The sequence below is a fragment of the Heteronotia binoei genome, chromosome 13 (assembly GCF_032191835.1).
Source record: "Heteronotia binoei isolate CCM8104 ecotype False Entrance Well chromosome 13, APGP_CSIRO_Hbin_v1, whole genome shotgun sequence".
In the NCBI taxonomy this organism is placed as follows: domain Eukaryota; kingdom Metazoa; phylum Chordata; class Lepidosauria; order Squamata; family Gekkonidae; genus Heteronotia; species Heteronotia binoei.
Window position 1 is genome coordinate 39,269,411 of NC_083235.1, and position 72,089 is coordinate 39,341,499.

General features: G+C 46.8%; 1 protein-coding gene across 1 annotated transcript; it reads right to left on the reverse strand.

The window, feature by feature from the left end:
- Nucleotides 1-7,042: 7,042 nt before the first annotated feature.
- LOC132581045 (uncharacterized protein K02A2.6-like) lies at nucleotides 7,043-22,082 on the reverse strand (the record flags this gene model as incomplete). The annotated part of the gene is given in 4 exon segments (XM_060252083.1): nucleotides 7,043-7,201; nucleotides 21,167-21,482; nucleotides 21,609-22,042; nucleotides 22,044-22,082. Coding segments are annotated over 4 exon segments (948 nt in total), but the record flags the coding sequence as incomplete, so codon positions are not given.
- Nucleotides 22,083-72,089: the final 50,007 nt, after the last annotated feature.

Below are 72,089 nucleotides of genomic sequence, written 5' to 3' on the forward strand. Positions count from 1 at the left end.
ACAAAAAACCCCCAACAATAATAACAACCCTGCTTTCTGACATTTTTTGAAGATTTAGCAATTATTGTTAATTTTAGCAATTGGGTTCAGCACAAGATATATAGTAAAGAAATCAGAAAATTGAGTTCAGACTGTCATTAGTTAATCTTCATACACACACTCCTGTTGCTCATGCCCTTTTCAAAATAACAAATAACTTCTAGATGCAGAGAAAGGAGAGAGTTTGCTGACTAAATGGCACATAAGCAATAGGGAATGTCACCCTCTGGAAGTTATAGAATATTTTTAATGTAAGAATTGTACCTTAACATGTAGTCACAGATGGATTGTGTTGGCAGGAAATCTGCAGCAGCAGTGATAAATGGCCTAATAAATAACATATTTTGCAACCCAACTCCAAGATGAATGCTTTGGAGCTGAGTAAATCCTGAGAGGACCAACGTACTGATGCAATCCAAAGGAACAGCAATCAAGAAGACTCTCAAACTGCAGGCAGAAGGAGCATTTGCTGTGAAGTTTCAAAAGCAGATCCTAGAAATCAGACTGCAGAGAGACACATGTTGTAATAGATTTAACAGTTAATAACATAAGAGAAGCCGTGTTGGATCAGGCCAATGACCCATCCAGTCTAACACTCTGTGTCACACAGTGGCCAAAAAACCCCCTCAAGTGCCATCAGGAGGTTCACAATTGGGGCTAGAAGCTCTTCTACTTTGCCCCCCCCCCCAAACACCAAGAATACAGAGCATCACTGCCCCAGACAGTTCCAATAATATGCCGTGGCTAATAACCACTGATGGACCTCTGCTCCATATTTTTATCCAATCCCCTCTTGAAGCTGGCTATGTTTAGCCGCCACCACCTCCTGTGGCAGTGAATTACACATATTAATCACCCTTTGGGTGAAGAAGTACCTTCTTTTATCCATTCTAACTCGACTGCTCAGCAATTTCATTGAATGCCCATGAGTTCTTGTATTGTGAGAAAGGCACTTTCTCCATCCCATATGCTATCAGTGCCAGAGGAGAATGGAAAAATGGACCAAGTATTTCGGTTCTCTGTCCTGTGTTTTCTGAAACCAACAGTTTAGTCATGGCGTCAAAAAGAATGCACAGGATGGAATCCAGTTTTTAGAGTTTTCCACCATTGCCAACTATATATATTTATGTACCAGAAGCAAATGTGAGAGGGGGAAATGACAGTGTTCACTCCCATTACTGCTTTGATTGGAGCTCCTTTTTTATTTTAAAACAATACAAAGAGATGGAAGTTGGAGGCAAGAAAGCAGCACTCACCCTGGAGTCTGCTTTCTGATGCCTTCCATTACATTCACAATATAAAAGGCAACCAGTGTTGCTGAAGACTCATTTTTGATGCATGCACACCGGTAGGTAGTTGGGTCCTTGCTGGCAGGCAGTTGAAAGCAAGTAGCCTGGGAGCTCTCATGGGACAGCCTCAGAGTGTGTATGAGGGAGCTGCAAATCCCACCAGTGCCAGGCAAGGGGCATGGAGCAAAGCGGGCCAGAAGCTGCCAAGCTGCCCTTCCAGTGTTGGACACATTACATGGAAGTGGCCTCCACTGAATGGTTCCCAGGTGATGTAGGACACCTGGTGGGTGAGGAGGGAAAGTGCAGGCTGCTCCCCACAGCTGTCAGTGCCTGTCTGGTGGGCTGGAGAACTTGGCTCTTTCCTGCAACACTTATTATTTCCCAGAAGGACACCTTCCATTATCTCAGGCTGAGCATTCCATGTCATTCAAAGTGCAGAAGGAGCCCACAAGGTACAGCACTCCTCAGTGCCTGCCTGCTGGACTTTCCCAGGAAACCCTTGACTCCGTTTCTCTTCCCCCTCCAGCTATTTGTTACTTTTATAGTATTCTTTTTATTTAGAAGCCTCCTCCTTTGTCCTAGATTTACAACTTTAAAAAGCCCAGAGAAGACAACACTCACACTTCTGATTAACACAAAATCACTTATCTGCCTGCAACCCTGTTACTGTCTCCACTGCACACATGATTGTAATGAGAAGCCAAAAGCTATCTCTTAAATGCTTTTTTAACCACTCTGACCTCAGATTCACCAAATGCATGTTACTTTGTCCATAACAGGATTTCATCCAACAGAAGGTGGATTAGAGTGGATTTCTTCCACCCTTTCCAGTCATGCTGGTGAGCAAAATGGGGAGTCAAAGAGCTTCTGCTAACCACACAAGGCTTGCATGCTCTTTCCTTGACACTTGGATCTGCTTTTACCTGTCCCTTCCAAAGAGTTCAGTGTGGCATATTCAGTACGCTTTCCATTTTGTCAGAACAGCCCTATGGAGTAGGCATCATACCCATAAGAATATGATGCCACAAATAAAATACATGACCAACAGCTGCCTTCTAAACATGCCTTGCCTCCCATTATCTTTCCCTTCCCTCCCCAGCCACCCTGGCCAAGGCTGGGGCACTCATCCACCGCCTCTTTCTTAGGGCTGCCAAGCCCTTAGTCCGAGCAGGGGTTCATCTGCCTGGGAGGTTCCCAACCTGCCAGCCCACATTGGGCCGGTGGGAGGAACCTCCCATGACGTCGTCGGTGTGATGACATCACCCGGAAGTGATGTCATTGCGCCGGCAATGTTGCTTGCAGCTGCTCTAGGTGTTTCCGGGAAAACTTTATGGTTTTCCCGGACACTCTAGCCATTTGGGAGGGAAAACTCTATGGTACTTATTGTACTTCTGTGTGACATCATTGTGACGTTGGGGGAGGTTCCCCCTGCCAGCCCAAAGTCCCCTGCCAGGCAACGCTGGGGACTTGGCAACCCCAATCTTTCTAGAAGCCATTGTACTTATTCTTGCAATGGACCTTATTCCTAGTTGAATCATAAAGTTGGAAGGGATCTCCAGGGTCATCTAGTCCAATCCCCTGCACAATGCAGGAAATTCACAAGTACCTCCCCACCATGCCCCCGTGACACACCCAGAAGATGGGAAGGGGAGGAATTCTCCAGGATCCCTGGCTAAAGTGGTGATCAGCATTTCTCTTGGTGTGTAAGAAAGGGCCACAAGAACTAAGCACTATTGGAACACTTCCTGTCCTCCTTCTCATGATCTGCCTAAGTTCACAGAAACAGCATTGCTGTCAGATGGCCATTATAATGTACTGAGAACCGAGACGGTTGGAAGGCAACATTCTTTATTGAGAGTACATTACCAGACAAAGGAACACGCGGGCCGGGCCCCGCTTATATACATTGCCCGGACAGCCCCCCTGGTTTGACCAGGCCAATCCTGGTCAACTTCCTGCCACAGGTCTTGGTGGGCAGGGAGACAGGCGAGCTACATCCGGGGACCCAGGGGTCACCGTCCATAGGGCTCGCCATGCGGTACCATCTTAAGTCAATACATAACACTCCTCCCCCTTTAGCTCAGGACACATAATCCCTCAAGTAAGCGGGAGCTGTGTGCACCCTGGTCGACCTCCGGGGAGACCCTTGGGGGGTTGTGCGGCCACTGGCTCAGTCGGGGGCCCGGCTGCTGTGGCGGACGGGGCGCTGGGTTCCCCGCATGAAGGAACCACTGGCCTATGGCTGTTCGTGCCTTCCAGTTTGGCCGGGGCTCTGGCTGTGTGGTCATCATCTTCGTTTCTGTGCGGCTGCACTACCCGCTCAGTCGGAACTGTCGGTGGGGCCGTTCGCCGGGGCGGCGTGGCGGTGGGCTCCTCGCCGCCCTGCACAGCCTCCGGTTCCTCTGGCAGGGTGTGGCGGCGCATTTGGTCAATGTGCCTCCGCAAGATTCGGCCCTCCTCTGTGGTTACGTCATAGTGGCGGGACCCTATGACATGCAGCACCCGTCCCGCTACCCACTCGGGGCCGTTAGCGTAGTTCCTCGCGTACACTGGGTCTCCTGCGAAGAACCCCCTGGCCGCTTCCCTGATCTCGGGGGACCCGCGGATGTCCGAGGCCCGGTCGGGGTGCAGCCTATCCAGTCTAGTGATAAGCTAGTGCCCCATTAGTAATTCCGCCGGGCTTACCCCTGTGATGAGGTTGGGTGTTATCCTGTTGTCGAACAGGAAGGTGGCTAAACAGTGGTCCTAGTCCCCTTGCACTATGTGGCCCAAGGCTTCCTTTGTGGTGCACACCATTCGCTCCGCTTGGTCGTTTGTGGCGGGGTGGAATGGGGCGGGACCTTATGTGCCGAATTAAGTACCTCTGTAGGAACTCCTGGAATTCCCTGGAGGTAAAGGCGGTTCCGTTGCCCGAGACGATGAAGTCTGGGATTCCATGCATGCTCAGACCCTGCGCAGCGCCCGGATTGCCGCCGCTGTGGAGGTGGACGCCACCGAGATGACTTCTAGCCACTTGGTGTACGCGTCCACCAAGATGAAGAATATTTGATCCTGGAAGGGCCCCGCAAAGTCAATGTGAAGCCTCAACCACGATTTCCTATTCGTTTCCCAGCGTTGCGAGGGGGCGCTAGGTGGTTCGGGTCGGGATTCTTGGCACGCTCTACACTTCCGGACCCAACCCTCTATCTCTTCGTCCATCCCTGGCCACCAGACGTAGCTACGTGCTAAGGCCTTCATCCTAACAATTCCTGGATGAGTTTCATGGAGGGACTCTAGCACTTGCCTCTGAAGCGGGGGGGGGGGGGCACCACCACCCTGCTGCCCCATAGAAGACACCCCTTGTGGGCAGCTAGTTCCTCCTTCCACATTGTGTATGGCCTGAACTCCTCGCCCAGTTTACCCACTGGCCAGCCCCTTACCACCCAGTCGAGCACCCGCGCGAGTATCTTGTCTCGCCCCGTGGCTTTCGCTACCTCAGCTGCGTGTAGGGGGCACTCCGGGAGCGTTTCTATGAGCATCACATGGTGGGCTGGGGCTGGGCCCATGGTGGGCAACGGTAGGCGGCTGAGCGCGTCTGCGTGGCCCATCGCCTTGCCCGGCCGGTGGACCAGGGTGTATGTGTAGGAATTGAGGAACTGGTTCCACCGTAGCACGCTCTGTGATAAGATCCGGGGCGTTTGGCAGTCTGGGGATAAGAGGCCCAGGAGCGCTTTGTGATCTGTTGCTATGGTGAACTGCCGCCCGTACAAGTAGTCATTAAACTTGTGTACCCCAGCCACGATCGCCAGTGCCTCTTTGTCGATTTGGGCATAATTCCACTCCGCCGGGGTCAGGGTCCTCGAATAGTAGGCCACCGGAACCTCCCTCCCATCCGGGAGTTGGTGCCCCAGGACGGCGCCCACCCCGTACGGCAACGCGTCACAAGCAAGGACCACTGGTAGGCTCTCATCGAAATGGTGGAGCACGTCATTAGAGATGAGCAGCCCTTTTACCGCCTTAAATGCAGTGTCCTGTGCCCTCCTCCAGACCCATGGGGCATTTTTGTCAAGGCGTCTGTGGAGGGGTTCTGCTATGGCGGATTTGTGGGGCAGGAACGAATGATAGAAGTTTAATAACCCCAAGAAACTCTGTAGTTCTGCCTTATTTGTGGGGGTGGGGGCTTCCACAATGGCGGTGGATTGGTTGGGTGTCGGGTGGATCCCTGCAGCGTCCACCGCAAATCCCAAGAACTCTACCCTGGGCACCCCCAGGGAGCACTTTTCCCGCTTCACTTTAAGACCGGCCTCTTGGAAACGGCGAAGTACTTCTTGAAGCCGGTTGCTGAATTCTCCTGCGTCTGAGGCGGCGATCAGAACGTTGTCAAAGAATGGCTGTACCCCAGGGATCCCCTAAAGGAGAGAATCCATCAGACTCTGGAATACCCCCGGGGCCACGCTCACCCCAAACTGCAACCTCCGCACCTTGAACGCCCCCCGGTGGGTGACTATGGTCTGTGCCTCGGCCGTGGCGGCGTCCATGGGCAGTTGCTGGTATGCCTGGGCCAAGTCCAGTTTCCCAAAGACCTTGGACCCCGCTAACACAGCCAGAACGTGGCTGATGACTGGAACCGGATAGGGATTGTCCTGAAGTGCCCTGTTTATAGTGCACTTATAATCCGTGCAAATGTGCACCTCCACGTTTGGCTTTACCGGGGTCACTATCGGGGTTTGCCACGCGACATAGGAAACGGGTTCCAGCACTCCCTGGGCCATGAGGCGGTCTAACTCGGCTTCTACTTTGGGCTTCAGGGCAAACGGGACCCTCCTGGCCTTCAACCTTATGGGCCGCAAGAGGGGATTGAGGGGCAAGGATATGGGGGGCCCCTTGTAGCAACCCAGGGCCCCATCAAACACCTCCGGGAACTCTTTACACACCTCTTCAAATCCCCCCACCCCCAGCTGCTGTACCCCCATGATTTTTATTCCAAGTGGCCGGAACCAAGCTAGACCCAACAGAGTGGTGAGCTGTTGTTTGACTACCAGTAAGTCGAGTTTGCCCCTAAACCCATTGTATTCCACCCCCACTGTTGTCCAACCCAGGACTTGAACAGGGTTCTTTGGGAAGTCCCGAAGCACAAATCCAGCCGGCCGCAGGCTGGGCCGGCCACGTGGGCACAGCTTCCTCAGTGATTCCTCAGAGATTATAGAAATGGAGGAACCCAAGTCCAGTTTCATCAGGCAGGGCTTGCCCTCGATCCTGACCGAGACCTTGACCTGGCGGGGAGTCTCGTCGAGCAAGTTCATTACCTGGACGCTGGTTGATGCTGTCGCGTAGTCACCGGTCGACTCCTGGTTTGTTGACTGGCGGTGGCGAGGGGGTCTGGCACAGCAAGCCCTTGCTATGTGGCCCATCTTGCTGCAGTTCCTGCAGACCACATTGCAGTAGGGACAGTCTCTTCGCTTGTGGGGGTCGCCACAGCTGGCGCACTTGGTCGAGGGTGGTCTCTCTGTCACTCGGGGTTGCTGGGTCGCTCATGGGCCCGACCCTGCTTGGCAGCGCAGCTGGAGTGCCTCTTCCTCCTCCAGTCTGCCGGGGTCCATCTCTCCCTGGTGGAAGACGTCGGCTCTCGTTTTGGGAAAGGTTCTCATGGACCGCTCGAACGCTACAGCCTCGTTGAAGGCGCTCTGGAGGGTGAGCTCTTCCCTCGCGAATAGCTTCTGTTGTAGCCTCTCGTCTCACAGGCCCCATGTGAAACGGTCCGCCAGGGTCTCCACCAGCTGTGCAAAGCTGCAGTTGCCTGCGATTTGGCGGAGAGCCACCAGATAGTCGGCGGCTGTCTCTTCCACTGCCTGGTCCCTCTGGTGGAAGACGAACTGGTGGGCCACCTGTGAGGACTGTGGCAAGAAGTGGCCAGTGAGGAGTCTGACTATCTCCTCATAGGACTTCTCCGTGATCTTTGCGGGGGCCGAGAGACCCTTGGCGATCTTGAACGTGGCCGCTCTGCAGACACTCAGGAGAACGTCCCTCTTTAGGCAGTCTTCAGTTATTCTGTTTGCTCGCAGGTAGCACTCGACCCGCTCCGTGTAGGTCTCCCACCCTTCCGGATTCGCGGGGTTGAAGTCTTCGATACGGCCCGTTGTTCCGCTCTGGTTAGCCATGGTGGCTGTGGCAGTGACAATGGTCACCGGTGGGTTGCCTTCACAGTCTCCGACGGATCCGCGTAGCCCTAGGATCCCGCGTAGCCCTAGGATCCCATCCTCGTCGCCACTATAATGTACTGAGAACCGAGACGGTTGGAAGGCAACATTCTTTATTGAGAGTACATTTCCAGACAAAGGAACACGCAGGCCGGGCCCTGCTTATATACATTGCCTGGACAGCCCCCCTGGTTTGACCAAGCCAATCCTGGTCAGTACAAGCTTCCTGCCACAGGTCTTGGTGGGCGGGGCGACAGGCGAGCTACATCCGGGGACCCAGGGGTCGCCGTCCATAGGGGTCGCCATGCGGTACCATCTTAAGTCAATACATAACAGCCATCTAGCCTCTGTTTGAAAACCTCCAAAGGAGGAGAGCGCACCACCTCTGGGGGAAGCCTGTTCCACTGAGGAACTACTCTAACTGTTAGGAAGTTCTTCCTCATGTTTAGTTGAAAACTCTTTTTATTTTAATTTCAACCCATTGGTTCTGGTCCAACCTTCCTTGGCAACAGAAAACAACTCTGCACCATCCTCTATATGACATCCCTTCAAGTACTTGAAGATGGTGACCATATCACTTCTCAGTCATCTCCTCTCCAGGCTAAACATACTCAGCTCCTTCAATTTTTCCTCATGGGACTTAAATCTCCAGACCCTTCACCATCTTTATTGCCCTCCTCTGGACACGTTCCAGCTTGTCTATATCCTTCTTAAATTGTGGCGCTCAAAACTGAATACAATACTCTAGGTGAGGTCTAAGCAAAGCAGAGTAAAGTGATACCATCACTTCACGTGATCTGGACACTATACTTCTGTTGATACAGCCCAAAATTGCATTTGCCTTTTTAGCTACCACATTACACTGCTTACTCATGTTCAGTGTATAGTTCATTAAGACCTCTATATCCCTTTTGCACAAACTACTGCCAAGACAAGTCTCTCCCAATCTATAACTGTGCACTGGATTTCTCCTACCTAAATGCAGAATTTCACATTTATCTTAGTTAAAATTCATTTTATTGGTTTTAGCCCAGTTTTCCAACCTGTCAAGATCATCCTGTATTCTGACTGTCTTCTACTGCATTTGCTACCCCTCCCAATGTAGTATAATTTGCAAATTCAGTAAGCATTTCCTTTGTTCCTTCATCCAAATAATTTATAAAGATGTTGAACAAAACAGATCCCAGGACAGCTCCTTGAGGCACTCCACTTGTTCCTCCTCTCCAAGAGGATAAGAAACTGTTAACAAGCACTCTTTGGGTGCGATCTGACAACTACTTGCAGATCCACCTAACAGTAATATGATCCAAACCACACTTTACCAATAATGGCTAACTGCTTTCATGAGTTTGAGGATAGTGGTCATATTATTCGTTGCTGCTGTCGGCTTGGGGCTCAGCCACTGTGGGCCTGTGACCTCTCCTATACCTTGGACCACCAGGTTTTTTTTTTTTTAATGATCACCCGCATCTCTCAACATGGTGACCATTTACTGTAGCTGCAGTGTGTGATATGTGGACATGCACATGCTCTAGAGCAGGGTTTCCCAAACTCCCCCTCCCCCCCGGCCCAGTTTTTCCCCTGTGGTCCGGGTAGAGGATGCTAAGGGAGCGATACTGAGACTGTGCGCTGGCCAGAATCCCTCCCCTGTCCCTCTCTGATGTTTGGAAACATCAGTGCACAGTCTCTGTATCGCTCCCTTAGCATTCTCTGCCTGGACCATGGGGGAAAAAAGTTTGGGAAACCCTGCTCTAGAGCCTGACTGCCCCCACAATACAGGGAGCAATACAGAGACTGCGCACTGGCCAGGAACTTTCCCCACCTTCTCTGATGTTTCCAAACATCAGAGAGGGACAGGGTAGGCTTCTGGCCAGTGCACAGTCTCAGTATCGCTCCCTGATTGTCTTCACCCTGGTGACCCAGCATTGAGACCCTGCAAATAGGAAATACTGCTCTAGAGGTCTGTCCCCCTCAGAAATAGTCCCAGCCTCTTTCCTTACATTCCCAGTTTTTCTTTGGCATATGCTATAAGAGTCTGTATGAATGCTTTATGCATATGGTGCTATATGGAAATCATTTCACCAGGTGATCAGCAATAGACTTACTGTGATGTAGTGGTTAGTGTCCTGGAAAAGGAGAGCAATACTTTCTTCTAAACTGTCTTGTGAACAAAAATTCTACTTTGTGAGCTACTGCATAGATGAGTTTGCTCTGGGGCCACTTTTTCTGAGCCAAGACAAAAATGTGTGAGCTGGAGGCTAGAAAATGGTGAGCTAGCTCAGACTAACTCAGCTTAGAGGGAACACTGGCTAGGAGACTGGGTTTCAATTCTCACTCAACCAGGAAGCTTACAGGTTGACCCTAGACCAGGGTTGTAATGAGGCAAAATGTATGGTGAGAACTACGTATGCTGCCCTGTGCTCCTTGGAAAGATGGAATAAAATGCATAGACAGCACAGGAGAGCCTTGGCTTGGACTGGGACCCAATTTCATTGCTCGACTTCTGCTTCATAGCTAATTCTCTCCCTTTGTCACACTCTTAGAAGCTGGATCCTAAGATTTCATTGTACGCTAATGTCACATCAGGATTCTATGGGATTAAGTAAATCAGATAGGACCGTTGAGAGGATAGAAAATATGTCTCATAAGCCTTCTACACACAGGCATTCTGCCTATTGACTGCACATGTACAGATGGCACGAATGTGCAGGTCCTGCTTCTGCATGATGCCCAGTTGGCAACTGCACTGCCTCCACACAGAGGGAATGTCCTCATTTATGCTATCTCTGTGTGACTGATAACATTTAGAAAACAGTGTCTCCACTCATGAGAAACCAGCAATCAGGCAGCACATTCAGTCAACATATGGTGGTGGTGGTGGTGGGGGTCATGTGTAGAAGGCTGTAGACTATGGGTTCTGTGGGCTTTTTTGTAGAAGGAACTCCTTTGCATATTAGGCCACACTTGCCTGATGTAGCCAATCCTCCTGCAGCTTACAGTAGGCCCTGTACTAAGAGATTTGTAAACTCTTGGAGGACTGGCTACATCAGGGGTGTGTGGCCTAATATACAAAGGAGTTCCTGCTACAAAAAAAAAGCCCTGGGAAAGGGCATCCCTGAAAATCCTTTTCCTTGTCCCTTTCTCCTGGCTGACCAAGAGTCTAGCAGATTGACTTCTAACCTCTCACTGGAAATACCTTTACTGCTGTCCTTATTAAAGAATGCCTACCATTCACTCTTATGGGAGAAAAGAGTGCTGTATTTGGAGGACAATATTGTGTGTCTGTGTGTGTGCTAAATGCCTGGGGATGTGTGGTCCAATCACCCATGGCAGGGAGGAACATCCCACTTTCAGTTTCCCTTTCCGTATACCTCATCTGTCAATGAAGTCAGGTGCTTTATTAGTAAAGTATAGGCCTTTGAGCATGTACAAAACACTTTTCTCTTGCCAGTGAGCAATGGACTCTGCATATCCAAAATTAGAAGTGAGGCTTCCAGGTCAGGGCCCCTGCACTTCTCTAGCTACCTTTTGTGACTTATGGGTGGCCACCAGATCAGGTTGCCAACTCTTGAGTTCAGAAATATCTGGAGGTTTGAGAGTTGAGCCTGGCAGAGTGGGGAAGAGGAAGGACCTCAGTAGCATGTAATATCATGCAGTCTATCTTCCAAAATAGTCGTTTCCTCCAGGTGAAGTGGATTAAATGTTTTAACTAAACAAACTAATAAATAAGCAAGCAAATGTATATAGTCTGGAGATCAGCTGTAATCCCAGGAGATCTCCAGCACCTACCTGGAGGTTAGCAACCCTACCACCAGACAACAGAGTGGAGAACCCCTTTCCTATTATGTGCAGTCCAGCACTGTACATAAACCTTGCATTCATGCATGAGCTATTCAGAATAAACAGGACAGTCCCTTTAAAACTCTTTATTCCTTGTCTAAAAGTCTCATGCAATCTGGAGTAGTCTCCTTACCCCTCCACCCCAGTAAAATGGAGACTTTTGTCTTGGATGCTGCATTTGTGCATCCATCCTCTAATAAACTGCTTATCCTACTTTTTATGAGGGCACCTTACAGCAGATCAGCCAGAGACAAGACTGCAAGTGTTTGTCTTCTTTTGGAAAAAAAGACTAGAGGATGACAAAGTATTTATACCTCTTCTCTTGAGTGTATACATCACAGAAGGTGGATCGAACCTACACTGTTTGTCTCTGTCTCACAGCGGTATCTCCTGAGGTAAATTCGGAGTCTAATCTTTCAGAGTTTTCTTGGCCGCAGTCCTCCTTGGTGAGCAGAAGGAAGGAAAGGGGAGAATGTTTTTAGTTTCCCCCTCCCCTTCAGAAAGTCAGAACCAAAGTAAACCCAAGTTTTAAAATTAAAATAAAATAAAGCTCTATGCCCAGTATGATATCCCAGTGATGACTGAATAAGTGGGGAAGAGGAATTTTTCAGGATACATATAATGAAGATCTCAATTAACACACGTTTGCTTCTTTGTTGTACATGGAGCATGGCTTCACCAGCTGTTTTGTCATCTGATTTGTATTAGAATAGACCACAAACAGCTGGCATAGTCTGTGTTTGAGCTCGCCATTTCCCAAGTCGTGATAAATACTGTGGGTTTTTTTAAAAAAATGGTAAGGAAAGAGCATAGCTTTTGGCTGTTTCCACACTCTGGGTTCAAAGCTGTTGGGAAGCTTCCCTAATTTCCCACAGCATTATGGGGAAACATTTGTGTTTAACTTTTTTAAAAACCTGTGGCTGGGAATTCAAAGAACCTAACAGATTGTTGTAAAGTTATATCAGCACATCAAGACTCAGTTGCTGATTCAGTTGGAGGGCAGCTGGCTGCTGGCAGTGAGTGGGGCAGGAGAACTGTGGGGAAAACCTGTCACATGGAAGCCCTGTTCTCGCTGTGCTATATCAGCATCCACAGCAGCAATGGGGAAACCACATGAGCCTGTCCATGTGTGGAAATCTGCTAAGTTAGCAATCCAAAACCAAAGTGTTAACCTTCAAGGGATGTCCTCTGTATTCTATGGACTCAAACCTGGCACTTCTCCTTGTCTGAAGCTCCTTTTTGACATTTGATTTTGACATTCTCTGCCCCAGCTGCAGAGAATGGGAGCATATGTTACACGCCATCTTCCTGATAAACACACTTGTTATTTTTGTGTGAAAGGGCAATATGCATATTTTTTGTTGTTGTTATTTTCCCCAGGGCTTTTTTTGTAGCAGAAACTCCTTTGTATATTAGGCCACTTACCCTTGATGTAGCCAATCCTCCAAGAGCTTACAAGGCTCTTAGTACAGGGCTTACTGTAAACTCCAGGAGAATTGGCTACATTGCGGGTGTGTGGCCCAATATGCAAAGGAGTTCCTGCTACAATAAAAGCCCTGATTATTTCAATTTACTGAATTGCCCCATCTCAGCCTAAGCCAGGCTCTGGGCAATGTGTAACAAATAAAAACAGTATAGGGATTTAAAAATGCAATAATACAAATTAAAACAGTAGATTTCTAACCGCCCAATGGCATTGTGGTGATTTTGTTCTTTGTCCAGATTACTGAAACATAGGGAGGTGAGGGTGGGGAGTAAGAAACTTTTGTACATATGGCTGGCAAAGTTACTTTTTTTTTTTAAGGGTACATGCTCATGTGTGCCAAACCTGGAAAATAACACACATACAAAACAGCAAACTTGGGTATTGGGAGGGTTCTGAGCTGAAGCTCCAAAATCAAATGTCTGAAGAGGCTTTTGGTCATTTCCTTATAGTTATTCTTTCTGTTGGACCTTTTTTGTTTGTTTTTCTTTAAAGTCACTTTGTAAAGGCATATTTCCATCTATTCTCCCATCTGTAACAACAGGTATATCTTATCTTTTTGCTGATTGGGAGCCCAAATAAACAGAACAGCGTCGGGTGGCACACAATCAGATCTCATGTGTGCATGCTTAAAAAAAAATTGCCTCAGCAATGGCTGTATATGTGTGGTCTGGATCTGAGCTGGGTTGCTGGGAATGGAGATTAACCCTTTCACTGCTAAATTATACATCCAGAACCCTCAAGCAAAAAGTTACAGGTGGTGCTAAATGGTTTAGAAACAAGAATTAACAGGGAGGCAGCCAAGTTTGCATGTGACAGCAGATTTGCAAGATGCCAGTCTGTGGATTGCAATAAAAGGATATAGGAATCACCATTCATTTGCCTAGTGAGAGTAATCACACAGTCACATGGATGATGGATCTCTGTAATAATTTCAAATGCTCTATTAATCAACTAATTTGCCAGTTATAGGCCTTGCCACTGTTCCTGCTCTCACTCATCCCCCTCTCATGCCCATGAGGCCTTCTCTGTCTCAATCCATTCCTGGGCTGGTTTGCTAGATTCTTTGTGTGGTAAAGCCATCTCCTGAGTACCAGTTCTCTTCAGGGTTTGTGCTTATTCAGTGGGCCTTTTCCTGAAGAAAGAATATCCTTATAGGACATATTCTCTGATGGGCCATACATATATATCTGTTTGTGTGTTTGTTTGGGGGGGCGGATCTGGAACCTATGATTCTGTATTGTAATGGGGGTAGGGTTGCCAAGTCCAATTCAAGAAATATCTGGGGATTTTGGGGGTGAAGCCAGGAGATTTTGGAGATGGGGCCAGGAGACATCGGGGGTGGAGCCAGAAGCAAGGGGTGTGTGACAAGCATAACTGAACTCCAAAGAGAGTTCTGGCCATCCCATTTAAAAGGACTGCACACCTTTTAAATGCCTTCCTTCCATAAGAAATAATGAAGGATAACTGCACCTTCTTTTGGAGCTCATAGAATCAGACCCCCTAGTCCAATCGTTTTTAAACTTGTGGGGCATTTTGGGGAATGGCACTGGATGCTATACTAAAAATGTGGTGCCCTACCTCAAAAGACAGCCCCCCAGAGCCCCAAATATCCACGGACCAATTCTCCATTATTTCCTATGGGAATAAGTCTCTATAAGGAATAATAGAGTTCCCAGCAGACATTTTCCTCCCCTCCCCCTGCTTTCTGATGACCCTGAAGCGGGGAGAGGGCCTTCAATCCGGGGGATCTTCTGCCTCCACCTAGGGATTGGCAACCCTAAATGGGGGAGGGCATTATCTTAAAAAGAGAAAGAGGTATAGTAAAGACACTTAGTAGGACATTGCTCCCTATAATTGACCTACTATGAGATTACTCAGTGGAAAAGACAATAATGCCAGGAAGCAGCAGGAGAAGAGGAAGACCCAACATGAGATGGATTGACTCAATCAAGAAAGCCATGGCCCCCAGTTTGCAAGGTCTGAGCAAGGCTGTTAACAATAGGACATTTAGGGGGTCATTAATTCCAAGGGTCGCCATAAATCAGACATGATTGGATGGCTCTTAACACGCACACACACACTGAACTGAGAAAAGAAATAGTACTGATCTGTAAAGGATTCATCCATCAGGGCTCTTAATCCTCCACAGCACTCCTATGGACACTAGCCTTAACATCACCACTACCCTGCCGACACAACCACACATTTTCTTATTGATTGTCTGATTCCCCAGTTTGATATATTGACAGTGGAGTGAACTCAGCAAGTTTATTCCTTTTTTTCAGTTTAAAAGAATAGCTGCAGCATACGCATATGGGTGTGAGGGAAGGAAGCAACATATAGTTAGGCCCATAACTATGCTGAGGCCCCATTGGAGGCGGGCCCCTCCACCCTCACCCCTGCAGAAATTGGCTCAACTTACAGCTGGTGCCAGCACTTTCTCATGCACACACAGACACTTTCTGCATGTATTGTATGGCTCTAATCCTTCCGCTGCCCAGGCCCTCCCTTCCCTAGACTCACAGACTCAAGGCACATCCTCACAGTGCGACTCGCTCCCCCGATGGGAATTGTAGCACTGTTGCTGCTCTGAAGCTTCTGCTGAGTCCTGGGTGACTGGGCTGGGTGGCAGTGGTGGGAAGGAGTACTCAGTGGCCAACCACCTCTGCTTCTCACCTCCATTGACAACCTCTTGCAGGGGTCACCATAAGTCAGCTGCAACTTGATGGCACTTCACACACACATGGCTATGCAAACACTTGGTTGCACTGTCATCCTAACATGGTTCGAATTCTCCCACTTAGCTCCTTTGCTGCCTCAATGCATTTTTATGTGAGCATATTTAGTTTAAATAGTATCCCTTCTCTCAACTACATGGCTTCCATAAAATCTGAAACTTTAGCTGAATTCTGGAAGGATCTGGGAACTTCTTCAAGGATCTGAGCCGGGAAATCTTAGATATCTGCCTGTCCGCTAAATAACAGGCACTGACTTTTCAGAACCATGTTTCCATTTTGAGAAGCACAGATCTTGTGTTATCTTAAAAAAAATAAGACTAATGCAAATGCTTGGTGGGAATGCTCCTACAGATTTTTACCACTGCTTTGTTTAAAAACAAACAAACATTTTTTAAGCAGGACAAACAAAAACTCAGGGAAAAATGTGCCTCTGGTCTTTAAGGAAGAAAAAAAATCAGAACAGATGCACAATTCGAGCAAGATCGAATTCTGAGAGACCTTTTAGCACAAATCCCAGATATTTGGTACCAAATAATTGGTTATTTTTTTTAATTAAATGCATATTCAATACTTTTTCTCACACCAGATCTCCAGTGAAGGAAAAACCCTGCACTCCCATGATGCTACAGCCAACTTTCAGCAGTAGCTTTCTGCTTCTATCCCTGTTATTTTCAGCATCAAGACTGTGCTTTCCCCACAAATATGGCCAAAGTAGACATTGACAACACCTTCATGGCCACCACAAGAAAACTGCCACCATTTAAAATATTTTAAAATGCTGCAGTGTGGCAGGCTGAAGTGCTTTTGTCCCCTCCCTACCTTATCAAGTACCAAAATGCCCCCCACAATTATTTCAGCACTTGAAAAGGTGTGAGGGTGGAGAGCAAGAGCACTGTGGCATTTTAAAATGATTTTAAATGGAGGCAGCATCCCCATGGCACTCAGAAGGACACTGTCATGTCTAATCTCTCCCCCACTCCCAGTTTCCCTTGCTTCAGCTAGACAGAACTTTTACTCATTCAAGCCCTGATGGACAATTGAGGAAAACCAGTTCCCAACACTCAGGGTCCATTAAGGGGTAGATAGATTTACCATGGCTGAGACAAAGGGTCATTTTGTAGAAAAATAGGTGGCGGAGCTCATTAGCATAACTTATTAGCATATGCACCCCCCCCCGCCAAAAACAACCCAATGTAAGAAAGGAGAGCCCCATGCGAGTGAGGCCTGCCTGGGCAGGCTAGAGATCCAGCCAGCTCAAGCAGAACTTGCTCACCTGGGGTTCTCCTGGGTTGCTCCCCCCTGCCCAGTCAAATGGCCAATAAGCCACCCGCCTCCCAAAATCACATAAGAAGTGGAGAAAGGGTGGTGCAGGCTTATCCAGGGGTTAATAAGGGCTGCTGGGGGCATAGCAAAGCCTCTGGTGGCTGGCTGGCTGGCTGCTCTCCAAATCCAGGGATTGTTATGCAGCTGCACCTACTATTCAATGGACAAGGTGGGGAGGAAGAGGGGGAACCCTCAGAAAGGTTCAGGAGCTGCACTCCTGTGAGCTCCTGCTGAATCTGAGGCCTGGCTGAGACACATTACCTTACCCTTCTGCTTTAGTGGCAGCAATCAGAGGCTGAGCATGCATCAGTATGTTCTCTGGAGCTGCTTCCTGAACATTGGGTTACTTACTGAAGAGGGAATTGGAAAATGGGAGCTTGTCAATAGGACACACTGTTAGCAAACTGGAATCATGGGTGATTGCTGCTTGCTTTTAGCTTTCTCCAGGACAGTGATGGCAAGCAGAGGTATTCTACCCAAGAGGGCTAATCTTTTCTGGCAAGCTGATCACATAGAGACTGAACATCTCCCTCCCCTTCCTCCTTCCCCCATAATGAAGCATGACTGTAGTAAACCAAATCTTTTGATCCAGCCTCTTCTCATTCCTTTCAAGAGAAACAGTGTCTCCAAACCATCCCGCCCCTCACAACTGCTTTTATTTTTCTTATATCTAGAGTTACGTCCTGAGTGTGTTTATTCATCTACATTAAAAATCTACACACCCTTTCCCTGGAACCACAACACACAGATTACAGAAGAAAGCTTTTCAGATCTCTGCTCCCCTCCCACCCCATTTTGCCACTCAAGCCAAGCATTTGACTTCTTAATTTAGCTTACATGAAAGTCATTACTGGGGAACGATATTGAGTTTGCTAGAAGGTTATGCGCCATTTGAGTAAAAGTCCAGAAGCAAGGGTCCCCCCCAACATACAATTCTTAGGTTTTAGAATGACTGCTCCCTAAAATACTTCAGGGTAATTTGTGGTTAATTTCTAAAGAATGCCCAAAGCTTCATAATAAAAGCCTTGAGCCAAAGGAAGGATCATTACGTGGTATTCTTGGTGCACTCAAGGCCAGTCTTAGGGGTAGGCAAACCAGGCAGCTACCCAGGGTGCCAGGCTGCAGGGGGCACCATGCTGAGTTGCAGGGGGTGCCAGGTGGAGTTGCAGGGGGGAGTCAGTTCTGAGCGTGACTATCAATTTGCCATGTCTAAAAGACAAGAAGCAATTAATTTAGAATGGTTAGAAAATCTGATAACTTTTAGCGATATTTTCAGCTACATCTTTACTTATGCAATGGATTTTCTAAAATAAAGAATACTTAAGGAAAAAAGAAAACAACAATATTGAAAGTAAAACCATCTATTTCATTGTAAACCACTTTTGAAACTTTCTGTTAAAAAGGGGTGATTATGGTTATATATAATAAACTGTGATAATTCGGTTGTGTTGTCTAGTCCATTGTCACTGTAGTTGTGTTATCTAGTCCATTTTCACACTTTGGCTTGTGCAAAATCTAGCACGGTGGTTGAGAGATCAAAGTTTTGAATGATGCCATCCTTGATGGATAGGATAACAAGTGCTGTGAGTCTCCCATCTTCTATGATAGATCATAAGTATGTTTTGACGGGCTTCAGCTTTCAGAAGTTATGTTTAAAAAGTAAAAAAAAGTAAAGGTAGTCTCCTGTGCAAGCATCAAGTTGTTAGAAGAAGAACTGCAGATTTATGCCCCGCCCTTCTCTCTGAATCAGAGACTTACAATCTCCTGCATCTTCTCCCCCCATAACAGACACCCTGTGAGGTGGGTGGGGCTGAAAGGGCTCTCACAGCAGCTGCTCTTTCAAGGACAACTCCTGTGATAGCTATGGCTAACCCAAGGGCTGCAAGTAGAGGAGTGGGGTATCAAATCCAGTTCTCCCAGATAAGAGTATGCACACTTAACCACTACACCAAACTGGCTCATGGAATGACGTCACATCATGACATTTTCTTTGCAGACTTTTTATGGGGTGGTTTGATATTGCTTTCTCCAGACATCTACACTTTACCTCCAGCAAGAGAAATAAGATTCCTTTGATACTGATGCTGCATCTGAAACTACCAGACTTGGAGAGTGACAACCACAAGGTTCAATTGAGGCTTTTGGTTCCATGTAAACAGTCTTGCCCACTTTTTTCTCTCTCTTTATGCTGGAATCACTATCATAACATTGGACACAGCAATCCTTAATGCCCATGTTGTTTTCCTTCAGCGTGCTCAATAAGAGGCCCCAAAGCCCTCGTCCAGTTGATTTGTGAACTGCCCTGGATCCAAGGAAATGTTCTTTTACACTAATTTTGCCTGTATCTTCAACCATGAATCTCACTGCAAAATGAAATATTGTCAGAGTGATTTACATCAGGGGTGCAGTCTAAATGATTTTGTCCAGGTTATTATATATGTTGGCCATAAGGGTGATCAGTTCATTCTGAATGGTTTTCCTGCAGTAGTGATCATTAAGCTCCTTTGAAAATATATCCTGGGAATGCTTGCCAATTACCTCATCATGAGACCCAGGTAATTTCCATGGCTGGCCATGAAAAGTTTGTCCAAAGGTCCTCAGAATGCCAAGCTGTGATGCCAGGAACCCTGTAATAGCCATTAAGCATTCAAGCACACCCCTCCAATGCTGAATATCTTGGTTTATAATCTGCTGTTGTTCTGCATCAATGCACTTGTTAGATCTAAATCTGGAGTCGATTTCCATTCATTTGCAGTATAGCATCAAATGGCTGGAAGAATTTGCATGCTGTTTCAGAACATCATTTAAGCATTTCCAGTCACTAGTTCTGTTGCTCCCAAGTGAAGAACTGGCAGTAGCACCTCCTGAAAATGTTTTTCAGCAGAAGCAAAAAAACCCCTCTTTTTGATACTTTTAGAATATAAAAGCCAGCACCTTTTCTGCTTCTGACTGCTGTCTGAAACTCAGCAAAAGTTTTTAAGAAGCAATGTTTGTTCTGATCCACAGGAAAGCTGTATTTTTATTTTCACTTGGCCCATTGGAAACAACTATGTCTATAAATACAGGCTGCATTACCTTTGGCCAGAATGCAGGATCAGCACTACTATAACTAAGTGTGGCCTGTTGTGGTTCCTTCTGTAGTACTATTCCACTCTGGCTTTGATCAGAGGCTGAGTTCTTACCATCTTCTAAATTCATGGAAACTGGATCTTTTCCACTGTCTTCTTTCCACACCATATGAAGAACCCACTGTTTCAGTAGGCTGAAGGAACTTCTCCATACTACCTGCATTTTTCTGTAATTTGGCTACTGCTGCACTTTGCATACTCTTTTCTAAGCCCCAGACAGCTTTTTAGAAGGCATTTAGAATACACAAATATAGCAGTCGCATGTGGTCAATTCAGTTCTATACATTGGGGCAATTGCTGTTTTCAGAGTTCAAAAGAAAAGCAGCAAAGTTTCTGGGGCAACCAAAGAGTTGGCATAGTTGATGAAGAATTAAAGGATGGGACTGGAACTAAAGCTCTAAAATGAGGCTAGAAGATAGGATTCCTGTTGTGTATTGGTTGTTTTGACTGCTGGTTTGTTATGTCTGTTAGTTGACCTTGAAGCATACTTCATTGCCTTCCAGGACCCTGATGCCTACATTCCAATTGGCTGTCCTCTAGAACCAGCCAATCGGGATGTGAGGTGTAATGTACCAGACTTGGAGACGAGCGTAGGGCAACATAGTTTATTCCATGGTACAATACAAGATGGAGAGAGCGAGCACGCGGGCCGGATCCCGCATATATACAGTTGCCGGACTATTCTCCCTGCTAGCCGGTCCAATGCCGACCAGCCGTATTTCCCGCCACAAGCTGTGATTGGCGGATCGTTGCGCCCAGCGCGGAGGCACCTGGATGTTTCTCAGTTACCTCCGCGGCTGGGGTGGACTGATGTCATTCTGCTGTTGTGGCCATTATGAACTGGTTGCGCTCTGCGAACGCCATACACTACACTCCTCCCCCCTTAGTTAGTGACATAGTCCTGGAGGTAGGCGGGAGGCCGGCGCTCCCGTGTTGAACGCCTAGGAGTTGCTTGTGGTGCCGGGGCTACTTCCGCATCTGGGGTTTCCCCGGGGGTTTGAGCGTTGGTGGGTTGTGGGTCGGGGTCCGAGGGTTGGTCCGCCTCTGCTGGTGTGTGTGGCCGTGGTGCTGGTGCAGGGGTCGTTGGGTGCCCCTCGGACCCTGCCCCCTCCCTCGTTTCCGTGGGTACCTCTGGGAGAGTCCGGCGGCGTAACTGGTCGATGTGCCGGTGTAGGATCTGGCCCCCCTCGGTGGATACCTCGTAGTGGCGGGAACCCACGACCCGTAGTACCCGCCCGGCTACCCACTCTGGGCCTGAAGCGTAGTTGCGGGCGAACACTGGGTCCCCCGCGAAGAACCCCCTAGCCGCGTCTCTGACCTCCGGGGACCCTCGCACGTCGGGGGCTCTGTCGGGGTTTAGCCGATCTAGCCTTGTGGTGAGCTTGCGTCCCATGAGGAGCTCGGCTGGGCTGACCCCGGTGACTGGGTTTGGAATGACCCGGTTGTCGAAGAGGAACGCGGCTAGCCGGTGGTCCCAATCGCCTTGCACTATTCTGCCCAGGGCCTCTTTTGTTGTTCGGACCATCCGCTCGGCCTGGCCGTTGGTGGCCGGGTGGAAGGGAGCTGACCGGATGTGTCTAATGAGGTACCTCTGGAGGAACGCCTGGAAGTCCCCCGAGGTGAACGCTGCCCCGTTGTCCGAGACTATGGTGTCCGGAATACCGTGGGTGCACAGGACCCTGCGTAGTGCTCTAATGGCTGCTGCTGACGAGGTAGACCCTACGGGGATGACCTCTAACCATTTTGTGTATGCATCTACAATGATTAGGAAGATCTGTCCCTGGAACGGCCCGGCAAAATCAATGTGGAGCCGGGACCACGGTTTCCTTGTGGTCTCCCACCGTGTAGCCGGGGCGCTGGGTGGATCCGGCCGCGACTCCTGGCATGTGCTGCATCTCCGGACCCAGTTCTCTATCTCCCCGTCCATCCCCGGCCACCATACGTAGCTCCTGGCCAGGGCCTTCATTCTCACTATGCCTGGGTGTGTTTCGTGGAGTGATTCCAAGACCCGTTTCTGTAGAGGGGGGGGGGACTACTACCCTGCTCCCCCATAGTAGGCACCCTTTGTGGGCTGCGAGTTCCTCCCTTCGCATTTTGTAGGGTTTGAACTCTTCCCCCATGTCCCCCTCTGGCCACCCCCTCACCACCCGGTCGAGCACCCGTGCTAGGGTTTTGTTTTTTCCAGTGGCTCTAGCCACCTCTGCCGCGTGGAGGGGCTGCTCCGGAAGTGACTCGATCGACATGACCTGGTGTGCTGGGGCTGGATCGGGGCCTGTGTCAGGGAGCGGCAACCGGCTGAGAGCATCCGCGTGACCCATTGCCTTGCCCGCCCTGTGTACCAGCGTGTAGGTGTACGAGTTGAGGAATTGATTCCACCTCAACACCCTCTGGGACAGGATTTGGGGGGTTTGGCGGTCTGGGGCCAACAGACCCAAAAGCGGCTTATGGTCCGTCGCTATTGTGAACCGGCGCCCATACAGATAATCGTTGAATTTATGGACCCCGCTACTATGGCCAGGGCCTCCTTGTCGATTTGCGCATAGTTCCGTTCCGCCGAAGTCAGGGTGCGTGAGTAGTATGCGACCGGGACCTCCCGGCCATCCGGTAACTGGTGCCCCAGGACAGCGCCCACCCCGTACGGCGATGCATCGCATGCCAGGATGACCAGGAGGTGCTCGTCGAAGTGGTGCAGCACCGCGTTGGAGACCAGGACGTCCTTAACTGCCTGGAAGGCGGTGGCTTGCTTCTTCCCCCACACCCATGGAGCTTTTTTTCCAGTAACCGGTGTAGGGGTTCGGCGAGGGCCGCCTTGTGGGGTATGAACGTGTGGTAGAAATTGAGGACCCCCAAGAAGCTCTGTAGCTCCGCTTTACACGTGGGGGCAGGGGCTTGAACAATGGCCCTAGTCTTTTCCTCGGTCGGGTGGATTCCCTCCGCGTCCACTGTGAATCCCAGGAACTCCACCCGCGGCACCCCCAGCATGCACTTCTCCCTTTTAACTTTTAGTCCAGCGGCTTGAAAACGGCGGAGCACCTCCCGGAGGCGGTTGCGGAATTTCTTGGGGTCCGGGGCGGCGATTAAAACATCGTCGAAAAACGGCTGGACTCCGGGGATCCCTTTAAGGAGAGCACCCATTATACTCTGGAAGATTCCTGGAGCCACGCTGACCCCAAACTGTAACCTGTTCACCCTGAACGCCCCCCTGTGGGTAACTATCATCTGTGCCTCCGCCGTTTTGGCGTCCACCGGGAGCTGCTGGTAGGCTTGTGCCAGGTCCAGCTTCCCGAAAATCTTAGACCCCGCCAGGGCTGCCAGCACGTGGCTGACCACTGGCACCGGGTATGGGTTGTCTTGGAGCGCTTTGTTAATTGTGCACTTGTAATCTGCACATATCCACACGTCTCCATTTGGTTTGACCGGAGTCACTATGGGGGTCTCCCACATAGCGTAATCGACCGGCTCCAGGACCCCTTGGGCTACTAGGCGGTCCAACTCTGCCTCGATCTTGGGCTTCAAGGCGAAGGGGACCCTCCTTGCCTTGAGCCGGATCAGTCTGACCGTCAGGTCGAGCGGTAGGGAGATGGCCGGGCCCTTGTAACTACCCAGCGACCCATCAAATACGTCGGGGAACTCTCCGCACACCTCCCGGAACCCTCCTGCTGTGGCTGTGCGCGCCACCTCTATTCGGATTCCCAAGGGGCCAAACCATGCAAGACCCAACAGGGTGGTAAGCGGCCGCTTGACCACCAGGATGTCTAGGGGGCCTTTGAAGGACCCCCGCTCCACCAGCACCCGTGCCCACCCCGCTATTTGGACCGGGTTTTGCTGGAAGTCCCGCAATATGAAATTTGCTGGTCGCAGCTGCAGCCCCTGGCCGGGGCGTAGCCTTCTCAGGGTCTCCTCCGCTATTATGGAGATGGAGGAGCCTGAGTCCACTTCCATGGTGCAGGGGGCCCCGTCTATGAGGACCGCCATCGTTATCTTGTTGGGGGTGGTCAGGGGCAAATTCAGTACCTGAAGTGAGGTGGAGGCTGTGGAGTGGGACTCTGCGGCCTCGTGGTGTGCGGTCGGTCGCGGGCGGTTGGGCTTGGCTCGGCAAGCCCGCGCTATGTGGCCGGTCTTCCCGCAGCTTCTGCAGTCCCAGGTCCGGTACTGGCAGTCCCGCCGATCGTGGGGGTCGCCGCAGCTGGCGCATTTCGCCCTTTCGCTGGTGCGCTGACTCAGCCGTTCGTGGGCTCGGGGGCGCTGTGGAGCTCGGGCGGCGGGTCCTGTGGCGCGTCGCGTCTGGAAGGCTTCTCCCTCGTCCTGGTGCTCGGGGTCCAGCTCCTCGTGGTGGGCGGTCTCGGTCTTGGCCCGGGGAAACGTCCTGGCGGTCCTCTCCCACGCTACCGCCTCGCTGAAGGCGCCCTGGAGGGTGAGCTCTTCTTTGGCGAAGAGCTTCTGCTGGAGCCTTTCGTCGCGGAGGCCCCACGTGAATCGGTCGGCCAGGGTTTCCTCCAGCTGGGGAAAGTTGCAGTTCCCGGCGAGTTTGCGGAGGGCCGCCAAGTAGTCCGCGGCTGACTCTCCTGCGGTCTGGTCCCTTTTGTGGAACATGAATCTGCGAGCCACCCGTGAGGGCTGCGGCAAGAAGTGGCCCGTGAGGAGCCTGATGATCTCCTCGTAGGATTTCTCTGCCAGGCGGGCGGGCGCCGAGAGACCCTTGGCGATCTCGAACGTGGCTGGCCCGCAGACGCTCAGGAGAACATCCCTCTTTGCTCCGGCGTCGGTGATCTTGTTGGCCCGGAGGTAGAACTCGACCCGTTCCGAGTAGGACTCCCAGCCCTCTGGATTTGCAGGATCGAAGGGCTCGAGGTAGCCGGTGATTCCGCCCTGGTTGGCCATGGTGGCGGCGGCGGTCGTGTCCGGTCGTTCGTTGCCCAAGATCTCCGTCGTAGCCGATGAGGCTAGAATCCCATCCTCGTCGCCACTGTAATGTACCAGACTTGGAGACGAGCATAGGGCAACATAGTTTATTCCATGGTACAATACAAGATGGAGAGAGCGAGCACGCGGGCCGGATCCCGCATATATACAGTTGCCGGACTATTCTCCCTGCTGGCCGGTCCAATGCCGACCAGCCGTATTTCCCGCCACAAGCTGTGATTGGCGGATCGTTGCACCCAGCGCGGAGGCACCTGGATGTTTCTCAGTTACCTCCGCGGCTGGGGTGGACTGATGTCATTCTGCTGTTGTGGCCATTATGAACTGGTTGCGCTCTGCGAACGCCATACACTACACGAGGCATTTCTCTCAGGAAATGCAAATGAAGGATCCTGGAGAGACCAATAGGGTGGGGTTGCTGCCCACATAAGGGGGCATGTTTAACTCAGGCCAAATGGATATAAGGAGTGGTGTTGCCTGTTTGAGTTCTGAACTGCTCATGTTCAATAAAAGTTCTTGTTTACCTCAAGCTGGCTGAACTCACTATATAATAGTTCCCAACCACCAAGTGGTGACTGGGGAGCTCCTGCTATTACAACTGATCTACAGGCAACATAGGCTGCCAGTGCACCTGGGAAAATATGGCTGCTTTGGAAAGTGGACTCTATGACATTATACCCCATTAAAGTCTCTCCCCTTCCCTAAACCCCTCCCTCCTTAGGTTCCACCCCCCAAATCTTCAGGTATTTCCAAACCCTGATCTGGCAACTTTAGGTCATGCTTTAGGTCCACAGAAAAAAGTGTTGTGAAAGAACATTCAGAAAATCTGGCTTAAACTGAGACATCTTCAAGGATATTCTTGATGCAACTAATTTTCTGCTGTAATAGCCCTATCCTACCTTTCCCAACAGGCTCTTCCATTGCTGTGGTGTTTGGTTCCTCTGCATAGTGTACTCACTGGAGAAGTGGGTAAACGGCCTGAGTTGCAGCAGGCAGGATGTTTTCAAAAACTTCTTTAATGTGCAGAAGAGCAAGACAGGGGACAACTTAGAATTAACGGCTGGAGACCAGGCTACCAGCAACAACCCAGTTCTAACTAGTACCATACCATACCAAACCTTTAATGGCATAATAGCTAACTAGTATATTCCAGAAGACACACCAATTCATGTGATGAGAGGGAGTTTCACCACTTAGAACCTAAGCCTGTATTTTAAGGAGATAGCTTCCATATACTTCAGTTGGGATGTGGTGGGCATTATTTCTGACTCAAGCTATTCCTACATTTTTTTCCAACTTAGTGTAATGTTGGAAATTTCTGTGCTGTACGAATGTTTAATTTTCCAGAGGGAGACTGCTTTTTGGTAGTCTCCTGGAGGGTCCAGGCCCATTTTAGAGGGCTGGCAACACTAGGGGGAAGCGGCTTAAAAACAAGAGATGGAGGGAGAAAAGAAAAGAAGAATGAAGAAGCTGCAGTCTGGGAAACCACTGAAAGAAAACCAGCACAAGACAGGTAACTTATTCTGAGAAAGCCAAAGAGGTGCTATAGGGCCTATTATACTGCTAGATTTTGCAATCTTACACAATCTACACAATGCCTAGGGTTGCCAGGTCTTACCTGGCTGCCAACAGGGAATTTCTGACCTCTGTTCTGGTGTTTTATGCGCACACACAATGTGAGCATGCCACGATGTCACGTGGAAGTGGCATCATCGCACTGGGCATGTCATGCAGGGGATGCTCTGTCATTTTGGAGAAAACTCTATGGTCACCCATCCCCAAATTATAAGAGTGTCCTCTGCATGATGTGCCCAGCATAATAATATCACCTCTGGGTGATGTCATCACACCAGACACATTGGATGCAACAGAGCTCTTTGGAGGTGGGTTCCCCCCCTACCAGCCAGCTCCGTGCTGGCAGATTGGAGACCCCAAAGCAGGGGAAACCCCACTCTTGTTGAGGGAATGGGAACCCTAACAATGCCAGAGGCACTCTTTACCTTTATTTATCCCAGGGCTGACCTGCTTCAAGTGTTCCCAAGCTGGATCCTAGCATTATAAAGAATAGATTTGAGGGCGAATGGCTGGCAAGCTGCTAGTTCAAACTAAGCTGAATCACATAGCATAATCATAACAATTACCTTGTGGCAATGAATCCTCACCACAACATGAGTGTGGAGGAAGGCTGGAAGGAGGAGCAGGACCGAGAGGGAGGGGGGGGGGGAAGAGAGAAGCTGCAGCATGAGAGATGGAAGATGTGCAGCTAAAAGAGATGCTGTGCATGAACTGCAGATAGACGGTAGTGAGACAAAGTGAGGGGTGGGGGAGCAAAAGAGAGAGACTGTTGGCTGCCAACTTCTAGTGGACACGAGTTACATTATAGTGCTTCTTATGTATACAATGGTGAGGAATAAGTGTACTTCAAGCTGCAATCTTATGCACAGTCATTCAGCCATAAGCCCCCTTGGAATGTATCTCTTTCATGGGGTCAGGCTACATTTTATATTAAATGAAATGAAACTGCACGGCACAATTCCATGCACTGCAATCCTGTGCACTTAATTAAGAGCAGTTACTTCCAAGTAAATGTAGCCAAGATTGCAGGCCAAGTCCCAAAGAATTGTAGGAGATTTGTGTGCATCTAACTTTTCCTGGACGGCTTTCTTTGAGATAATAGTCATGTTTCAGCAAAGCCCAAACTGGGACTCACTGGAGGTAGGAGTGTATAAATCTCTCCCACTGATCAGTGGGATATTAGGAGGCCATGATCTACCTGAACTAAAAATAGTTGCAAGAAACCTCTCTCTCTCTCTCTCTCTCTCACTCACACACACACACACGCACGCACGCACACACAGTCTTTCTATTCCCTACCCCCACCCTAAGAAAGATATGTGTCTGAAAAGCTTATACACACAAAATATAAATGGATGAATAAATAGTATCAGCTTACCTATTCCTCTTGTTTTATTATCTGGAACAACTTCAGCAATGACTGACTCCTGTCCATTAGGAGAACCAGTGGGTTTTTGTAGCAGGAGGGTGGCTTACAGCACTCTAGAAAGCCAGTGATACAGAATTTTGGATTTCAAACTGCCTTCTGGGGAATGGTGGAATACATGTTTATTGACAAGTAACTGGACTGAAGTAATACAACAAAGTTTGAGTCCAGTGGCACCTTTATGACCAAAAAAGTTTAATTCTGTGTATAAGCTTTTGTGTGCAAGCAGGAAACACAAAACACTTTCCCCACAACCCAGCATGCAAGTATGCTGAAGCTTATCTTCCATAGTTTTCACACAGGGTTCCTCATCCTCAGTTGTCATTTAACCCTCTGAAGGCTCATAGCAGGATGCTGTGAGTTGGATCTATCAGTTCTGCAGTAGGTAATTTCCTGTGAATCTTGAGGCGCTGTAACCCATAGCATGATTCCCACAGTCAGCATTTTTTCCTGGCAGGCACAACACCAGAGGATGAGGGCCTTCCTTTTTATTTATTTTTTTTGTTTATGCATGCACAGTAGCATATTCACAATTGGTCACTTGTGTTCCTGCCATGAATGCATCCATTTAAAATTTAAATGCATTTCTGCGCATAGTTGTTTTGTTTCGTTTTGTTTGCTCATGTCCCCCACCCAAACATGGGCAATACAGGAATACAAGACATTATGGATTCGATAGCTCCCCACCCCTTCACTGGCAGAGCACAGCCATAATCCAAATGGCGAAAGTGCAAACAGAAGACTCACAAACAAAAATCCAAGCATACCATATCCTGAATGGCATATTATTTTTAAAATGAGACTGATAAATATGGCGACCACACAGTAGGGGTGTGAGGGTAAATGTGAAAGGGTAAACTGTTTAGAAAGCATTTCCAATCATCTAATGGCACAATAACACAAAATGTATATATATTTTTAAAGGGGTGAAAAAATTGATCAAAATGATAAATTCCTAGTATGAGTCACCAACACAGAAATAAAAGGGTATGAGGATGGTGGTGCAAGGATGGATATAGAAATGGATGTGTGGTGTGGAATAAATCCACGGCTGCTGGAGTTCCCCACCAGAAAGGCACAGGGTCATACCAGGAGCAACCCTCCCCCCCCTCCCCATAAATGCAGGATTCCAAAAAAGTGGGAGAAGGAGAAAAGTTTGTCTCTGCATCCAGGTGGTGAAAATAGCTTGCAGAAAACTTGAAAAAACACATGGTAAAAATGAAACAACTTAGAGTATTTCAGTGCTAAAGTATGTGCATTATCCAATGTGTGCAAAAGCAGCCTAAATCCATGTACCAAACATTTTAACTCTGCACTGAACTGTAGATCTGCCAGCATTTCACATCAATAAGCATGGCTCTCAATGTGGCTTAGGGGATCCATCAAAAGGACAGGTAGGTTCACAACACATCTGGACAGTCAATGGACAGATGTCGCAATGTCCATTGCTCAGTTCTCAAAGCCCGCCTGTTGCTCAAGCTCTGGTTAGTGTTCCTCCTCCAGAGTCTTGGTAGGCATGGGCAAGAAGCTTTACACTCAGCAACCAGGTTTTGTGAGGATGGGTGCTAGCACCCTGGAGAGGGCACCAGGCTTCTGTCTCTGTGATGGCCTCAGGGGGTAGCAGTTGGAACCTGGAAGACGGATAACATATGCTGGAACTGGATGCAAGCAGGGGTGACTGGCCTGCCTCCTGTTCTCCCTCTGGTATTCTAAGTAGTGGCAGTGGAAGGTTTCTGTATGTTGCACTCATGTGCTCTGCAATTACCTGTTGCATATGAGGTGCTAGGAGCACCATTGTTCATTTTAAAGATATTTCAGTTTCAGTTTATTTCAATTTATATCCCGCCCTTCCCACTGAAGCGGCTCAGGGCGGCTCACAACATAAGATCTAACATTTTGGTTTTAAAAAATACATCGATTTACAACAATTAAAACAATAAAATAATCTCTCTCTCTCTCTCTCGGCTTGGCTTCGCGAACGAAGATTTAAGAAGGGTGCAATAGTCCACGTTTGCTGCAGGCTCGCTGGTGGCTGACAAGACCAATGCGGGACAGGCAGGTCCGGCCACAGCGGCTGCAGGGAAAAGTCTGATTTGGGGTTGGTGCTGTAGCAGTGCGATTCTTCCTCAATCTCCTTTTGTCCTCAAGACCAGCTATGCGTGCGTTCTCAAAGGAAGAGACAGCCTGGTGGATGGTGTGCCTCCATGCTTTGCGATCTGAGGCTAGGTCAGACCACTGGTGATGGTTGATGTGACAGGTGCTAAGGGATTTCTTCAAGGAGTCCTTGTACCTCTTCTTCGGTGCCCCTCTATTTCGATGACCGGTGGAGAGTTCGCCATACAGGGCAATCTTGGGAAGGCGGTGGTTTTCCATCCTAGAAATATGCCCTGCCCAGCGCAGCTGCGTCTTCAACAGCAGTGCCTCAATGCTGGTAACCTCCGCCCGCTTGAGGACTTCAGTGTTGGTCACAAAGTCACTCCAGTGGATGTTGAGGATGGTGCGAAGGCAGCGCTGATGAAAGCGCTCAAGGAGTCGCAGGTGATGACGGTATAAAACCCACGATTCGGAGCCGTAGATGAGGGTTGTCATCACAATCGCTTTGTAAACATTGATCTTTGTGCCTTTTTTCAGATGCTTGTTGCTCCACACTCTTTTGTGCAGTCGGCCAAATGCACGGTTTGCCTTTGCCAGCCTGTTGTCAATCTCCTTGTCGATCTTGGCATCTGAGGAGATGATGCACCCCAGGTAGCTGAACTGCTGGACTGTCTTCAGAACTGATTCACCCACAGTGATGCAGGGGGGGTGATAATCTTCCTGGGGTGCAGGCTGGTGGAGAACTTCTGTCTTCTTCAGACTAACTTCTAGGCCGAATAGCTTGGCAGCCTCTGCAAAGCAGGACGTCATATGCTGCAGAGCTGATACCGAGTGGGAGACGACTGCAGCATCATCAGCAAACAGTAGCTCTCGGATGAGTTTTTCCATTGTCTTGGAGTGGGCCTTTAGTCGCCTCAGGTTGAACAGGCTGCCATCGGTGCGATAGCGGATGTATACACCATCGTCATCATCTAGATCTACTGCGGCTCTATAAGCATCATGCTAAAGAAGATCGTAAAGAGAGTTGGCGCGAGAACGCAGCCTTGCTTTACACCTGTGCCTATTGGGAAGGGCTCCGAGAGGTCGTTGCAGTGTCTGACTTGGCCTCGCTGGTCTTCGTGTAGCTGGATGATCATGCTGAGGAACCTTGGGGGACATCCTAAACATTCCAAGATTTGCCACAGGCCTTTCCTGCTAACGGTATCGAAAGCTTTGGTAAGGTCGACAAAAGTCACATACAGAGCCTTGTTCTGTTCCCTGCATTTCTCTTGGAGCTGCCTGAGAACAAATACCATGTCGGTGGTGCTCCTGTTAGCTCTGAAGCCGCACTGGCTCTCTGGGAGGAGTTCTTCTGCAATGGTGGGCACCAGTCTGTTCAGGAGTATTCTGGCAAGGATTTTGCCTGCGATGGAGAGCAGGGTTATCCCCCGGTAGTTGGAGCAGTCTGACTTTCCCCCTTTGTTCTTGTATAGGGTGATGATGATTGCATCGCGAAAGTCCTGTGGTAATTTGCCTTGTTCCCAGCAGGTGACAAGTACTTTGTGAAGTGAGCTATGTAGTACTGTGCCCCCATGCTTCCAGATCTCTGGTGGAATTCCATCAACTCCCGCTGCCTTGCCACTTTTCAGTTGCTTGATGGCTTTAACAGTCTCTTCTAGGGTGGGGATCTCATCCAACTCTGTTTTCACCGGTTGAAGTGGGGTGAGGTGGATTGCTGAATCTTGAACTACGCGGTTGGCACTGAAGAGAACCTGAAAATACTCCGACCACCAGTTCAGTATGGATGCCTTGTCTGTGAGGAGCACTTGGCCGTCTGCACTATGCAAGGGACTCTGAGCCTGATATGATGGACCATATACTGCCTTCAGGGCTTCGTAGAACCCTCTTAAATCACCAGTGTCTGCACACAGCTGGGTTCTCTCTGCAAGCTTGGTCCACCACTCGTTCTGAATGTCTCGAAGCTTGCGCTGGAGGTTGCTACATGCAGCGCGAAAGGTTGCTTTTTTCCCAGGACAGGAGGGCTGAGCAAGATGTGCTTGGTAGGCAGATCTCTTTTTTGCCAGTAATTCTTGGATCTCTTGATTGTTCTCATCAAACCAGTCCTTGTTCTTCCTTGTGGAGAACCCAAGGACTTCTTCAGAGATCTGCAGGACGGTAGTTTTTAGGTGTTCCCAGAGTGCTTCTGGAGAAGGGTCTGTGGGGCAACTGGGGTCCTCAATTCTTGACTGGAGTTTTGCCTGGAAGGCAGCTTTAACTTCGGCTGACTGGAGGCTGCCAACCTGAAACTTCCTCCGAGGGATACCTCCTCTCCTGGGTGTGGGTTTAAAGTGAAGACGGAGATTGCAGCGTACAAGACGATGATCCGTATGACATTCTGCGCTGGGCATTACTCGGGTGTGTAAGACATCTCGAAGGTCTCTCTGGCGCACCAGAATGTAGTCGATAAGGTGCCAGTGCTTGGAACGTGGGTGCATCCAGGTTGTCTTCAGACTGTTCTTCTGCTGGAAGATAGTGTTGGTGATGGTGAGCTGGTGCTCCATGCAGAATTCTAGTAGGAGGCGCCCGTTGTCATTGCAGTTGCCAATGCCGTGTTTGCCAAGTACTCCTTTCCAGGCTTCCGAGTCTTTACCTACTCTGGCATTGAAGTCGCCAAGGATGATCACCTTGTCCTCTGTAGGGGTCTTCCGTACGAGGTTGCGTAGATCAGCACAGAACTTGTTCTTTTCTGCAGGATCTGCTTGAAGGGTTGGGGCATACACACTGAAGAGTGTTGCATGCTGCTTGTTTTGAAGTGGGAGGCGCATGGACATGATGCGATCTGAGTGACCTGTTGGCAGGTTTTCGAGTTTGGAGGCAATGGAGTTCCTGACCATGAAGCCAACGCCAGAAAGGCGGCTCTCAGCCTTTGACTTACCCGACCAGTAGAGGGTATAGCCAGCACCGTGTTCTTGAAGACTACCTTCCTCAGGGAAACGGACCTCACTGAGAGCTGCTATGTCGATATTCAACCTGAGAAGTTCGTGGGCAACTAGAGCAGAGCGTCGTTCAGGGCGACCACTGCCTACTGTGTCAAGCATGGTTCTGATGTTCCAACACGCAAGCTTTAGTCTTTGCACACTTTGTGAGGCAGGTGCATGCCTTTTCTTTGTTGTTATTTTTCAACCGCAAGTAAGGATGCCCGTTGACCGCGGCTAGCCAACTGGGGTGGGGGAGATGAGCTTTGTTTAGGCCACCTTTTCTAGGCCCCTCTCCGTGTGGAGCAAGCAGTGCTGTCCCTAGATAAGGCTGCTTGGTCGTTCAGGGTGCTGCCGAAAAATGCTTTCGTCTCCGGGTTAGCATCAGGCGACCAATACCCTGAACCGCCTACATGCAGGATCGGGACTGCGGCTTCCAGTGGCACCTTCCACCTGCCGTTTCGCCCCTTGCCCATCGCTGCAGGACTTGATGCATTGTGTGTTGTGTGTGTGGATATGCCCTTCAGGCCTGCGCAGAGGAATTTTTTAGGTGAAGCGCAGTGTGTGCGGTACTGGCTCCACCCTTTCACCTGGGGGTCATCTGCCATGGCCCAGTAAGCCGGGACGCCGGCAGCGAGTCCTCCAGGTGGTAGGTGTTACATTAACGAGCTCTATCTGCCCGGGTTTGATGTTAGAGTTTTCCTTCTCTTAGGCTGGCAAGGTTGGTGGGCCCAGCCTGCCCATCCGGTTATACCGCCGAACATTCGGTCGCACCATGACGTAGCAAACTCTGTGAAAACGGGGGGGACCAGCGAGAAGGTGTTGCTACGGATGCAGTAATGCAGGAGAGGCCATTGCAGTGACCATCTGCCAGGCATAGCCAGACAGTGACCACGCGGCGTTCACTACACCGGGAGAGGAGAGGCTATGTATTGCGCATGCACTTTCCCTGCGGGGGGGTAGGATTCCCAGAGGGAGCCCACCCCCCCAATAAAATAATAAAACAAATAAAACAGCGATCTGTCAGAATACTACACTACAACCTTCTATACATTTTCCAATGCCAGTTAGTTATAGGCCAGCCGGAAGAGGGCTGTCTTACAGGTCCTGCGGAACTGGCCAAGGTCCCATAGGGCCCTCATCTTCCCTGAAGATATGCTAAAAACTCATCATGGTCCTAGAATAGGTAGATCCAGATGCGCAGCCATGTTGGTCTGAAGCAGGGCTAGCCAAACTTGCATAAGGTAAGAGCCACACAGAATAAACATCAGATGTCTGAGAGCAGCAAGCCATGAATGTGAGATGTTTGAGAGCTACAAAATGGGAAGGAAGGAAAAAAGGAAGGAAAATAGATGGGGAGAGGTGGAAAGAAAGCAACTTTAAATGCATTCTCCAAGCCACTGGCTGTCTTGGCTTGGAGAAGTTATTTAAAGCAAGAAGGGGTGGTAGAGGCTCTGAGAGCCACACAATACGTGTGAAAGAGCCACAGGTGGTTCCCAAGCCACAGTTTGGTCACCCCTGGTTTGAAGCAGTAGAACAAAGTTGGAGCCCAGTAGCATGCACCTTTAAGACGAATACAGTTTTATTCAGAATGTAAGCATTCATGTGCATGAAGTTTTACAATTTAGACTGCGCTTAACTTGATGCCTTAGTATGCATGCCTATGTATTTGTGTGCATGTGCAAAAGACAGCCACCCCATAACTTAATGCTAAAAAAGGACAAGCAACTCTTTGTTAAAGTTTCTTTTTTTACAAGGTATCAGGCTTGCCAGCAGGCCTGGAGAAAAATGTCCTGTCCCTTTAATAGAGAAACAATGGGACCTTACTGACTAGGTGCTGTTATTTACCTCCCTGCTGTGAAAAACTACAGCTATCCAGTTCCACACAGGGGCTTACTTCTGAGTAAACACGTCGAATGGGGCTATTTTTTTAAAAATCCGCCCCTCCCAAAGCATCTCGTTTGTTCCTTCTCACCCCAAAGCCTTTTCAGGTCGTCCTGCTGGCGAAGGGGCAGTGGAGTCGAGTTGTCACATTGGGGAGGGCTTGGCAGTTACCTCGCAAAGCTTCCCTTCAGTCATTATTCCATTAGCTGCCTCTTGGTAGATCTGTCAGTAACTAATCTGAGACTTATTTGTACAAAATCCCAGACTATTTGCTCTGCTGAGTAAGCCATGAGAACGAAAGGACGCCGGGGAAGGGGGGAGAGGAGAGCGGGCGGGAGATTTCTTTCTAATTACAGTCCCTTCCCCCCCCCCCCACTCTCCAACCTCCCTTTCGCCTTTCGGACCCCACATCTCTTTTTCATTCACATTCCCTGAAGTTGGCGCCAGGATCACAGGCTTGCCCCTGTGTTTATGTCATGGAGACCGAGGACAATCTTTCAGTGTGCGGAGCCGAGCCGCGGGAATCCGCTCTATAAAACTCCCCTCTCTCCAAATAGACAGCCCGCCTCCTTTCCTTACACACCCCAGGGAATCGCCTGCACCCCCTGTCTCGGTTCCCAGTTTTTTTTTTTTTTAAACCCAAGCGTGCCAAATCGGTGGAGTCGCCTCTCCTCCCCCTCCTCCCCCCCCCATAATGAAAGGAGTCAATTAGCAGACGCATCGGTTGGAGTTAAATTGCAAAGAGGAGACCGCAATCTCTTCTTCCATCAATATACCTTTGTCAATGGGGAGTTTCTGCTCGGGACGCAATGCAAACAATGGAAGGGAGGAGGGATCAAACAGACTGGCGAGGCAGTTGGGGATTTAGTAAGCTAATACACGCGCCCTCTGCTCCCCTCCTGGCCCGTTTGAAGAGGCCAAAGAGGCTGCTTGGCAAAGCCGGAGACTAGCGCAAAAGCATTCCACTGAAAGGGGGAGCTGGAAATCAAGGTGGTGTTGGATTTGGGCCACCAGGCCTTGAATCTCCACACCGCCATGACACTCACAACCCTGAGCCAGTCACGCATTTGGGGCTTAACCTTCCTTTTGGGGTCGTTATGATGATAAAATGGGAAGGCGAGGACCAGGCGTGCCATGTTGGGGTTCTTGAAATAAGTGTGGGGTAAAAGCATGGTAGATAGTCTTAGGTCTACAGCTTGCATGCAGCTCTCTGGGGGACTTTGGCAGTCACTCTCAGATCAACCCACCTCACAGTGAGGATTAAAAGGGAGGCCTCCGAGCCCTTTGGAGGAAGGATGGTGTTAAATACTGGGTTTGATGCATTAGAGTTCAAACAGGAACATGCTTTATTGGTAACTACATACTAAGACAAAATGGTGGGGCCATGACCCCGTTTATATGCATGCAAAAGAACCACTCCCAGCTCCTCATACCAAATCACGGCAGTCAAATTTCACGCCAAGACTGTTTAGCGTCCAGATCCATAGATGTATCAAAGAGTCTCTAGCATTCCCGATGCTGCCCAGGCGCTCACGAAAACTTTCCGCCAAACATAAAGTCCAGTACATAACAGATGGAATAAAAGCAGACTGATAGTTCTAGATATTTTGGTGTCCCATATTGTGGTAAAAATATAATCTGCATCCCTTCTTAAAACTTAGATGGATACACAGATACAATGCTAGCTAGATGGACACAGGCACAAAACTAGATGGACACAGAGACAAAGGTAGCTAGATGGACACAGGCACAAAACTAGATGGACACAGAGACAAAGATAGCTAGATGGACACAGACACAAAACTAGATGGACCCATGCACAAAGCTGCCTTATCTAGGTCCATCAAAGTTGATATGATCTACACCCGAGCTGCAGTTTGCCAGCTCCTGCTCAATATGGTTGTTGTGCCCTGCTGTGGATAGCCCAGACTACTCTGATCTCATCAGATCTTGGAAACTAAGCAGGGTAACTCTGGCAAGTATTTGGATGGAAGACCACCAAGGAATACCAGGATGGTTATGCAGAGCCAGACAATGGCAAACCACCTCTGAATATCTCTTGTCTTCAAAACCCCATGGGGTTGCCATAAGTCAGCTGTGACTTGATGGTACTTTCCACCACCACCACATATGGTTGTTCTTACTATGTGGTGAGAACTAGTGGATGACCTGGATGAGAAGACTAATGTCTGTATCCTCTCCTGCTGTATCCTTTCCTGTGGTACAGGCAGGGCCTCTGTCTGACAGTCCTGCTCTCTTTCTCCCACATATGGTGAGTGTGTGTGTGTGAAATCTTGATTCAGCACCATCTTGATGTTCCATCCGATAGGCTACACATTTTTTGCTTTAACATAGGAGCCAGAAACTGGCAGTCTCTAAGCCAAATCTCAGAGACAAAAGACGAGATTCAAGATGTGGTAGTAGGATTGGCTGGTATAGCACTGGGTGGGTATGAGGAATGCAGGATGGGATCTTGGATCCAAGCCATCTTCCAGTGAAACTGGCTGTCAACTAAGGCTCCTATTAATCCTTTCCATGGCATTTGTCATGGAGTTGTGAGGCTTCTTTCCACATTAGAAACATTAAAATAAATATAGCTATTGGGCATCTTGGGAAGATCCCTCATCGTAGCAAAACCCCAAACCCTTCTACATACCACAACAGAGAGAAAGGTCCCCAGCCCTTTTCCTGATGTTTTACAGTTGTGCAGGCCTTTGAAAACAAACAGACCTAAGGGAACATTAAACAATGGGGGAAATCATTTCTTGCTGTCTGCAGTGTTACACCCTTACTAATTCATTGTCCTGTAGTTATGTCATATAAGCCCTCTGTAAATAACATTACACGCAGTGAAATCAATGCATGCGGGGTTGCCAGCAGGCCAGGAGAAAAATACCTTCTCCCCTTAATAAAGGCTTATGGGCAACTGAAGCTTTCCATGACATGGAGATAAATAACATTCCACTGAACCCCTAGTAAAGGGGTTTCCCCCTCTCCAGATTGTTGACTATCCTAAATGCAAGTAGAGAAGGCATGGGCATGAGTGTGCTCCCTCCCAACCCACTTACACCCAATCACCTGATTTCTCCATCAGGACTGGAAGGGGGGAAAAGTCCTGTCCTTTTAATAGAGGTTTAATAGGATTTATTTACCAGGCAATGGGATTTACCTCCATACCATGGAAAACTTCAGCTTCCCACTCCCACACATAGAGCTTTTATGAAAGGGATAGCACATACTTGCTGATTTTGGCCCATACAAAATGGCACTTGCATATTGTTTTTAATTTGCTTTAGACATTTGTATCCACCTCTTCCATCCAGTGACTTCACAGGACAGCTGTGGTTTCCCCCCAGCCTTCATTTGCCCTTTCTTGTCTTCCTTTCCAACCCTGAGCTGTTTTCTCCCCTATTAAAAGACCTTGTTCAGCCAGACTGTATGAAATCAGCCTATACAAAATGTTAAGGTCAATGACCATTTAGGAGGCTTGTTCAGTCTTATCTGCTGAAACCCTTAAGGCGGCTTTTGTATTTGCTGTCGAAAGTAGGAAGCTATATTGGCTAAGTTCTTCTAAATTGGATGTTGTTAACCCAGCTTAATGGGCACTTGAAATCACAGGATTTTCCATGGTTCCTTATCACAGCTTTGGGGGTAAATAGTAGGGCTGCCTATGAAGGAAGGGTTATTCTTTAAGAGGTTGTAATATTAATATGGTTTGATTGCCTCTGCAAATGGCTGGACTCCAACCAGGAGATCCTGTCTCTCTCTTTTGAACTTCAAAGGCCTCTGAGAGAATAGTGTTCCCTTTCCCCTCAGAGTTCTGATAACTAAGAGTTCTAAATTAAAACTGGAGGCATCTTCCATGTCCAGAACTCCAAAATAGAGGTTAATTTTCATATGGCTCAGGATGATTTGGCTTTAAAGAAGCCCATCTTGCACTGTCAACAGGCCTGGGGAAAAACCTGTAACAGAGACACCTCATGTAGAAGTGGGCAGCTAAAGCTATTTCTGGCATAAAGGTAAATAACATCCCATTAAGCCTCTACTAAAAGGACAGGATATTTTTCTCCAGTCCTGTTGGGAAGTGTAATTCACCAGTCTTTCAGTATGACCTAAGTACATTACAACATACGGGAGTCTATTGCAGGGGCTCAAAGCTTTAATGGAGCTGTGAATTCTTGGTGGGAACTCCGGTTTAAAGCACTGCAGAGATTTGATTCTGACTGGGGGGTGGGGTGGGGTGGGGGAGAAGCTCCTGCCTCCTTAACTGTTTTCCTAGCTGTTATTTGCCCAATGGTGGGGCTTCACATGCACTGAATGCTTGCATATGTTGCCCCCCCATGGGGCCCCCACAGCGCCATTTTGGCTCAGAAAACAGTGAGGAGGGGAAGAGGCAGGAGCTTCTCCTCTCCCTACACTGCAGTCTCTGTCTGAATTAGGCTCCTGTGGCACTTTTAAATGAAGTTTTCACTGGGAACTCATAGTTACAATATGGCTGTGAGTCCCCATGGGGAACCTGTGTGTGCCAAAATGTGTAGTTTGGCCCTTATAATGTCATCCTAAGGAGATCTACTTAGAATTTTACTCAAGTGCACTCAGTAGGGCTTATTTCTAGGTATGTGTTCTTGGGAATATGCTGGTACTGATGTAGGTAAGGCCAGAGCAGTGAAATATGCCAAGGTGGGAAAGGTAGCCTTTTTTTTTTGAGACTTTGGGGTTTGTGCATTTATATTTTTGCAATGAATTTATTTCTTTGATGCACACCTGTGGCTCTTTCATGGTAGACAAATTGGAAATTACAGATGTTGCCACTGGAAATCCACTCTAGTCCTCTGCAGTTTCTTTGCTCTCCTTCCTTCACTGCCTGCTGGGTGCAAAGGGAACATCAGCATAATCAAATAAGAGGTGTTTAATCTAAACCCTTTCCCGCAGTCCCAAAATTCTTACAGTCATAGTATTGTTCAGCTTTATGTGGCTCTATCTATCTATATAATAAATGTTGTGGTACTTTAACCCTTTATATGTTGAAGACAAGAAGCTGTACAAGATTTTACCTGCTCTTCATTGGAATGCTTGTGAATTCAACCCAGAATGGATGATGAGGATATGATTCTAGGGAATAGCTAGCCAGAGTACTGGACTAAAGTCCTGGACTATGGAAAGGAGATATGTTGAGCAGCAGAACTTGCTGATGGCAATATCTTTGGGAGACTGCAGGGATATACTATGACTTGCTTGGTTGCCTGAAATGGTGGGGGTGGATAGTGCTGTCAAGTTGCAACCAATTTATGCCAACCCTGTAGAGTTTTTTAGGCAAGAGAAGAACAGAGGTGGTTTGCTGTTGCCTGCCTCTGCACAGTGACCCTAGACTTACTTGGTGGTCTCCATGCAAGCACTAACCAGGGCTGATCCTGCTTAGCTTTTACAGTGTGTTGAGATTGTGCTAGCCTTGTGACTATTTAATAATTGGTGGCAGGTTTATCAGCTGTTCTAACAGCAGTGGTTTGTTTCCCCTCAAACCAGCAGGGCCTGGGACAATAACATTTCCCACTCCCAAGTATTATTTAAGATACACAAGTTCTCGTAGCCATTTTGGTGTAGTGGTTAAGTGTGCAGACTCTCATCTGGGAGAACTGAGTTTGATTCCCCACTCCTCCACTTGCACCTGCTGGAATGGCCTTGGGTCAGCCATAGCTCTGGCAGAGGTTGTCCTTGAAAGGGCAGCTGCTGTGAGAGCCCTCTCCAGCCCCACCCACCTCACAGGGTGTCTGTTGTGGGGGAGGAAGGTAAAGGAGATTGTGAGCCGCACCCTCTGAGATTCGGAGTGGAGGGTGGGATATAAATCCAATATCATCATCATCATCTTCTTCTTCTTTGTAGTAGTAGTAGTAGGTTTGGTTGTTCTCCCTTTCCAATTGTGACCCAGTCTTCCCTATCATTTCATGCAATCTTTCCCCTACATCTTTAGAAATATATGTATTTCTGTTTGCCCTAATATTAGCAGTCCGCTCTGTTTGCATTCTGGTGCATTGTCAGTGGTTGCCTCGTTGGGATTATATCTGTGGACTGCCTTGAAAGTGTCTATTGAAGGGTACTCTTCCAAACAGCTCCTTCGTTCCCCTCCTGCTTTCTAGCAGAACAGGAGTACACATACAGTTCTCTCTCTCTTTTCTTTGGCACTCGGACAGCTCCGCCACTGTCACTGCCCTGTAGTCTTCAGGCGGCAGAGGAATTCCAAAATAAATGAGCATGTTGTAATCAGGAGAGAAAATATTGTGTCCTTGTGGTGTTGATGTTGATTGCAGCTCAGATCCTTCAGTGACTGCCACGAGTTGAGCTGCATATTTCTTTGCGAAAATATGTCTGCGCCGGTAAACTTGGCAAACCTCATGCTGAATAGATACTTCAGCGGCTTACACATTAAGCTGCGGCTTGACAAAGTGCTGTTGATGAGCTGGGTTAGGCCAGGCGAGTAGTCCTGACAATCGGCACACAGTTTACATCCAAGACTCGGTGGGCCGCCAAACACGACTGCTGGCTGGGAGGCTCTCCTGAGCTTTTGTAAAAGCCAAAGGCTGACAAGGTTTTGGCAGGAGAAGGCCTTTGAAAGAGGCACAGCTATTGAGGAAAGATCTTCCAACCCCAGACATATTTCAGAAACCACACAAGCAAAATGAACCAAGTAGGTCATTTGCAAATATGCTTGTGTGACCAGCAGAGAGAACTTTTGGAGGAGAACAAGCTGACATTCAGAAGCAGGCCAGATAAAGATACCAAACGTCCTGCACTGCTGATCAGCACACCCATTCCATTGCATCCCCCCTCCTCCCCGCATCACCCACATGCATAACAGTGCATGAAAAGACTAGAGCAGTGTGGATATAATCAATGTTTCCTCTAAGCTATGGAGTCACATGAGCAAAAATTCTACTTTGTAAGCTACTGGCATGAAAGTTGTGAGCTACTGCACAGTTTGGTTTTGTCTGGGGCCATTTTTCCTGAGCCTAAGACAAAAATGTGTGAGCTGGAAGCTAAAAAACTGTGAGCTAGCACACACTACCTCAGCTTAGCGGGAACACTGGATATAATAGACATTTGGCCTATTTTCTAGAGTTATGTTCACCTGGGGGGTTACCAATCCTCAGGTGGGGGCAGAGGATCTCCCAGCTTGGAAGCCCTTCCCCCACTTCAGGGTCATCAGAAAGCAGGGGAGGGAAATGTCTGTGGGGCACCCCATTATTCCCTATAGAGAATGATTCCCATAGGGTATAATGGAGAATTGATCCATTTGGGTCTCTGGGGGGCTGTTTTTTTTTTGAGGTAGAGGTACCAAATTTTCAGCATAGCATCCAGTGCCTCTTCCCAAAATATCCTCAAAGTTTCAAAATGATTAGACTGGGGGTCCAATTCTATGAGCCCCCAAAGAAGATGGCCCAATCCTTCATTTTTTTTTCAATGGAAAGAAGGCATTTAAAAGATGTGCAGTCCCTTTAAATGTGATGGCCAGAACTCCCTTTGGACTTCATTTATGCTTGTTACCACCTTGTTCCTGGCTCCACCCCCAATGTCTCTTGGTTCCACCCCCAAAGCCTTCTGGCTCCACCCCCAGAGTCCCCAGATATTTCTTGAATTGGACTTGGCAACTCTAGTTCACATAATATGCTTTTTGCTCCATGACTGAAATTCTGACCGCCTTAAGATATGCCTCTGAATCTACTGGTCATGGAGATGATCTCCAACAGCTCACCTGATAGCTATGGCTAGAGAAGTGCCATTGGAATGGAGTGGTCAGAGTGCCACACTGGGATCTGGGAGACCCAGGTTTAAATCTCTATAACTCCCATGATAGCTACAGCTAGAGAAGTGCTAGTGGAGTGTGTTACCCCAAAAGGCAGTCTTCTATTTAATTGGAGGAATTAGCTTCAGGAGACAGAGTGAGAGGAGGGTAATTGGGATCCTCACCAATGTATACGAGGATTTTTCTCCTTTAAGAGAACTCCCATATAAATCAGAAAATATTCAACCAGAAAGGGTTTTTATTAAAAGAGAAATAAAATGGTAACGTATAGAAGCATGCTTAAACACAGACAAGGCTAGCTAAGAGGAAATTAGGGAGGAGCAGGATTAGTTGAGGGGGAAGGGGCTATAATTATCAGATCTTGTAGAGATCCACAGCCGCAGCAGCAAAGCAGCCAGCATTTCATGGGAAGAAGAGAAGAAACCCACAAAGTGGGGGTGCATGTGCTGTTGGTAACATGAATACGCACACTGCTATGCTCCTTGGGGCAAGCTGATGTATTCACCCTCAAAGCAATAACTTGATGGGTTTTTCAGAGGTGGACAAGTTTGATTTTTTTTTTTGTGTGGACTATAGGTGTAAATGGTGCTTGATGACCCTGTAAGTAAAAGATAAAAACTACAAGACTTGGTGGATAGAATTAAATGCTGCTTAATTATGGTAAATGGGTGCAGGAAAGTGAGGCTGGAGGTTGATGAGACTAGTTCAAGGTGAATCAAAGGGCTCTTGGGAGACCCATTTTCCTAAATTATGCATCTCGCTAGTGTGGAGAGGAGGTCAAATAGCCAGCCACTCTTACTCACACTTTTATACTACTAGTCCAGGCTTATTTCTGGCTGGCATCCATTTTGTGTCATGTTAGGCCAGGTAGTGCAGTGCACTTATGATATTTGAGATAATATATTAGGAAGGGTGTTTATAGTTTTCTCCCTATAAACTGCTCTTCAGCAAGAAGAGGGATCTGACTGCTAACAGAGTGGCATGCTGGCATCTGGGAGACCCAGGTTCAAAACCTACTCTGCTATGAAGCTTGTTGAGTAACCCTGGGCCAGTTACTTTCTCTCAGCCTAATGTACCTCACAGGAGTATTTTGAAGACAATGTCAATGAGGGTAGAATAGAGGAGAGCTAGTTTGGTGTAGTGGTTAAGTGTGTGAACTCTTATCTGGAAGAACCGGGTTTGATTCCTCACTCCTCCACTTGCAGCTGCTGGAATGGCCTTGGGTCAGCCATAGCTCTCTCAGGAGTTGTCCTTGAAAGGGCAGCTTCTGTGAGAGCTCTCTCAGCCCCACCTACCTCACAGCGTGTTTGTTGTGGGGGAGGAAGGTAAAGGAGATTGTGAGCCACTCTGAGACTCTGAGATTCAGAGTGAAATGTGGGATATAAATCCTTCTTCTTCTTTTCTTCTTCTTCCTCTTCTTCTTCTTCCTCCTCCTCCTCCTCCCCTGAGCATGTTGGAGGAAGGATGGGATACAAATGTACTAAATTAATTGGGCCCTGCTCTTACCTTCGTACTGTGTATACCAACCATGCTGATGGCAGTCCTCATTCCTGTCTTCTTCATGTATCCTTTTACAACTTTGCCTGTATAGATGATGTAGACAGTGACATTGCTGCCTTTTGCAGAGGTCCCAGTTGTATCTATCTAGTTGTACCTATCTAGGCTTGTTAGATCCAGGTGCTATTGGACTCTAACACTATCTAGGCTTGTGTTCACCCCTTTGAATTCTTAAAGGCTAAGGCTCAACCTAGATGATATTGTGTTCCTGAGTCTGCTATGGGAACATGATGCAAAACGGCTCTTGAAAATGGTGTGTGTGGGGGAGACAGTAGCCCTTCACCCCACCCACACTATGGTCCCCAGCATGATCAGGCCCCCATGGTATTTTGAAAATATTTAAAAAAAAAAAAAAAAAAGCTCTAAAAGGCACTGTGTCCCCATGGTGGACTCAGGGATGTGGTATCATCAAGTTTGGCTGTCAGGGTTTGGGATAGCAGGTACAATTTCCCTTCATATGGTCAGTGCATTTGACAATGTGAATGTCATGGCCTGGGTGAAAGCGTGAGCAAAGTCCGAGTCCAGTCCGGGGTCAAGCCAAAAATTCCAATGAAAGCTGAGTCAAAAGCTAAGTCAGAGAGTGGAAAGTGAGGTCATCTAGAGCTGGGAATCAGGATACCGAGGAGTGAGTGCATGCAAGAGCTGAGGTGGATGCGTGTTGCGCCAAAATGACTTGTTGCTTCCACAGAGAGTCCAGCCCGGAGCAGGGGGCTAAATGGGTCTCCAGTGTGGCCCCAATTAGCAAGCAGAGAAGTTCCTGTTAGAAATCAGGACTAAGCGACTGCTTTCCTCATAGGTGTGTTTCCCTCTGACAGGTTGCTAAGTTTCGGTGGAGTTGCTCCCTAAACTGCGCTACCTGTGGGGGTGAATCAGGTGGGCTCTCTGCTCACAGCTGTGCCTTCTTCTCTTCCTCTGCTGCTGGGTCAGATGCTTGGAATGCTGGCAGAAAGCTGTCAACTTCAGAAGTGCTAGAGGGGCCAGCTACAGGCTCAGAAGCACTAGAGGGGCCAGCTACAGGCTCAGAAGCACTAGAGGGGCCAGCTATGGGCTCAGTTGCCAGCTCAAGCGAGGGACCCGCCCGGTCATCATCGTCGCCCATGACACTGAACAAGGTTAAGACTATTGTCCAACTATACTATGCATGGGTGCCATTCAGGGTGATTTGGTCCAAATGTGATTATGCATCACATGTTTAACACCTTTCTCCCAAACTTTTCATGCTATGGGTGATGTTATAAACACAAAATTGGGTCCATGCATGCCCAAGGAATATCCTCTGTCCTCTTTAAAAGGGTGATTTTTTTACTCAAGTAGACTGCTCTGGCTCAGAACATATATGGCTTACAGCTGTTAGTATTTTATCTTCAACTGAGACCTTATAATGAAAAGTGGGCCATATATGTTTAAATAAATGAAAATAAGTGCTCTTAAATTGCATTTGTTTTGGCAATTTTGTCTTGAATATATCCAGCAACATCCACATTGGGACTTAATATGCATATTGAGAACATATCTCATCTCATTAAATCTGAGAATCACCTGCTGATGTATGCAGGTGAATGCCTGCTTAGGAAATTAAGCCCACAGCATGGATGCTGAAAGGCAAAGGTGGTATAACCAGGCAGGAGGGGAGGAAAAACATGTCCGTACTCATCACCACTCAAAGTAGCAATTGCTGAGGTATGGTCTGATCTGCTATGATGAGCAACTTGTGAGCTGAAAAACGTTCTTTAGGTGATAGAACAAAGTTTGAGTCCAGTGGCACTTTTAAGACCAACAAAGTTTATTCTGGCCTGGGTATAAACTTTCATATGCATGCACATTTCTTGCATGCACACCCAGAATTAAACTGTGTTGGTCTCAAACGTTGTTCTCTTGCTGTAGACCAACATGACTACCCGCTTGAATCATTTTTAATGTGATGTGAAAGCTCTTTGTGGCTCCCATCATATATGCAAATTATTGCTGGATGCTATGATTTCTAGTGATGAGTTTGCATTTTTGAAAAAAATGGACATCAGCTCAATGTAAACTTAGATGTAAATCAATCCGACTTGTGTAATGTGCAGACTGTACATGATAAATGACCATTTATGTGATGACTGTATCCTCTGAGTGGCATTACAATATATTTGTGCAATTTCTTTGAGGTCCCAATGTCTTGATGTACACAAAAAGATAAGACTCAGGTATTGTTTTTCTCAGTTCAAATTTGACATTAAGGCTGGGGGACATTGCTGGAGGTACACAAGATTTATACTGCCTTCAAACAAAAGCAGAGCCTCTCCTTGCTGTGTGGCAGACCCCCCCCCCCACTCCCGCTAAATTGCTCCCACTAACAAATCTAAAGGGGAATGATGTTCCCTTCTCCACATGTGGCCTCACAAAAGGATGGCTCTCATGTTTAGTTGTGGCTGGCTCTGAAGGGGAGCGGTGCTGTTTGTTTTCTTTCTTACAGGCCTTTGAAGATCTATGATGGAGGCCATTTTTATGGTTGATTCATTAGCTGGTAGGCTCCCCCCAGCCTTCATCTGCAGAAATGGTGGATAATAATTCCCCAAGCTCATTGTAAGTCTTGGAAGGGTGCAGGGAGTAAAAATAAATTGAATGAACACTCAGGCTTCCTCCTTTTTTAAAGAAAGCGTCTAGCCCACTCAGAAATGTTTTCAAAGTGATTGATCTCTTCACGTTTCGGAAAAGATTCCACCTTAAAAAAAATGCTTTCAGAAAGCAGTGCTCAGAATCAATTTCTTCTATATTTAAAGTCATTCCTCGCAGAGAATATGAAGAACAGATTATGGAATTTCAGATAAGATTTTGATTTGTGTGCCTCCCTGAAAAATAATGTGTGGTGGGAGTCACAATGTGCAAATGAGTGAAACTGGCAAGCTTGCCTTCTAGGCCTAGGGCCCCAGAGGGTGGGGGCATGAGGGACACCCCGGCCTCAGTACTCCTGTCAGCAACTCAGGGCAGACTTCAGTCCAGCCAGATAGCTCCAAGCTCATTTGCCTACTGGTAATGTGGGAGGAAGTGTGTGTATGTGGTGGGAGAATCGCAGAGAAACCCAGAAGTTACTCCAGTTCTGGATTTTTGCCTTCTGGTTTTTCTAGTGCATTTTCTGGAAATAGTACAACTTCTGGATTTTGCTGCAATTCCTTCCCACTTTTTCTCACTGCATCAGTGGGCAAGTATCCTCAGTAATGTCCAAGTATCCTAAGTAATGCCCAAGACCTGGTGAGAGATATAAAAATGATTTATATCACCGCTTGGGAGTAGTGACCATAATGTTGATTTCACCATTTGTATAAATGGGGAGTTGCCCAAAAAGACCAACACAACCACTTTGAACTTCAAAAGGTATACTCTGAGATGAGGAGGCATGTGAAGAGGAAACTAAAAAGAAAGGTAAATAGGGTCAAAACCCTTGGGGAAGCTTGGAGACTATTTAAAACTACAATCCTAGAAGGTCAGATAAAATATATACCGCAAGTCAGGAAAGGCACAAATAGGTATAGAAAAAAGCCTGCATGGTTAGCAAACAAAGCAGTGGAAGCTGTAAAAGGGTAGAAGGATTCTTTTAAGTGATGGAAAGTGAGTCCAAGTGAGGTTAATAAAAGGGAACACAGGCTGTGGCAAATAAAATGCAAATCTGTGATCAGGCAGGCAAAAGGGAACTATGAGGAGCATATTGAAAAAAAAGATAAAGACCAATAAAAATAAAGACCAAAAATTTCTTCAAATACATTAGAAGCAGGAAATCAGCCAGAGAGGCAGTGGGACCCTTGGATGCCAACGGGGTAAAAGGACTACTGAAGGATAGGGAAATGGCTGAGAAGCTGAATGCCTTTTTTTGCCTCCATCTTCACTGTAGAAGATGAGAAGTGTTTGCCTACTCCTAAACCACACATTTCAGGAGGGGTGTTGAAAGACTTGAGTCAGATTGAGATGATGAGAGAGGAGGTCCTATGACTGATAGACAATTTAAAAACTGATAAGTCACCATGCCTGATGGCATACATCCAAGAGTTCTGAAAGAACTCAAAGGTGAACTTGTGGATCTCCTGACAAAAATATGTAATCTTTCATTAAAACCTGCCTCCATTCCTGAGGACTGGAAGGTAGCTAATGTCACCCCCATCTTTAAAAAGGGTTCCAGAAGAGATCTGGGAAATTACAGGCCAGTCAGTCTGACTTCAATATCGGGAAAGTTCGTGGAAACTGTTATTAAAGAGAGAATTAGTAGGCACACTGATCAACAAAAGTTATTGAGGAAGACTCAGCATGGATTCTGTAAGGGAAAATCTTGTCTCACTAACCGGTTAGAATTCTTTGAGGGGGTGAACAAACATGTGGACAAAGGGGACCCAATAGATGTTGTTTACCTTGGCTACCAGAAAGTTTTTGATAAAGTTCCTCATCAAAGGATCCTTAGTTAAGCTTGAGAGTCATGGGGTAAAAGGACAAGTCCTCTTATGGATCAAAAACTGGCTAATTAATAGGAAACAGAGAGTGAGTATAAATGGGTAAGTTTCTCAATGGAGGTTGGTAAGCAGTGGGGTACCACAGGGCTCAGTACTGGGTCCAATGCTTTTTAACTTGTTCATTAATGATTTGGAGTTTGGAGTAAGCAGTGAAATGGCTAAGTTTGCGAATGACACTAAATTGTTCAGGGTGGTGACAACCAGAGAGGATTGTGAGGCACTCCAAAGGGATCTGTCGAGGCTGGGCAAGTGGGCGTCAGCATGGCAAATGAAGGTCAACGTGGCCAAGTGCATAGCAATGCACATTGAAGCCAAAAATCCTAACAATTAATACAAGTTGATGAGGTGTGAACTGGTGGAGACTAACCAAGAGAGAAATCTTGGGGTCGTGGTAGATAACTCACTGAAAATGTTAAGACAGTGTGCAACTGCAATAAAACAGGCCAGCACTATGCTGGGAATTATTAGGAAGGGAACTGAAACCAAATCAACCAGTATCATAATGCCCCTGTATAAATCGATGGTATGGCCACATTTTGAGTATGGTATACAATTCTGGTCACCATACCTCAAAAAAGATATTATAGCATTAGAAAAAGTGCAGAAAAGGGCAACTAGAATGATTAAAGGGTTGGAACACGTTCCCTATGAAAAAAGGTTAAAACACTTGGGACTGAGGGGTGACATGATAGAGATTTAGCAGATTATGCATGGGATAGAGAAGGTAGAGAAAGAAGTACTTTTGTTCCTTTCTCATAATACAAGAACGCATGGACACTCAATTGCTGAGCAGTCGGGTTAGAATGGATAAAAGGAAGTACTTCTTCGTCCAAAGGGCAATTAACACATGGAATTCACTGGCACAGGAGGTGGTGGTGGCTACAAGCATAGCCAGCTTCAAGAGGGGATTGGATAAACATATGGAGCAGAGGTCCATCAGTGGCTATTAGCCACAGCATATTGATGGAACTCTGTCTGGGGAAGTGATGCTTTGTGTTCTTGGTGACTGGGGGGCAGTGGGAGGGCTTCTCATATCCTGGCCCCACTGATGGACCTCCTGATGGCACCTGAGTTTTTTTGGCCACTGTGTGACACAGAGTGTTGGACTGGATGGGCCATTGGCTTGATCCAACATGGCTTCTCTTAGGTTCTTATGTTAAGTATGCCATGCTAATTGCTTAGGCTGTGGCACTCTAATAAGTGTGCAGATAGGTGGACAACCAGTGGGGAAGCCCTCAGGTCAGCCCAGGCTATGGAAAGCCCTTGGGCTGGATCTTGGATTTTACTTTAGATTGAATTTGGCACTATCTCTTGAGAGGATATAGGAAAATGCTTTTATTTTCTTCTTTCTATAAGGCCAGCAGTTCATTTAGCCCAGTGCAACCATCTTTGCTCCCTGAAAGTCTTAGGTGGAATAATCATGGGCTCCACTCAGCTGCCTCACCCAGCCATGGCTCTGGGATTTGTGGACAGTTTGTTCCAAAGGACTGGAACCTTTAGAAGGCAATTGTAAGCAGGTCTTCTCAGAGTCCTGTTCAAGTCTATTCAATGGGTCTTTCTTCAAGCCAAGTGTTCTTAGGATTTCACTGATAAACTCCTCTTCAGAGTGGCTCTCCTGTAAAACTAGTTGCTAACCAATGTTTGGTAACAAACCATACACCCCACATTGCTTGCAGAGCAGTCGTAAACAGAGTTTCACTGTTCTAAATCCATCAGTTTAAGGGTTAGCCATTGAAGGAAAGGAGGAAACACACAGGTAGAAAAGTTCCACAGTGTGGTGGGTTCAGTTGGCTGTGATGTGGTGGTGGTGTGTGTGTGTGTGTGAATTAATTAATTAATTAAACTTTGTTCAGTGGACTGGTAGGATAGGGGCAGGATCCACCCTAGTGTCTTGCAACTTATTCCAGGGAAAAGCCTCTTCTGAGATTGCAGAGTTTCACCCCTTCTGTAGATGCTATGTCTGAGCAGGATCTCCTGAGAAACAGACAGAGGCTGGAACTGGCTCTGTAGTGGACTAAGGCTTGTTCAGAGGTAGAACAGGTGAAGAATTTTGAAAGTCAGGCACGGTTTCCTTCAAGTCAAAAATGTCCGTGTTTTTTGCCAAAGCAGAAATGTGGAGTGTGTGTATGTGTGTTGGGGTGCAGTGTGTGTGTGGGGGGGAAGTTTGGGTAAAACACACAGGTGCACAGAACATAAAATAAAAGACTTACAAACAAGCTGGCTCCTATACTTGCAGACCAGTGGCTGACGTTTGTATGGAGACCTTGTTTCCAAACTTGTTTTGCTGGACCCCTACAGCATTGGAAATAAAAATGAGCAAGCCAAAGGAAACTACCACATAAACTTTCTTTCTGGTCACCACTTTCTGCTCTCTCTTATACACTAAAACGTTTCAATCTGTGCCCCCCCTCTTTTTAATAAACATTTTATAGATTATTTTAAAGTGGAATTATTTAGTCCATTTGCAAAGAGATGAAGAAAATGCCTTTACTGAGGTGATTGTGCCTGTTTTATGGCTTGTGCACATGGTGGCAGGTGAGCTGGAAAGATTGATTTGGGAGCAATATATGTTGTATCTTCTTGGGGGACACTTCTTACTTTTGTATTTGTAGGGTGAACAGGAAAAGAAAATCTGCGCTCAGAATTTTTATCACTAATGCTCTATCAACTTTCTCCAGTAAATATAAGTAGCCAATCCACCAATGGCCCTGAATGAAAAAAATCTCTACCAAATTTCCTTGTTGTTTAGTATCAGGAAGGAAGGAAGAAGAAGAGTTGGTTTTATACTCTGCCCTTTACTACCTGAAGGAGTCTCAGAGTGGCTTATAATCACCTTCCCACCCTCTCCCCACAAAAGACACCTTGTGAGGTTGGTGGGGCTGAAAGAGTTCTGAGAGAACTGTGACTAGCCCAAGGTCACCCAGCTGGCTTCATGTGAAGGAGCGGGGAATCAAACTTGGTTCTTCAGATTAGAGTCTGCTTCTCTTAACCACTACATCAAGCTGGCTCCTGTTGGGTCAGTTCAGACAGATGCTTTCATTAAACTAACCACACCTTCATTAAAACTATCTGCCTATACAAACTGGAGGATTCCATATTTTCTTAGACCCATCTGAACAACTCACTGTATGACTGACTCCAGGGGTGGAATTCTAGCAGGAGCTCCTTTACATATTAGGCCACACCTCCTGATGTAGGCAATCCTCCAAGAGCTTACAAGGCTCTTTTTCGTAAACTCTTGGAGGATTGGCTACATCAGGAGGTGTGGCCTAATATGCAAAGGAGCTCCTGCTAGAATTCCACCCCTGACTGACTCCCTGCTTGTGCGCAGGAGGTAAGCCAAAAGGGTTGACAGTCAAGCATGACTCATTTCTGTGGTTCCTCCAGTGAGGCCTAGAGATCTCCTGGAATTACAACTGAGCTGCAGGCTACCAAAATCAATTCCAGGGGAGAAAAATGACTGCTTTGGAGGGTGAACTCTGGCGTTATATCCCACAGAGGACCCTTCCCTCCCCAAACCTTACCTTCTCCCTGGTTCTACTCCCAGATCCCCAGGAATTTCCCAAGCTGGAGCTAGTGACATTACTCATTACATCATACTTTCACATGAGGCTCTCCTTGGCAATGGACTAATCAGGTTTAGTGATGCCACTGAAGTTCATAATCCTTTGACTTGGAATATAAACCTCCCTGATTCATGACGTTCATCTTCAAGAAGAGGCGAAGGCTATCATCTTTGCAATCTGCTCTTGGTCAGATTTAGAAAATTCTTGGTGAAAAAAAGTGAGTTCAGCCAGCTTTGAATCAACCAAGAACACTTTATTGCAAGAAGAAACAGTCATGGAGGAAAACAGGCAAAACTGCAGCTATATACAATTTGGCCATGGTTAACCATGCTCCCCTAGCAGGCAACAGTTACTTAGAATCATAGAATCATAGAGTTGGAAGGAACCTCCAGGGTCATCTAGTCCAAACCCCTGCACAATGCAGGAAACTCACAAATACCTCCCCCTAAATTCACAGGATCTTCATTGCTATCAGATGGTCATCTAGCCTCTGTTTAAAAACCTCCAAGGAAGGAGAGCCTACCACATCCCGAGGAAGCCTGTTCCACCGAGGAATTGCTCTAACGGTTAGGAAGTTCTTCCTAATGTTGAGCCGGAAACTCTTTTGATTTGATTTCAACCCATTGGTTCAGGTCCTACCTTCTGAGGCCACAGAAAACAATTCCACACCATCCTCTATATGACAACCCTTCAAGTACTTGAAGATGGTGATCATATCACCTCTCAGCCACCTCCTCTCCAGGCTAAACATCCCCAGCTCCTTCAACCTTTCTTCATAGGACTTGGTCTCCAGACCCCTCACCATCTTTGTCGCCCTCCTCTGCACCCATTCTAGCTTGTCCATATACTTCTTAAAATATGGTGCCCAAAACTGAACACAGTACTCCAGATGAGGTCTTACCAGAGCAGAGTAAAGAAATACCATCACATCACATGATCTGGACACTATACTTCTGTTGATACAGCCCAAAACTGCATTTGCCTTTTTTAGCCACCGCATCACACTGTTGACTCATGTTTAGCGAATAATCCACTAAGAGCAAGAGAGATACACATGGCTGCTGTGTACTGAATCAGACTCTCAGTACATCAAGTGTGGTATTGTAGACTGGCAGCAGCTCTCCAAGGTCTCAGGCAGAAGTCTTTCACACAACTTACTTCCTGGTCCTTTTAACTCACAGTGCTGGGAATTGAGCCCAGGGCCTTCTGCATGCAAAGCAGAGGCTCCGTCACTGAGCCACAGCCCCTCCCCACTGCTGCAGAAAGGGAGATGGTGGGGGGAAATATTTGCACTGGAGCTGCAATAGCAGCCACCAGATAAGGAGGTTCTACTACTGGGGCTCATTGGAAGTCCCAGCAACACACTCCTGTACACATTTCAAAAGAGACTACTTACAGAAGACATTGCTTTTGTTTTGACCAGAACAGAGAATTAATTTCACATTGTGCCTTTTGATGGGAGAGACTTTTTTTTAAAAAAAAAAAATCTGAGTAGCAGAAAGCAACCACTGGTTCATGAAATCCGTCACTGCAATTTCGCCTTTCTGTTTGACAAGTATTAAATCATTTGTAACTGTGCTTGTAACTCAATTTAGCATCATGTATTCGCCTGAGAGCCACTGAAAAGACTGGTCAGCCTTTCAGTAGTAGACAAAATACACACAATAACCTCTTCATATTTCTGAATGAATGTGTTGACAAGGTATTTCTGTTTGCATACATTTGGAGTCATACCTGTCATCTCCTCCTATTGTCTTGTCACTGAAGTTCCCTCTTGTTGCAGTGATCTCCTGATGAACTGTAGAAGGACTATACCCATTGAGTCAATCAGTGGTTTTGAAGCTTTGTTAAAGGGTTGCTCCCAGGCATGTTGAAGAGATCATATGAATTGTCTTCAGAAATGGATACTGATGGATTCATGGTTTCCAGTCAATATGATGGAAGATGGCTTGCATAATTTCCCCAGTCACAAGACAAGAAAGGCGGGGAGGGGGCTGAAAGATTTAAACCACAATCAGATATCTGTTTGTTTTAGGGTTGCCAGGTCCAATTCAAGAAATATATGGAGACTTTGGGGGTGGAGCCAGGAGACTTTGGGGTGGAGCCAGGAGCAAGGGTGTGAGAAGCATAATTGAACTCCAACGGGAGTTCTGGCCATCACATTTAAAAAGGACCGCACAACTTTTAAATGTCTTCCCTCCTTTGGAAATAATGAAAGATAGGGTCAACTTCTTTTGGGGTTCATAGAATTAGACCCCTGGTCCAATCTTTTTGAAACTTGGAGGATCTTTTGAGGAGTGGCATTGGATGCTATGCTGAAAATTTGGTGCCTCTACCGCAAAAAAAGCCCACCTAGAGCCCCAGATACTGACGGATCAATTCTCCATTATACCCTGTGGAGAAACACCATCTTAGTCAATGTTGGTGCTTTATTGGAAGGGATCATTAAACTACTAAAGTAGGCTTTGGCCTAGCCTCCTTCCAACCCCTCCTCCCTTCCAGAGTTAAACCAGCGCCTCTAGGGGGAAAGCCTCCTAGAGGGGCAGGAAGTTCTTTTGTTCTTTTTATTTGAGTTAGGCGGGAAAAGGCCAGTCCGCAGCTGGCCCTCGAAGAGAAAGGTTGTGAGTCTGTGGGCTCCTGACTGTGGGAGAGGCCTACTCAAGAGGAGGAGGACCCCAGGCAGTCAGACCGAGTAAGTAATTCACAAGGTAGACCAAGTTTACACCAGGGACGAGAGGATGCGTTTAAATCCACCTTTTATTTGCCCTTCTTGTTGCTGATCAGGTGCTGTGCTACACTTTTACATGTAACTGTTTGTTTTTTTTTAAATTCTCTTCTTATTAAACATTTTGTTCTGTTTTGAATGCTGGCAGTCAAACTCTGTACCACATAGATCCCAACCGCTTAGACCATGCTGCTTTATGAAGGGGGCCCCGGGGAAGGGGGAAGGCATGCAGTTGGAGAAGGTGCCAATCCTCCAGGGGTTCCCCGAAGAAGTGCTGGGGTCTCTGTGATACCCAAGTACAGGGTGGCAGAGGACCTTGAGGCCTGGCCTCAGAGCTGGAGAGGGGGATTGGGAGTCCTGTTCCTCTCAATCTGAACCCCTAGACTGAGCAGGTGGTGGCAGCGAGCCCAAGTGGCCAGAGGAGAAATAGCTCCCTCCAGGAGTTGGCGACTCAACAGGGAGTTGACAGGACCGGGTCTGAAGGCAGAATCGGGCCGGTTTCGTCACATTTGGCGGCAGCGGTGGGATAAGAACAAACAGAGAACTTGATTGGCCAGGCATTTTTGTTTTTTGATACGTGCAAGCACCCAGAGGAAGCAACAGAGGTTTTTTTTTATTTTCGGGTCAACTGGAGTAGGGAAAGTTTAGTTTAGTTAGGATGGAGCATGCCAAGAGACGGGAAATTCTGAAGATGACAAAGCCACAGCTCCAGGAAGAGTGTGCAAAGCAAAGTCTGGAGTGTGACAACATGACGGTAACAGATATGCAAGACCTCCTGTTGGAGCATAATGAGCGTGCAGGGGCAGCTGCAGAAGTGCACCCCATCCAGTCAGAAGCAACCTTATGGCTACAAGTGGAACTGGAGAGAATGCGTATCGAGGTGGACCGAGACCGCAGATGGGAGGAAAGAGAGAGGGATGAAAGACAGGCAGAGATCCGCAGCCGGGAGGAAAGGGAGAGGGATGAAAGACAAGCTGAGATCCGCAGCCGGGAGGAAAGAGAGAGAGCTGAGATCCGCAGAAGGGAGCAGGAAGAACAACGTCACCATGAGCTTGAGGTGCTATGTCTGAAAGCTGCACAAAGCAAGAAGATCAAAGTCACCCCCAAAGACTTTGCAGTGTATAAAGAGGGAGAAGACCCCTCCATATACCTCTCCAACTTTGAGAAGGCTGCCAAACAGTGGGGAATTGCAGAGGAAGACTATATGTCTTACCTCTGTAGCATCCTGACTGGAGAACTTTCAGCCATCTATCACAGCATGCCTATGGAAGATGGGGGGATAACTTTTGCAACCTATAAAGCCTATCACAGCATGCCTATGGAAGATGGGGGGATAACTTTTGCAACCTATAAAGCCACTGTCTTTAAAAGGTTTAGACTGGGGCCAGACCACTTCCAAAAGCAGTTCAGGAGTTTAGCCCCACCAGAATGTAAATCCTATTCTGAATTTGGGGTTAAGCTGAGTGATCTTGGGAAGAGATGGGTAGAGGAAGAAAAAGCCCAGGATTTTAAGGCTTTGTTTCAGTTGTTGATTTTAGACCAGTTCTACTTCAGACTTCCCAAAGAGTTGAAATGCCTGGTAAAAGATAGGAAACCTAAAACCATTACAGAGGCCTCAGAACTGGCGGACGAGGTGGTGCAGAACAGAGAGGGGTTGGATTGGATCCCTTCCCAATTGGGAAGGGGCAAAAGGGGTGGGAAGGAACAATCCTTCCCTAAGGGGTGGGAAGGAACAACCATCACCCAAAATGGAAGGGAAACCTGCCCAGGAAGAGGGTAGGAAATCCCCTGATTTGACTAATCAGGATCGGCCCCAGATTCGAATGTGCTACAGCTGTGGCCGGGCTGGGCACTTAAGGTCAGCCTGCCCAGAGCTGCAAGCTGAAACCCCCAAACCCACAACAAAAGCACCAGTCACTCCAAAGGTGAAGGAGGAGCATGTGGCTGTGGTAAGCCATGAATGTCTTTTCACCAGAATGGAGCCTGCAGAGGCCTGGAGTGATTTTGTTGAACCAGTAAGGCTTAAGGACCAGTTGGTTTTGGGATATGCTGACACTGGCTCTTCAGTCACCCTTGTGAGGGCAGATCTGGTGTCAGAAGCTGACATTGTCCCTGATATGGCATTCAGAATCAGGGGGGTTCTGGGACCACCCGCCAAGATTCCTGTGGCCCGGATGCCAGTGGAATGGCGAGGATCAGTAGGTCTTATGGAGGTTGGGGTAATGAAGGAACAGACAGTTCCAGTGTTATTGGGCCGGGATTTGTTGGTTGGCCAGTACTCTATCAATGCTGTAACCCGCAGCCAAACCCTCAGAGGAAAGTGGGGGGCAGAAGGCAACTTTAGGGAAGCCACCTCACAACCAGCCAGGGAGGGGGAAATCGCCCAGGTTACTGAGGACGAAGAGAGGTCAGTCACCCAGGAGGGGGAGGACCAGCCTGTCTCAAGCCCTGGAGGAGGGTGTTCCCAAGGGGAAGAGGGGTGTAGCTTTCCCCAAGTGCAGCAAGAGGCTGTAGATGTTCCTAGCGAGGAAAGGAACCTGTCTAGCGTAAAGGATGTGCATGCTGAAGAGACAGAGGTGGAGAGTGGAGATTTCACAGGAGGTTCTGAGAGCAGCAAGGCTAATGTGGGCTCAGAGGAGCACATAGCTGAAGGCTTGGGGGAATGGGAGTGGTTCCAGAAGGAGGTCCTGAGTGACCTTAGGTGGGAACCTGTTTACCAAGTAGCTGTGGATCAGGAAGTGGGATCTTCCGAGACTCTCTCAGAACAGGTTGTCTTGAAGCAGGGCAGACACGAGTCCGGGGAAGCTGTGGGACCTTCCAGGCAGGAGGGGGGTCAGTTGGGTAGTGCTGAAAAACCAACCGAGGGGACTGAGAACCCAAGCCAAACCCTTGCTGAGGATTCTGGAAACAGTGGGACTAGGGGTGGCTTGAAGGAACAGATGATAGAAAGTCTGGGGGAGCCAGAAATGTTCCTGTCTGAGGTTCAAAGTGACCCTAGGCTGGAACCACTGTGTGAGGTGGCAAGGGACCAGAAAGTGGAGTTCTCAGAAGCTGAGACAGGGGATAGGGTGATGGTTTTCCTGCCACTTCATACTGGTGAACGGAAAGCGGAATGGGAGGGACCCCATGTGATTGTGGATGACCTGGACGATGCTACTTATGTGGTGGCTATGGAGAAGACTGGAAGGACAGTTAAAGTGGTGCAGGTGAATATACCACAGCCATTCTCTGCGAGGTCCATGGTGTAGCATATAAGTAGGAAGGAAGGAGACAAAAAGAAGCTGGAACAACAATTGTTTGGAGCACCAGAGGTGGTTTTCTGGGAGGTCAGAGTGGACAGAGGGAACATTCCACCAATGAGGGATAAAGAAGAAGCAACTGTGTGGGAACTGGGCAGTTTCCAACCTCATATGTGGGGCCAGGAATTTCCTCCTTTGATGGACCACTCATCCCAGCAACAGCAGCAACTGAGGGAGAGCACCAAACTCCAGAGGTGGTCCTGGGAGATGGAGGAGTACATCTTAAAGACTAGACATTCCTTCCGAATGCAGCAATGCAACTTTTTGTCCAGAAAGGACATGGACACCTAGGGTGTTGGACTTTGTGTATTGTTGGGAAAATTCCTAATCTTGGTATATGTTCTGTTTTGATTAATGGGTTTCTCCCTGGTTTGTTTGGATTCTGCTACAGGGTCACCTCTGTCGGAGACAACCCCTCCGGCTCAGAATTTAAGGAGGGGGACGTGTGGAGAAACACCATCTTAGGTAATGTTGGTGCTTCATTGGAAGGGATCATTAAACTACTAAAGTAGGCTTTGGCCTAGCCTCCCTCCAACCCCTCCTCCCTTCCAGAGTTAAACCAGCGCCTCTAGGGGGAAAGCCTCCTAGAGGGGCAGGAAGTTCTTTTGTTCTTTTTATTTGAGTTAGGCGGGAAAAGGCCAGTCCGCAGCTGGCCCTCGAAGAGAAAGGTTGTGAGTCTGTGGGCTCCTGACTGTGGGAGAGGCCTACTCAAGAGGAGGAGGACCCCAGGCAGTCAGACCGAGTAAGTAATTCACAAGGTAGACCAAGTTTACACCAGGGACGAGAGGATGCGTTTAAATCCACCTTTTATTTGCCCTTCTTGTTGCTGATCAGGTGCTGTGCTACACTTTTACATGTAACTGTTTTTTTTTTTAAATTCTCTTCTTATTAAACATTTTGTTCTGTTTTGAATGCTGGCAGTCAAACTCTGTACCACATAGATCCCGACCGCTTAGACCACACTGCTTTATGAAGGGGGCCCCGGGGAAGGGGGAAGGCATGCAGTTGGAGAAGGTGCCAATCCTCCAGGGGTTCCCTGAAGAAGTGCTGGGGTCTCTGTGATACCCAAGTACAGGGTGGCAGAGGACCTTGAGGCCTGGCCTCAGAGCTGGAGAGGGGGATTGGGAGTCCTGTTCCTCTCAATCTGAACCCCTAGACTGAGCAGGTGGTGGCAGCGAGCCCAAGTGGCCAGAGGAGAAATAGCTCCCTCCAGGAGTTGGCGACTCAACAGGGAGTTGACGGGACCAGGTCTGAAGGCAGAATCGGGCCGGTTCCGTCACATACCCTATGGGAATCAGTCTCCATAGGGAATAATGGAGTGCCCAGTAGACATCCCCCCCTTTTCTGATGACCCTGAAGCGGGGGGAGGGCCTCCAAACCAGGGGATCCTCTGCCCCCACATGGGGATTGACATCCCTAATTTGTTCTGACAAAAGGCAGAAGGGCTTTTAAAGAAGCTCTGTTCTTCCCAGCAAGATCTATTGTCGTACCCCCTTTATCTAAGGCATGTTTTGCAACAGTCTCAGTTTGGGCTTTTTCAACAGCTGACCCATGTCTATGGTACAGCCTGCTGGAAGAGGTGAGGGGGTAGAGGGGCTTTCCAGCAAGGCTGCAGGACAGAATATTGTTGAGACTTTCTGGGGCAACCTGAGTTTGGGCAAAAGCTTAATGTCCTCCTAGTGAAGCATGGGTTTCTAGGAAGGGTTTTGATAGGGTTTTATTGGACACAGTATCTATTTGAATATCTATTTTTATCTGATTGTTTTAAATATTGTTGTTATCAGTCCCAAGGTAAAATAATTGTGATGGGAAATTACTCTAAAGCAAGGGTTTGCTTCTGTTATTATTCTTCCCATTAAAATTAACACATTGCTCAGCATGATTTTTGCAGCCATTGAGTTTCCACATGGCATAAATCATGTAAAATGGTATACACATTCATAGCAAGTGGGGTATACTTAGAATAACAAACAGCAGCAAAAAACAAATGAAGCATAACCAAGAAGAATGTCAACAAATTCTTCTTTAAAAAACTGGAAATGGTCATATTTGGCTTCTTCTCCCTAATCAGAGTTTATTTTTAGGATGTTAGATCTCTGTGCTGATGGTACTTCAATTACGGGGCACCAGCTTTTGAAGCAATAGGCTTGCTTTGAAGAGCAACACGATCACCTGCTCACCCTGGACTTGTGCACCAGCCATCTCTGACTGCTTTCATGAAATGATAAACCAGTTCACTTCTCACTTCTGATGCTGTCTCCAAACAGTTTACTAGTTCTGAAGCTTAGCATGACATCAACATGCTTCTCTAAATATTAAATATTGTTGTTGTTACAGTATAGCTGCCAGAGAAAACTTCGCTGGAAATGAAAATAAACCTCTATGGAAATGTTAAAACATGACCTGCAAGTCTGTTCAGTGTGCCGTCTCTCTCTCTCTCTCTGCATTTTCCAGCTTTGCAGAGGCTTTCAGTAAATGCTGCCACAAATAAAAATAAGGGTATTTCCCCATGACAATGCATGCATGCATGCATGCATGCGTTCGCTCGTTCGTTTGGTTTTTTAAAATGTTTGTTTGTTTGTTCGTTCGTTCGTTCGTTCATTCATTCATTCATTCATTCATTGTTAGTGATAGTGCCATGTAAAACAATAAGGGAAATTAGGGTTTGTAGAATCTTTCAGGCTCAAGTGCCGTGTTCTACTGGAGAAAGTTTTCCTTCCAGACGTTTCGTTCTCAGCTGCGGAGAACATCCTCAGTGGCGTTGCAGCCGGAGCAGGCGCTCTGACCTTCTTGGCTGCTGTGCATCGAGTGGGGCCAGGGCTGCTGGAGATTATTACACCCTATCTAATAATAGGCTAAATGATATAGCTGATTATTGCACAATAGCAGGCTAAATAGGGACAATTATAACAGAGACAATTATAATAGCAGATGAGCCAGCACTCTGAGCTCCATGTTTCGGAAAGAAAAATTAAACGACAAAGTCTCCTGCAGAGTTGCACTGATTTTGACCAGTCTGTCCTGCATTTGCCTTTACATGGTGCTTCCATTGGTTGTTTTATTACACAATGTTGCTCTCTTCCTGCTCTTTTGAGTCATCTTACTACCAAATTGGGCCCAAGGTGGGAAAGTCATAGCCTCAAAAAGACAGAGGTGCATGAATAGGGCATAAAGGTAAAGGTAGTCCCATGTGCAAGTACCGAGTTGTTACCATTCCATGGGGTGATCACATCATGACATTTTCTTGGCAGATTTTTTATGGGGTGATTTCCCATTGCCTTCTCCATCTATACTTTACCCTCAGCAAGCTGGGTAGTCAGTGTTTTTAGATGCATCCTGAAAGAAAAAACTGCTGGACATTTCCTAGAAATCTTCAGTCGCAGGCCAGCACTTCTTTTCTGCCCTTATCATCTTCTCCACTCAAATTCCATCTTAAGAGTCATCTCCTCTTGATTTGGCCCACAGCTCAGCTTTCCAAGCTAAGGCTCAGCTGTAGAACTTGTGAAGATATACAAAAGCACATCACTCAGGATCTATTTACATATTACAAGTCCCCTCGTATTTGTTGGGGAGCACTACGAGGATTTTATGGCACATGTGTGATGGGAATTTGTGCCTCCCAGACAACTCCGGCTCTTTACTTTCTGGGACCAAAATGCAGTTTTACTCCCTCCTCCTTGCATTTTTGGACTCACAAACTGCCCCATTGAGCTGCCGTTGGCTCCATTGTAAAAATCTTGTTGTTTACATGGCTGCATAAGTTTCATAACTTTGCTAATAGTGACTCCAGGGGGCTGCAGTTGGGAGGGGAAAGTGCCCTACCTCGTACCCAGCGGGCTCTGGTTGCACAAGAATTTTGTGTGTGGGGAACAATTTCTGACATTTCCCTTTCCCACTGCTGCCTCCTAGTGTGTGCATTGGCAGGTGACATTCAGAAAGGTCACAAGCATCTGTTGGGGGGGGGGGGGCGGGATGCAGGAATCTGCTAGAAAAAGGGCAAGGAAACAAAATTTTATTCCGTGTAAAGAGCTCTCTGAATTCAAACCCATCATCTTGCAGCTTCTTTTCTACATGTATGACAGCCCCCTCATTGACCCAACCCTCTTTAGATTTCTGATTATTTATGAAATGAAGAATTAGAACCAAACTTAGTTCTTCTGACCATATCCAACTGGATAATATTTTTCCAGGAAAAGCACACTGTATGTGTGTGTGTTTGTATGTGTGTGATCTTTTCATCCTATACCTTGAAAATGTCCAGAAATGTAAAATGTCTACATATGGTGGGATAACAAAGGGGATGAAAACTCTAATGCATGAGTGATACTAGATCCAGGTGGGCAGCTTTGTTGGTCCGAAGCAAGAGAACGAGGTTGGAGTCCAGCAGCACCTTTAAGGCCAACAAAGTTTGACTCAGAATGTAAGCTTTCGTGTGCACACATACTTTGTCAGACAAGTCTGAGTGATACTCAGTTAGACAAGCCCCATTTTGCTCTCAGTACAGTTATGGCCATGATAATTGATTTACTTTATGCCATTTCCTTTTCTTGTTTCTGAGAACAGGTATCCCCAATAAGCAAGTTCCTAATTTTACTTTACTTGAGCCTTTAGATGAAGTCAGCTAACCATGTTTACATTAAAACGGGGCCCCTTCCTTGGTAAAACACCTTGTTCTGTGAACAAAATGGGTGTTGCATGCAGTTCATCTCAACATTGGATTGAATTCACACAAAAATTAAATTTTGAGATGCTGAAGAAAGAAGTCAGTTGCATTTTTAAAATTCTTGCAGGGTTGCTGGCTTAATAATGTAGGTTTTGACTGTAGATTGATTGCAAATATTAAAAATTTAGCTCCACCCTAGAGATTGTTTTGGGGTGGAAAGGATTGATACATGTCCTTCCATGCAGAGCTTTGCAAGTTAAAAATAGCACCTTGAATGGAGTCTATATGTTATAGGCCAACAGTTGCAGACTTTGATGCTTCAGAATGATTTCACTCTTGATACTGGTTAGCCTCCAAGAGATGGTATGCTGCAGTTCTTTGCTTTTAGACTAGTAAAGCTTACAAAATGGAAAATATATACTGCAGCTTTCCAAGTCTTGGACACTGTTATTGGACTTTGAAAAGGCTTTTTACAAGGTACCTCAGCAAAGACTCCTGAGTAGGCTTAACTGTCATGGGATAAGAGGACAGGTTCTCTTATGGATTAAAAACTGGTTAAAACTGGTTAGCCAGTTAAATGATAGGAAGCACAGAGTAGGAATCAATGGACAGTTCTCACAATGGAGGAAAGCAAGCAGTGGGGTCCCACGAGGATCAGTATTGGGGCTGGTCCTATTTAATTTATTCATCAATGATCTGGAACTAGGAGTGATTAGTGGCCAAGTTTGTAGATTATTCAGGATGGTGGAAACCAAGGCTGATTGTGAAAAGCTCTGAGAGGATCTTCACAAAATGGGTAAGTGGGCAACAATGTGGAAAATGAAGTTCACTGTTGGTAAGTGTATGGTAATGAACACTAGGACAAAGATTTCCAACTTCAAGTATAAGCGAATGGGGTCTGACCTTGCAGAGAATGAGAGGGGGAAAGATCTTGGGGTTGTAGTGGATAGCTCAATGAAAGTGTCAACCCAGTTAGTTGCAGTGGTGAAAAAGATAAATTCTATATTAGGGATTTTTAGGAAAAGGACTGAAAATAAAATGGCTGATATTGCAATGCCCCTGTATAGATCTGTGGTGTGGTCTCATTTGAAATACTGTATACAGTTCTGGACTCAAAAAGGGCATTGCAGAGGAGGGCAACCAAGATAATTAGGGGACTGGAGCACCTTCCCTGTGAGGAAAGGCTGAAGACTCTGGGACTTTTCAGTTTAGAAGGGGCAATATGATAGAGGTTTATAAAATTATGCATGGGATGGAGAGAGTTGAGAAAGAGAACTTTTCCTCCCTCTTCCAAAATACTAGAACTCAAAGGCATCCAATATAGCTGAAGGGCAGTAGGTTCAGGAGACAAAAAAGGAAATACTACTTTATTCAGAGAGTGATTCAAATGTGGAATTCACTGCCAGAGGATGTAATGATGGCCACAGGAATAAACAGCTTTAAAAGGGGACTAGATAGATTCATGGTGACTGAGAGGAACCTCCACATTCAAAGGTACTAAGCCTCTGAATCGCAGAGCCAGGAGGCAACATCAGAGAAAGGCCTCAGCCTCTATGTTCTGTTGTTGGCCCTCCAGAGAAACTGATGGGCTACTGTGTGAGACAGGATGCTGGACTAAGTGGACCATTGGTCTGATCCAGCAGGACTCTTTTTATGTTCCTATGACTCAAGGAGGGTAAGACTTGTGGGCAGGCAGGAGGCAGGCAGCAGGAAGGTTTGGATTTGAGGTAGGTATGCTTGGAAGGGGGATATTGTTTGAAGAGTGCTAGACAAGCAAGGGGCATGCAGACTGCAAGGGAAAATTTAGCACAGAAGGGCAGGCATTGGGAGGAAAAAGGAAGGCAAAGTTCCACTCTATATCCTATAGGATTAGAATACCTCTTATATGCTGAGCTTTTTCTACAAAAAGCCCTGTGCAAAACAATGATGATGTCAGGGGGTGTGGCCTAATATTCAAATGAGTTCCTGCTTATGTTATGTAATCCTAGGGACAACTTGCAAGCAATCAAGAGACCTCACAGACTGTCCCTCCCCCTTCACCTAAAGAACATTGTGCTCTCTCGATGCTCTTATTAGGAAAATACTGATTGCCTTGTGAAAGTGGAACCAATAAAGAGACAATAATGAAAGGAACCAGAACAAAAGAAAAGAAAATAATATATTTTCTCATCATAAGCTGTTTACAAATTTGATTAATTTTCATATTGATTGCGATGATCATGGAACATCCCATTTTAGTAATGATTGTAATCAGGCCTCATTTTGGGCAGGAGCTCACAGGAGTGGAGCTCCAGAACCTCTAAATTTTATTGTGCTCTTCCTTTCTTACTCTTCCCCCCAATGCTTCCTTTTGGGCTCCATTGTTCAAATCCCCTGTGAGAATCTTGCTGAACTCTAAGATTTGACAAACTTTCTAATAGTTTTCTCCACAAAAAATGAGAAAATAACCAAAACATAGAAAGCAGACAGATGGAAATCTTCATCATGCCACTGTGGCCACATAGGAGAAAGTAATTTTAAAAGTATGATGGGATTAAGGTTTTATTATGACAATTATAATTCAAGAAGCATTTTAAAGTAGATGCTGAGATAATATAATTTAGTACACCTTCCAATGATGTCAGGGGTGTGTGACGTATGCAAATGAGTTGTGCTAATGAGCTCTGGCACCTCTTTTTCTACAAAATGAACCCTGATTGTAATTAATAATTAAAGAAACATGCAAGTCTATTGTAACAATTTAATATAAACCTGGAAACTACAGCTCAGTCCAAAGTATGGTGGGAATAGTTTCAATGCTGTTTTGCCCAAGGGGTACATGGATCTTCACTCCCAGGTCCTGGAATTTCCCCTTCTTGGGTTGCCAACCTCCAGGTGATGGCTAGAGACCTCCTAGGATTACAGTTGATCTCCAGGTGACAGAGATCAGTTCACCTAGAGAAAATGGCCACTTTGGAAGGTGGACTGTATGGCATTATACTTCATTGAAGTCCATCCCTTCTCCAAACCCCACCCTCCTCAGGTTTCACCACCAAATCTTCAAGTGTTTCTCAAACCAGAACAGCTACCCCCCCCCCCCTTTTATCCAGCAGTAGCACCAACTATCAGTGGAATCTGTCAGAAAAGTTAACTACAGACTGAGCTGGGCCAAGTGAGAGCCACAGCTCAATCCCAGGTAGGATGGTGTCTCTGGAATTTCATCTAGTCTTTCCTCTTCATGACCAGTATCTTGTTTGATTGCAGATGGGGGAGAGTAGTAGAAGCCACAATATATTCACATACCAAAGCAGTGATGAGATGGGACTGGACATTTTGGTGAGAGAATCATTAATCTGATCCAAGATCTCTTAACACCTTTAATTTCAGGTAAAAACACTTGCAGTCTCCCCATCCAGATTGCTCCCCCAGTTGTTATTAGTCCAGTAGGAAAGACATTCTTGTTCACAAGAGAGAGAGTGATAGGGTATCTATTGTTAAACAAAATGGTGCATGTGCAAGAGGGCGACTAAACCTGTCCCCTCGTGCCTTAATCTGGCGCCTGAAGCATTATGCTTCTAACTAGACTACAATAATGGAAGTTAGCAGAACCGGGAGAATAATGCTAGTGTTAATCAAGTACAACAAGTTAACTGGACATGAAGTTTAGCCCTCTTTATCTGTGTTTGACATGTTGGTTAATCCCTCCTAACTCTGTTTAAAGATCCCAGGAAAAGAGGAAAAGTTCACATGCCAATTTGAAAATATTAATTACCTCTAAAACAGAGATACTTTATTCCACCTATCTGAAATCTGACAGGTTGGATGCCTTGGGTGAGGGCTATGATCTCTGAAAATTTCATCCAGTTAGATGAAAAACAAAAATGATGGAAATGTGCTTTCCACTGAAACCAATCAAGAATAGAGCGGAAATGCAGGGTCCAAACTGGTCAATAACTATGATAACAAAAATGATTAAAATCTTAAAGAACAATATGGACTTACATAAACTCTTGCCTACACTGTCTGATAAGTACTGATGCTGTGAATTTCACATTGAACATGTTTGACAATTGAATTTGTCATGTTTGATCGTGACAATCACAGGTGTGTTAAAATCTGAGTCTGTTCAGTCTGGCATTGAATGATTCAAATGCCTGCCAAGCAAGTTTGCATATATATATATATATTTTAAAAAGCTATGTATGTGCTAAAACTCTACCAACCCAAACAGATCTGCTACTGTCAACAGCCCTGAAGCCTGTTTAGGTGAACAGTGGATAGTAGGCTTTTAAATACACATGCACACACAGAGCTAATTCATATGATTTGTGACTGATTTGACTGAGTATTTACACCAGGGGTGGCCAAACTTGCTTAATGTGAGAGCTACATAGAATAAACTTCAGATGTTTGAGAGCCACAAGACATGAACATCAGATGTTTGAGAGGTGGAAGGAAGGAAGGAAGGAAGGAAGGCAAGCAAATAGATGAAGGGAGGAGGGAGGGAAGGAGAAGTGGAAAGAAAGCAACTTTAACTTTAGATGCATGCTCCAAGCTGCCCACTGGCTTGGCTTGGAGAAGTGATTTAAAGAGAGAAATGCCTTTTCCAAGCCATAGGGTAGTGGGGGCTTTGAGAGCCACACAATTTATATGAAAGAGCCACACATGACTCCTGTGCCACAGTTTGGCCACCCCTGATTCACACAGTTGCTGTGGCACAGCAAGCTGGGGGGACAGAACGCAATTTGTCTGTGTGTACATATAATAGACTATATATATATAGCCTATTATACTGTCAGGGTCAGCTTTGATACTAGGCAAACTAGGCAACTGTCTAGGGCATCAGCCTTCTAGGGGCACTAAATTTGGTGCCGCCCCAGTGACTTGGCGACATTATCAGTGTAGTGGGGGGCATCAGAAGTCAGCCTTGTCTAGGGTGCCAGACAGTCTAGGGCCAGTCCAGGAGGGAGCACAGGGAAGCAGCACCTAAATTGTCATAAAACCAGCTGATGAATAGACTTACAGTCTGTTCAGAAATTAACTCCCTGTTCATGACTAGTGTACAGGACATGAGGAAAACCAACAGGTGTTTGAACATTCCTAGTGTTAAGGTGTGTTCCATTTTCTTCACCCTAAATGCATACTATCCAAACATCAATTTGGGGCCTTACAACTTGTGGAGAGCCTACTCTTGTCATACATGTGCTGGAGCTGTGCCACACTTAAATGGTAAGGGTTCCCTGGAATTATATGGGATTGGTCGAGCTTGATGAAAGAGCTCACATAGTGTAAGAAAGAACACCAGCACCTCTCAAGATGGGAGGTCAGGGTATGTGTGAACAAGGGAGGCCCCTTTGTACTGGCAGTTGAATTCCAGTGCTTGGCTTGGCTCCAAAAGATTAAAACAGAGCCATTAGTATGTCATTTCTGTTGCCTGGTTAGCAAGAGTAAGGCTGGACAATCTAGGGGTTGTACTCCAGTGATCGTCTCTTGGGGGATTCATGGTTTGGCCTAACAGCTGTGGCACACAGGCCTGAACAACTGGGGTATATATGTGTGGGGGAGTGTTATTCAGATTAATAATAAAAGGAGAGAGCTCTAAGTCAGTTTTCATTAAAGATCCTCAGAAGGTTATCAGAGTTCTTCAGCAAGATCAGCAATGGCAACCAAGATTCCCAGAGACATGAAGGAGACTGAATTTTGAAAATTATCTGGTTTGTTTTGTATGTCCACATTTTTATTTCATTTCCCTATAGTGACACCTGAACCCATGAAATTTTATTTTCGTTCTAGTTTCTCTTTCCTTGTGATAGGTTTTTACCCTGTTACGGTTCACACGTTTTTCAGTGTTGCCATTGCTGTGTCACTTTTGTATAAATATGTCATATAAATGGTGTAAAAGCAACACAAGAACAGCAACAAAACGGAGGCAAAACTGAAGCCTATGACAATGACAGCATGCAGTCATAAAGAGACAAATGTGGTCCTATCAGTTCAACCTGAATGTGTCAGATAACATGCAATGGCAGGAGAGTTTGCAATGCATTTTAGGTCACATTTAGGGTTGCCAGCTCTGGGTTTGAAAATACCAGGAGATTTTTTTTTTGAGGGGGGGGGTGGAGCCCAGGGAGGGCAGGGTTTGAGGAGGGGAGGAACCTCAGTGGGGTGTAATGCCATAGAATCCATCCTCCAAAGCAGCCATTTTCCCCAGGAGAACTGATCTCTGTATTCTGAAGACCAGTTGTAATGCTGGGTGATCACCAACCACTACCTGGAGACTGGTGGCAACCCTAGCATTCTCAATTCATGTGCAGCAATTGGGAGGTTGATTTTGCTCAGACAGCAATCTGCATTAAGGAGGAGGGGCCATGAACAAATAAGAGATGTGCACCCCATAGCCATTGCGCAGAGGTTCTTTGGCAAGAAAAGTCAATGTGGCAAGGGTACCCAGACAGTAGAAAACTTGACAAACAACTGTTGTAAGACAATGTCAAATGCAAGATCCAGTAATGTACATTTCCTTTTTTTGTCATTTTTGAAGCCCTGTGATCACCTCTCCTTTCTCCGGTAAGCAGGTTTGCATCTCTTCAGAGTGCCTTAACACAGTCCTTGGAAATAATATACAAAAAGCACATGCAAGATCCCATTCATTTCCAGGTCATTTCTGTGAGGCTTTTTGGTAAAATCTGCCCTTGAACAAGAAGACTAAAATCAGATAGTCCTACGTTGTTATGATGAGCAAAGAAGGCTGTGTGGTTTGGGGAGCTAAGAACATGGACACCTCTATAGCAAGGTCACTGAACCTCTACACTGATGGATTCTGTGACCTGCAGCAAGTGTCAGGTGAATAGCCTTGTTAGCCTGTAGGAGAAGAACAAAATTTGTGACTAGTAGCCCCTTAAAGACTAACCAAGTGACCCAAACATTCCTGAATCACTCACTTCACTAGATATCATGACCTGTAGAAATTATACCTTTTTAAGCATTGTTATACATTGTTTGATTTCCCATAGTTTTGCAGTCAGTTATTCTTTAATATTTACTATTTGCATAATTTATTATGCTTTGCTGAGCTGTCCAACCACATGGTGTAACTCCTCAGACTCCTGAGTTCTCACTGCACATTCCTCCTCCTGTCTTCCAAACAGCTTATCATGCAGAAATGCAGACGTCTGAGCTGGGAACTCCATTTTGCTTTCAAAATGGAGATTAATATTCTGAATTCTGCATCTACTACATTGTAGGTATGAAGCGATCTAGTTACAACTTACTGGTTTGCGTAGCTCTACTCTGAATGGATGTGATTCTCCATCTCTGTTGCAAAAACGTATTTCCTGGCATCTTCTCTCTGAGCTCTTTTGGGCTGATGAAAAAAAAGGAAGGAGGTAATCTTTGACTACTCAAATAGGCTGTGCTAAGAATCATGAGACCTACATGTACAAAATCAATATGGAGTGAGGGCTGAAGTATGGATAGGAATTGGGTGAGATTGAATGAAAAGGCTCATCCAATCCTAGGTCTGGCAATGCCAGGAACTGAATTTGGGAGCTTCTGCATGTAAAGTATGTGCTTCTCCACTGAGTTGTGGTCCCTGTCATCCATTCTAAGTAGAATCTAAGGCAGGAGTGTCAAACTAATTTGTTACGAGGGCCGGATCTGACATAAATGACACCTGGTTGGGCCGGGTCATGTTGGGCCAGGCTATGTGTGTACCTGTTTAAGATTAGATAGCAGAGATATAAACTTTATGAAGACACAGATAAACACAATTAAAGCATGCTTAAAACGTTAGCACCCATTGGTCTTAAAGGTGCTTTCTTTGTATTTCTCCCATGGGATCCAGGGGAGAAGAAGAAGAAGAAGAATTGCAGATTTATACCCTGCCCTTCTCTCTGAATCAGAGACTCTGAGTGGCTTACAATCTCCTATATCTTCTCCCCCCATAACAGACACCCTGCGGGCTGCCCTTTCAAGGACAACTCCTGCCAGAGCTATGGCTGACCCAAGGCCATTCCAGCAGCTGCACGTGAAGGAGTGGGGAATCAAACCCGGTTCTCCCAGATAAGAGTCCGTGCACTTAACCACAACACCAAACTGGGCAAAGGAAGCTGTGGCTCTTTCTTTCCTTCCCCAGGGAACTGGGAGGGGGGGGGAGGAGCCTCAGCCAATAGAATGAAGAGAGGCTTGGCTCAGTAGTTCTGCTGCGCGATCGAAAGATCCTGGAAGGACAAGCTCTGCCTCCTCCCTTCCTCTCCAAGAGAGGAGCCTCAGCCAATTAAGAAAATAGAGGCTTTGCTCTATAGCTCCTGTGCTATTGAGAAGCCTTGCAAAGCAAATTGTTATGCAGAAGGAAGCAAGATACAGGGAGTAGGAAGCAGATGACAGCCAGTTGCTCGGGGGCCTGGTAGGAGCCCTCAGGGGGCCTGATTCGATCCCTGGACCGCATGCTTGATACCCCTGATCTAAGGAATTCTAGTTAGTGGCAGGGCAAGGTGGCCATTGTTTAACAAATCCCTTCCCCCGCCAATCCAATGGCCACTCCCATGTCATCAGTCATACCTACAACTGGATTCTTGTGTTTTTCTGTACTTTCATGGAATTATGAAATATGTACAACCCTTTGGAAAAATTAATTGGCCTTTGTCCTCCGGGGACTCAAATTTGAAAACAGAATCTTTGGGAACCAACAAAAGGATATATTGGGGGGAAATTAGAAAAATGATTTAATATTCCTTGTGTGTGTTTTTTAAAAAGTTTCTTTATTTGAAGGCAAATTTTAAAATAAAGTACGCGTTATAAAGAAAAGGCAATATTTGACTTGGAAAAAGACAACACATTTGAGTAAGAAACAGAAAAGTTTAGAACGGCTGCTGCTGTCAGAAGAGCGAGTCACAAACATGCTAAGAAAAGCCAGTCCATTTCATATTTGTTTTTTTTCTCCAGATGATTTTAAAGCATTTCAGTGTACGACACAGAGGCAGTTAGAAAACAGTGCAATCCTTCCTTCACAAGAGACAAGACGAGTCTGGAAAAAGAGAGTGTTGTAGGGGTTGCAAATGCTCACCTTTGATTACTTCTTCTGGAAAGAAAAAATTGTGAGCTGTAGTCAGCAAAAACAACCAGTCTACCAGATGCCCCAAAATGCATCA